At 37.8% G+C, this 72,089-nt stretch overlaps 1 protein-coding gene across 1 annotated transcript; it reads left to right on the top strand.

Annotated features, from left to right (window-relative positions):
• The first annotated feature begins 36,937 nt into the window (after positions 1-36,937).
• On the top strand, positions 36,938-69,178 carry GRXCR1 (glutaredoxin and cysteine rich domain containing 1). Its single transcript, XM_015862377.3, has 4 exons — positions 36,938-37,471; positions 59,526-59,765; positions 66,863-66,928; positions 68,875-69,178. Exons 1-4 carry the CDS (start codon positions 37,025-37,027, stop codon positions 69,052-69,054), a joined length of 933 nt encoding a protein of 310 aa, XP_015717863.1. The 5' UTR covers positions 36,938-37,024; the 3' UTR covers positions 69,055-69,178.
• The last annotated feature ends 2,911 nt before the right edge of the window (positions 69,179-72,089 follow it).

The raw sequence follows: 72,089 nt of genomic DNA, 5'->3' as shown, positions 1-72,089 counted from the left end.
AACTAAGCCTGAGGCAGAAAACCTGGCACAGAAAATTTTAGTCTAAATAGTTACGAGAGAGATATAAGCAACCAGAAAAGGATCTTGCAATGGAAACTGCTAAGCATCTGCCTATAGGTTATATTACTGGCTCTGTCTACCTCCATATATACTCACCCTTCCTGTACACTGCATGTATATGAGGCATGCTTAAAGGAAATGTATCCTTGAACAAGTGGGTTTGAATTGTTCTCTGTAACTTACCTACAGTTGTTCAGATACTGTCTGTTTTATCAGTATCCCTGGCATGGTATAGCATAATATATGCTTGAGTGTTAATAAAGAGTTAGCAATAGAAGCCAGCTGAGTGACATTGCTGGATTTTAGACTACTGACTAGTAAATGTGTAACACTCATATATTAGTAACTAATTAAATACTCTGCTGGTTCCAAGACCACCTTGTGAAATAAGTGCCATTTTAAAGACAGTAAAAGAGTGCTGTAAAATGCTTAAATGAAAAAAGGAGGAAGTAGAGAAAGACAGTTCTCAAGAAGACAAGAAAAAACATATACCCATGATCTGCATCTCATACTTAGAAGATACTGATGTAGCATAATGCAGTTAAAATTACAACTTCATCAGTACTTGATAGGAAACATAATTACCCTTCTAACTCAACCCAGAAAGAGAGATCTAATGTTTTTACTGAAACAAAATTTATTTTAGAGTTCTCATACTTTCAGAGGTTAATCACATATGTACCTCCAACTTGTGGCCAAGTAAAACTGGCTTTCTGTACAGACCAAGTGGCAAATTATCTCTCCCACTTTCTAGTCAATCAAATCTGCCATTCTCTCCACAGCCTCATCTCTCTTTGCTGCCTATTGGTTGCGTGTTTGTGAGAACAACCTGCAAAGTGAGTGGGACTGCCTAGAGATCTTCTGGGAGCTCATCATCATTTCTCAGTTATATTAGACTGGCTGTGCCACAAACAGCTCTCAGAGAAATCAGGAGCTTACCAGTTTTAATCCAGCAGCTGAACTGACTGTGGAGCCATAATGGGAAAGTACGAGCAAGGTTTCACTGCCTGGTGGAGACCTGTGGGAGTTGCTGATTTGTAACTGCACCTCTTCTGGGAAGCCTGGACTCTGATGGCTCCGTCTTGCACAGCTGTACAAAGCAGATGAATTGTCCAGACTACTTCCAACTAACTTAGAACAGACTTACCTGAGAGTGTTTCACACAGACTTCAAGGCAGAGGGTTGCCTGCAGGGAGGCAGGCAGGCTGTGATTGATGAGTCCAATAGAATGAGCCTTCAGAACATGTCAGCATGCTGACAATCAGCGAGATTAAACTGGAAATATAATTGTGCCTCTTCAGTACCGCTAGTCTAAGGAATTTTGGCATTTATGTTGCACATCTGTGTATACATATCACTTGTCACCTGTGACCTGCTTGAAGTCATTTTTAAAGCCAAACCAAACCAGATGGGATAATGTTTTTTGAATGCTGGATTCAGCTGGTTCTTCTAGAGGCACATTAGCTGTTCCTCCTTTAGGAAGGAGTCTTACGACCAGCAGAACAATAGAAGAAGGAAATCAAAGACCTTGAAAACTATTCACATTTCCTATTGCTATGGAAACTAAATGTTTCTTTCCACACACCAGTACATGCTATTATGCTTTATTATGAATCTCTGGTAAGGCTTATCTTCTTATAATGAAGAGCTTTATGTAACTTGTGTAACCTCTCTTGAATTGATTCAAGAGTTGTAAGTCTAGACTATGAAGTAGTGCTTTGTGTTATGATTTTATCTTGAGATATTTTATGTATTAGCCTTAGTGGTCAAAATAACAAAGGCTTCCCTGCCTTCCCAAGAGAAGCAGGGATGGGTTATTCTAACGAAGCTGAGAATGATGTCTCCATGCATACACTGAAGGTAAAAAAACCAAACAAGACAAACAAACAAACAAAAAGAGATTGAAAAGACATCTTACTGTGTTCAGTGAATAAATGGATGAGTATCCCCTTAGATGCAGACATCTCTGAAGAGATTCTTACATGCCGTTAGATTTTCTGCTAACATCTGCCATATAAACGTCTTCTATGCTATACTGGGAGAATCTGTTAATTCATTTCCTAGGCTTCTCTGCCTTTGCTCTGTTGTCAGTGACTGTAACTAGACCAGCTGTAGGAGCAAAACACTCTTTTTCCTTAGGGACTTTGAGACAGGCTTCATGTCCTGTCACATACTCTGTAAATTGTCAGAGATTTCTGAAAATTTGAAGCAATCCATGTGTTCTCCATACTGTATGTGTCAATTTTACTGAGGTCCTACAGAGGACATCATTTTGACAAGCACATTGCCTTTGTGTACTTTCCTCATATGCCCAAGACTAACTACTGACTAGATATTTTTCTGCATCCTTCTCTCCTGCCCAAGTTTCCACCTGTGTGCCCCACACTGGAGCCCAGGGGACTGGCTGGAGAGCTATCTCCAGCCCTGCTTTCCCAAAGATCACTCTCCTAGGACAATTTCTGGGAGGTTCTCTCATTTAGCCTTTTCTCTCATTTAGCTAGGATCGGGCCTAATGGTACTGACAAGTACCTCTTGCAGCTGCTGCCCATCCAGCTTTCTCTCACAGCTCATAAACTAGAAACTGCTGTTGCTGAGAGGCTGCCTGCTGGGGAAGAACTATTTTCCACTCTTGGCTCTGATCTCTACTACTAGTGCCAGTGCTGCTGAGTCAGTGCCCTGTTCTTCTGGGCCAGTGTCTGCTGCTCCTAGCTTTGCAACAACTGCACTGTCAGATTATTGATTTTCCAGTACCCTCAAGCAAGTAAGGAGTGGGGTCAAAACCAGAGATACAGGAGGTTATTGGATGGCTGTATTAGATGAAAAAACAGGAACAAAAAAAGACAAACTCTTCCTGAACCTCATGCAGAAACTACCACACAATCCAACCATGCTGATGTAGGTGCAAGCTAATGTCTGCTGTACTGTTGTGCTGTTGTGGGTTTTTTTGTTGTTATTTTCTATTTATTTATTTATTTATTTATTTATTTTGGATTAAGCAGTGAATATACTTGCTTTCTCCTTTCTTCTTGGGGCAGTGTTTACAGATTGCATCTCTGGAGGCATTTAAGACAAGGCTGGATGTGGCTCTGGGCAGCCTAGTCTAGTGGTTGGCAACACTACCCACAGCAGGATGGTTGAAACTAGATGATCTTTAAGGTCCTGTTCAACCCAGGCCATTCTATGATTCTATAATAACATCAGTTATCACTGATGAAGATGAGTGAACCACACAGGATAAATGCCCTGCCAATAATAAACGGATAAGCCAGGAGGCAAGTTCTGGACAAAATGATTTGCTGAGGGCCAATGAGTAGAAATTGGCCACCATGGGGAGAGAAGAAAGCTGAATAATTTCTGCAGACTGATACTGTTATTTAGAAGAAGCTGCATGCTGCTTTACTTTAATGACCAGAAGGTATAATTTTGAACAAAGAATGTAATGACAAGCTGTAATGAAGTTGCTCTTTTGACAGGGACTCACATTTCAAACTGCCCACTAGCAAGATCAAGCTAGGCTGAAATCCCTTGAGGTGCCTTCATCAGTACATTGATCTGTGTAAACTGCATGACTGCCTGGAGTGATCTGTGCATTTTAGACATCTGCCTGTAATAACAACTTAAGAAAGTTTGCAGCCTGACTTACACCTTTTTTGTCTTTGAAAAACACAGTCATTGTGGCCACCTGGGACCTGTGCAGGAGTGTGCAGCAGGGAGCCTGCATTCCTCTTTCTGCCATGAAAAACTTTAGGTCTCTAGAACCTTTGATGGGGCTTGGTCTGCTCAGGCAATAAAGGTTTTGTTGGTCAATAGAGACCTGTCTCCATCACCTGCACTTCTGTGTATCATTAGAGTTAGCATCTTGGAAAATAGCTATTTGCAGTACTAGTTGTGAGACTGTCAGTGGGTTTTTAGGTACTGGGAGGAAGCCGTGACTGTCTGTGTCCGTTACCTGGGGTTAAATTAGTGCTAGGGCCATGATTCTGACTTTGAAATAGCATTAGAAGAGATAAGTGATGGGACTGATTTACTTATCTTCAGAAAATCATGGGAGTAAACATGAAAGACAGTTGATATTTGGGCTGACAGGTGAATTATCAAATGCTGACCAGTTCCGAGGTAGGATAGGAAAGAGTTGGGTATAGTACCATGAAGGTGTAAGCCTAGCCAGAATGAGGAAGAATACCTGATCCAGACTGCCATGCTGTAATCTTAGGGAAGAAGTGGAATGGAATTTGAACAGGCAGTAGGGGTTTTAAGAAGTTGACTATTTGATGTAAGTTTATGTTTAAATTTCTCTCTTTTTGTTCAGTGGGGACAAGATCAGGCCGTTGAAAACATTGGAAAATTTCTAATAATAGTTGATGGCTAATTTTAAAGTATTAAAAATTTGTGATGCTACTGAAGTATAGAACTTTGAACATTAACCATTCGCTTTGTCAAAATATTGTAATTTCGCTGCCTTTGATTTAAATGTAGTTCCTTAAAGCTCAGCTACATGAGAAGTGAGTCATGAATTTAAATGGCACAGATTAAAGTCTAACCCAAAACATTCATCATTAATCTTGTGTGTGATTTATCATGCAGCTATACATAATATAGAATGGCTACTACTGTCAACAGGGGATACTCACATGTAAGGGGATTGATTACAGTAAAACTACAGTGGGTGACTAATTGAATGCCCTTCTCCTTGAAGAGCATGTGTTCTTTTAATAATATCTGATTGCAGCTCCCCTGTTTTCTGTTTTCCCTTCTAGAAATAAGGCACTTTGTTTCTGTGCTTCTACCTAACACACACTTCAAGTATACTTAAAAGAATCTTTCACAACTACATAGGTTATGTACAGTGAGCAAAGAATGCAAACATAAGTGTTTTTTAAAATTTATTTTCCCTAAATGGGGGAAAAAACCTCTAACTATCAGAAATGATACATTTATTTGGGCACACAGAGTACCCACAAAAATGCCATCATTTTCCTGCAAGAAGCTATTTTACAGATCTTCCACTGACCTAATATTGATAGGTAGCTACGTGTTGCAGTTTTGTCCAGTCACAACAACTGCTTTTTATATATGTAAATATATGTATGTTCCATGTATATCAATGTAAAATTACATGTATATATGCAGGTAAGTATTTAACTATATTGCAGAATCCAGCCTTATGAAGATTTCAGGAGCATACTGCCAGGACACTGAATGTGGGGAAAGAGATTTGAGAGTACTGTAGTGATGCTTATCAACAGTCTCATTCTTGCAGTTTTTCTTGCACACTGCACGATCTCCTCTTGAGCTATACAGTCTCCAGGCCCTGCATGTGTGCTCACTGATTTGCAATAGGTAGAGTTTCAGTTACACCAGGCTGTTAAGTGGACATTGCAACACAGAAGGAAATTACTTGCATCTTCATTCCTATCCTTCCTTTTTTTTTTTCTTCTTCTTTCTTTTTTTTTTTCTTTTTTCCCTTTTTTTTCCTCTTTCTTTTTAAATGCCTGAGAAGTTACAGAAACATGTATAATTTGTTATCTCAGTCAACTCCCCTGTTCTTCTCCCAGGTCTGCTTTTCCATGTTTGCACGGTGTTTCTATATGTATGATTTATTGTTGAGCTCTGGCCTGCGTCTTCCAAATTCCATATAGTGAATCACAAGCTTGGTTTCTCTAAATAAGCAGGGATTGTGTCACTTGATTTTCCAAGATTGTTGTCACCCTACAATTATCAGCTTGCAAATTATCATTACAGTTTTGCGCCTGACCTGTTGCCATCTTATGATCCTTACACTGTAAATACTTTGTTTTCCTCACACAAATTTAGTGCTTTTTTCCAGAAGAGCGATGTCATCGTGTGCCTGTGAGCTTTTGGTGGTTTGACTCCCATTATCTGTCTTCATTTTGTGGCCTTCTTAAATTTTTCTCTTACACAGTCCTTTATCTGGGCTTTTTCCTCCTTAATTTGTGTAATTTTTACAGGTTTAGTTGAATCTTCACAAAGATTCCCTGATTCTCCTCTTTTTTTCCTGGATGTATTCACCTTTAACTGGTGCTTTTGACTGGGCAGCTTTTCTCTTGTCAGCCTGAGACACTATGTAGGCAAATGAGCCTTAAGAAAATGAAGAATGATTATCATGAAAGGGCAGAGCTAAAGCTGGTTGGAATAAAGCGCAGTCAAGAGGAAAGAAAAGATAAGGATCTGAATATGTGACAAAGACAGAGAAGATTCACTGCTTCTGGAACAAAACAATGTAGGAGAAGATGAAATCATCTGGAAAACAGCTACAACTCTCTAAGGCAATCTCCTACTAGGTAAAGATATCAAGATGAACAACTTGAAAACATATGAGAAAAGCCTGCTGTGCTTTTCCACTTCAAGACATGAAGCACATTATTGTAGAATATCCAACTGTTGTTGTTTTGTTTTAAATGTTAATTTCCTTTTCTGCTTCTCTTTTATGGCTCATATCCTCTATAACATAGATATACTTGCACAACTTTCTCCCACCACATGCAGACAATGAAGAAAGGAAAGTGATAAAATGTAAAGCAGCCCACAGATCCCATAGAAGATAACCTCAGATGAATCCACAGTAAGCTGTAAGGAGACAGTCAGGAAGCCAACGAAGCAATGTGATTAGCACAGTGCTCTAAGAAGGAAGCAATACTGCTAGAGATATGGGTGATGTTTATTTGGCCTGAAGTGAGGCTTGTTCTTTATGATGCTTTTTTGTTTTTTTAATTAAATAGAAGGAAAGGGAGAGCATTAGCTTTCTATGAGGCAGGCAATTCAATGAAGGAAAGGTAGCTAACTGCAATGCTGAGAAATGTCATGTGGAGTGAATGTAAAGTATCAAATAGAATCAGAAAGATAACCAGTGGAATGAGATATTTAGTTAAAACACCAGTTTAACGGTGATTTGTTTAACACCTTTATTTGCATTAGAAGTGTTGAATGATGTGGTCTTACAATCCTGCCTTTTCCTAAGGCATGGCCCCATCCAGCTCTATCTTGCTCATGCTATGTGCTATAAAGTGCTTTCTCTGTTTTTGTGCACGTGCATTCTTATGAAAAACAGGATGACTTCATGGAAGACATATCCTAGTACACCGGTGAACAGGACAGCTGTACTTTAAAGTCAGAGTCATAGCCAGCATCACTTACATTACTAATGACTCCAGAACACCTACATTAGTGGCCAGAAGTTGGCTGAGATTTTTTCCAGGGTAGCCACCATATTACCTTTGTGCATGCGGTGATGCATGAGACCAAGGCTCTAGTTTGCAGTGAAGTGCAGCCGGGTTAAGTGAGACAGCATTGCTGAGACCAAGAATATTGTTGGGGGGATGCAATTCTCCCCAGTGGAAATATAGACAGAGTCTACGGCTGGTTCAGTTACGTTAATGAGTTATTGTCTCAAAGGGAGCTGATTTGTAATATACACCATCCTTGAGCTTCTAATAGGAAACTGAATGCAGTAATCAAGTAAAAAAATTAATAATAATAAAAATATAAGTGCAGTGTTGCTGGCAAAGAAAACAAAACCAGGTAAAAAGTGCTACAAATATTTTTCATGAAATACATGATACAAACAAACAAAAACATGTACATTAGTTACTAGTACAAATTATTATTGCAGTATGTTGCATTGCACACTTAAGAATGTATCTTAAGCTTTCGAAAACAAGTTATCACCTGAAGAAACAATGGAACAAAGTCCCTAAATTAGGCAATTGAGGCATTGTTTTCTTGAAGGGATAATCTCACACATTGCTCTTAGTGCCAGAGAGAGAAGCAGTGGCTTGAGAACTTATGGGTCATTGTTATGAGAAGTCACCTTTTGTCTGAATTTACCCCTTAGAATAATTCTTGCCTTCTATGATTATTACCATAAAAGAATCTCTTTAATTTGGTAGCAGGTCAAAGCTTTGCCTATCCAGCCTCATCAAAGGCTTGAAAGATAAACATTCCATAATTGGTTTTAAATTTTGAATCGTTTTTGAACTCAGAATTCATCTTTAGAACATCCTCCAAACAGTAACAGTAGAAAAAGATCAAATATTTTTCCTCCTGATTATGTGAGTCCAACAGGTGGAGACAGTCTTTTGTTTTGTACTTTTATGTGAAACACATAATTTTACCATGAACAGTTTCTTTTATTCTATTTTTTTCCCCCTGTTTGAACAGGCACATATTACTTACTTAGCTCTTCACCTAATTTACTATGAGGATTTCTCCTACAGAAGGGAGACTTGGTCCCACAAGTCTCACTGGTAGAATGGAAGGAGGTACAAAAGTTGCAAAATTCAGATTCTATTCAAGACTCCAATGGCTTTCTTTTTATTTTTGTATCTACCCTTCCATTTACATTGCAAACTCAGAATTTTTATTGTCATCCAAGAAATGGTACGGCAGTCAGAAATTAATGTGTGGACACGGTCAAGTTACCTTGATACAAAGCTTCTGTTTGCCCAAACACTGTTATAATGCTTTCAGTTTATAGAAATAATTCAGCAAGTTCAATAAAAATACAGAACTGTGAGATGAATAGAACATCTTACCATGACCATTTCCAAGAGCTCTAGGCTGCCATGGTTTTTAATATCCTGTCCTTACTCTAAGTAGAAATCAAGTTTATCTCTTGAAAACTTGATGGATTTCACTTAGAATTCAACTTCAATTTCAGCAAAATAAAACAGAGGTCCATCGTTGCTTCTGCCACCTCTCTGAAAGCACACTAAGATTACCTATGGCCTACGTTCCCAATTACTTTATTGTAAAGTGACAATTTTATGATGAAACCTAAGCCAGAGATATGCAAGCAATAGGCTTAAGTCTGACTTACACAGAAATCCTATTATAGATATGAGAAAGTGTGTGTCTGCATTGTGTTAAAGAGCATCATAGGTATTTGCAATTTCTGTAAACTGTTGTAATGGAGATTGAATTTTATAGGGTACTGGAAGATAAAAGTAATCCACATACACCCATGTACATGTGTTTGGTCTCTTATGATAAACTTACATTTATTTTTTTATTTTTTAAAAAGGAACTTATGAAAAAAGGTACCTGGTAGAGAACAACTCAGAACTGTATTCCAAAACAGTTTCCACTGTTGTTGCTAAATACTACCCATTTCTTATGGCATAATTTCATTATATCATATAAAACTTGGTTTTTATAGTGTATTACCTCCTCAGAAAGATCTGAAGTGCATCAAATATATGCAATGATCTGACCATATGTGCTTACAGTGAGAGTGGGGCAAGCCTCTTCTCACTGGTGACAAGTGACAGGACAAGGGGAAATGGCCTCAAGTTGCACTAGGGTAAGTTTAGGTTGGATGTTAGAAAACACTTCTTTACAGAAAGGGTAGTTAAACACTGGAATAGGCTCCCCAAGAAGGTGGTTGAATCACTGTCCCTGGATGTGTTCAAGAGCCGTTTGGATGTGGTGCTCAGGGATATGATTTAGCAGAGGGTTGTTAGAGTTAGGGTACTATGGTTAGGCTGCAGTTGGACTTGATGATCTTCAAGGTCTTTTCCAACCTGGGTAATTCTATGATTCTATGATTCATATGTACATGAGAGTTTCATGTTTCATATTTAGTTTCATATTCATAGGGTGTAACTTTGTGCCCAGTTGATTATCTTTCTAACTAGATAGTTGCATTTACAGCTATACTAGCTTGCTCAAAAGCTCAGTAAGAGAACTGCCAACTTTCAAAGACTTTCTTATGATAAAAGTCTACATTTATCTCTGCATAAGGCATTGATGCTCACACAGTTCATTGTAGCAGTAAGGAGATAAAAAAGCTGAATTCTTACCCCATAAATAATTTCTTCATACTTCTTAGATTCTGGGGAACTGCAAAAGAACATTCCTGAGCCTCCATTTTTTAGTGCTTGACCCTAACTATCTGGTTAGAGGACTTGCAGCCTTTCGATTATAAAGAGAGCTCTTTTAAGTTTTCAAGCAGCAATTTCCCCCCAGAAATGCAATTTTTTTTCTCGTTAAGATAGTATGTCAACTTAATTTCTGTAGAATGTAGCCAGTCTTTCAATATAGAAATACTTGGAAGGTGTCTTAGTGCTCCAGTATAAACCAGAGCATATTGTAAGTTTACGAACTTCTCCTTCTATAAAATAGATGGACAGTTTTTATAGAGTGCCATTTACTCTTTTACAATGAAGATAATGGTGTCTATATTCTCTCTCCCTCTGAAATACTTTATTTTTTAAAATCATGTGTTCAACAGCTACTGTATTATGACAAAACTGTTCATTCCTGTTGCAATCAAATTTGTCTGGTTATATGCATTGCTATAGACTTTCCTCCTCTTGATTACAAAATTACTGAAACATTCTTCTAACCTCTGGAGAAGAGAAATAATTAAAGTGAAGTAATTGTGTATCAAGAGTTTGCAAACTTGGTGAGGTATGGCAAAATAAGCATTGACTGACATATTTTATTAATAGAGTTGTTAATATATTGGCAGCACTAGGATTTGCAACAAACGGCTACTGCAATTTTGATTAATTGTGACTTCGGCTTAAAATGTGCAAGCAGCAAACAGGAATTGCAAACTGCTTCTCAGAATTTAGCAATTGAAAATTAGAAACACATTTTTAACTTAAGAATTAACATTTATGTCTTCTGCTTTAACATACAGAATATGAATTTAACCCAGAAAAGATACCCAGTTACTTGTGGAAGCAGAGCTAAGCAAATATTGAACAGCATGTAGTAAAAACCATTACACATTATTGCCTTATATTCTGCAGTGGTTTTGCTCATAAAACCAGAGATTACCTCTGAGCTCCAGTTTCCATTCTGCAGTCTGTCAGCCAAACATGAACTATCATATCAACATTTTGAATTAACAAGATTTGAATTATAAATGATTACATGATAAACAAACCCCGTTTACTTTCAAGAAACAGGAGTCCATGTTAACATTAAAACAAAAGGAAACTTCATGTTTTTTAGTTTAGCTGGATAATAGGAGACACACCTAGACATGAGTCTGTATGAGGAGCTATGAGACATGGTTTAGTGGTTTGTTGTAGTTACGGTAACAGGAGGATGGTTGGACTAGATGATCCTGTAGATCCTTTCCAACCTTGTTACCCTGAGATTTAGCTTGTATATTTGTAACATCATAATGTGATATTATTATTATAATATATATATATATATATATATAATATATATATAATTATAATATATATATATTATTATAGCAATAATAGTGGGGTGACAAATCTTTTTGGCTGTAGCAAATGTGAACAAATCAAACAAAATGCAGACGGAATGGACACAAAAACAAAAGAAGAAAATTTGCTTACTATTAGAAGGCCTCAGGTACGCTGAGATCTCCAGCAAGAAACATTTATCCCAGCTGCCAATCCTTAAATGAGGTCTGGGAAGGGGTGGATCCTGGATTCACCCTTGCATGCACCTGAGCTCCCCTGGGTTGGCCCTGCCTTCCTACCAGGTGCTCAATCACAGCTTCAAGCTATGACTTAGCATTTTCACTACAATATTTTAGTTTATTTCCATGTATTCTGTAATGAATGAGATATATTCAATGTACCACTTAAAAGTATAGATTCATGCATGAAAAATGTGTTCTTCGGGGGTTTTTTTTTGTTTGTTTTTTACTTCTGTGTATTGCCTGTCCTGCTGATTAGCCTTTTGCCAAATTCTGTCTTGGTTCATTTAAAACCTTTCTTTTGTAACTACAGAGAGGTGGAAGTTTTAATTCATTAAAATTCAATAAAACACTTTATAAAGTTTCTGCGTATTTAATAGCTTGTAACTTCTTCCTGTGCTGGATGTTAGTGTTTTATCTATATTGATTACCCATATTAAACCACAGAGACATAAAAGACAACAATAAAAGTCTTTTGATATTAGCGAGAAGGAAAAGTACAAGAATGGACAAAAACAACCTAGTCTTCTGCAAAAGGATACAGAACAGAAAGCTGTAGTTTAATGTGTTCAAATATGAAATTACTGATGTGCCTTTCTTGACTGTGTGAAGTTTTAATCACTGGCTTAAGACCTGTTGTCTGTTTTCTACCATCAATCTTTACTGTGAGAAATTTGTATAAGCCGTTTCTTTAGGTCTCAGACCTGCAGTGTGAGACATCTCAGAAGATTTTGTTGGTGGTAATCAAAACAATATGTCAGAAAGAGGAAACAGTCCAGCCTGAGAGTAACATGCCAAGAAAATTTCATGCATGTTCCTTGTCAGACAGGAGAATCTGGGAAACAGGGCTAGGTGGATGGGGCAAAACCACTCTTGCATAAATTTGGCATGTGGATAACTACAGCGTTCAGCTAATGTGGGTATACTTGTGCATTCCCACCATCTCCATATTGACCCTATGCCTTTCTTTCTTCCTAGTAGCAGTGATGAAGGAATTTTCTAATTTTTGCTTTATAAAGCAAGAAGCTTTCCACAAGGAATAAATACAAAACCTTCACATTCTCTATTACACAGCAGCAAGAAGCATTGCCTGTCCACTGTGACTGAAACAGGCAGTGAGTAGAATTGCCTTGAACAACAAAAAAATCTCACCATATACTTTGGAAGGAAAGAAAATAGGAGGGATTTTTGATGTTACAAATTTAATTCCAATACGTTGACTTTATTTCTACAGGTTGAAGCTCAGAACAACAGGAAATCTGGAATGCTGCCATGGAAGAGACTATCACACTTAAAATGTTTTCCTAAGTGTATGTAAGCAGCATTTATATCTTCTAAATCTGAGTCCAGATAATAAAAAAATAATTTAATTAAATTTCATAAAGAAATACATGTGCTTGGAATAAATCTCCAGAACATATACAATACTCCTACTTTATGTTGGAAAGTAAGTCTACATTTGGGAAAATGTCTGAGGAATTAATCAGATCATTGCCTTCAACATGACAACTTTTCTTGTTTCTCTATCATTTCTTTATCACCCCGCATTAATTCTAAGAAAACTTGATGGAGTACTTTGCTCTATTTCATCGTTTAATAATAATAATCCGCTCTTGCAGAAATGATCTGGTAACTAGGAAAATCCTACCAAGATCCCTCCTGCTTTCCCATATGAATAACGTCAAGATGGACTTGGCAACCTAAGTGGAAAGGTTCCCTTTATATCCTTTATCAAACACCTGTTGGAAGAAGGTTCTCTACAGGCAGCCAGGTAGACTGTAGCTTGGACTTTGTTAGTATGGGTGTCTTTTTTCCATGCCAAGGTGAGAAGAGTATGGTCTTTCTAGAATGCAAGTGGGCACATGCAGCTTCTTCAGCTCTATCATACTGACACCATTTTGTCTTCTATTAATAAAAACTTTAAGAAAATATTGCAGAATCTGTCTGGGGGAAAATTAATACATTTTAGCCAGCAAGCTGATGTCAAAAGAACTAAACAAAGGTTACTCTGGCTCACACATGATGATAATGGAACTCAGTGTTCAGTGCATTGGTAAGACAATTTCTATCCATTGCCATGGATTTGGAACACATAAAACTGCTTTTATTAAGTAAGACAGAGAAAAAATATCAAAATGGTGCTTTGTCCATTTCCCCTAGGCTTACTTTCTGTCTCTTGGGAAATAGGTTGCTTTGCAGTTTAAGCAAATATTCTTGAGGAATTCAAAGAGCAGATGATCATCAATGTTTTTATTCAGAATACCAAAAATATATCACTATTGCTATTTTTCTTTTTCTGTCAAGAGGATGGAAAATAAAAGAGTTCCACCTTGAGCTATGCCTGGGTATTGCAGTGCTGAGGTGCCCAAAACTGAACACAGTACTCAAGGTGAGGCCTCACCAATGCCGAGTACAGGGGCAGGATGACTTCCCTAGTCCTGCTCACCACACCATTCCTGATACAAGCCAGGATGCCATTGGCCTTCTTGGCCACCTGGGCACGCTGCTGGCTCATATTCAGCCGACTGTCCATCAGCACACCAAGGTCTCTTTCTGTCTGGGAGCTTTCCAGCCACACCTCCCCATGCCTGTAGGGTTGCCTGGGGTTGTTGTGACCAAAATGCAGGACCCAACACTTGGCCCTATTGAAACTCATGCTGTTAAACTTGGCCCATCAATCGAGTCTATCCAGGTCCCTCTGTAGTGCCCTTCTCCCCTCAGGCAGATCAACTCTCCCTCCCAACTTAGTGCCATCTGCAAACTTACTGAGGGTGCACTCAATCTCCTCATCCAGATCATCAATAAAGATTTTAAACAGAAGCAGCCCAAGCACCGAGCCCTGGGGGATGCCACTTGTGACCGGCCACCAACTGGATTCCACTCAATTGACCACAACTCTCTGAGCCCGGGATAACTCTCTGAGCCCGAATGTAATATATATCATATACTTTCTTGCATTCAACAGTATTCCCCATAATGACCAAAGCTGTGCTTGTACTTATAGGTCTGAGCAAGCAGCCCCTTGCACGCGTTTTAGGTTTTTATTTCCTTCTCCAAATAAGAATTTATGTGTCTGACAATTTGTACAATTCACAGTAGCAGAAAAACAGAATGTTCATTGTCTCCTGTGGTGCTGGATACTGCAGTGCTGCAGAAGTACAACATCAGTGAGAATCCTCATGGAGAAATAACTTCATTAAATCAGAGCCTTTGTTTATAGGCTTGCTTTTTTGTTTTATTTGCATTACAGTTCTTTAAATTCTGGCTTCTTGCTAGGCATCCACTTAAGTTGCCACATTTTTTACTGCTATAATAAAAACCTGAAAATGCAAAAAAAAAAAAAAAAGATTTTTTTGTGGAAATACTTCTATATTTGCCCTACTGCATTCATATATTTCTTTTCTTTACAGGCATTGATTTTTTTCTTACTTTCCTTTGTGGACTTGGCAATTTACATTCTTTTAAACTTGATTTTTTCATTACTTTTTCCTTTTGCTTCTACTGCCTTTTGTAATTATGCCTCTTCTCTAAAAATTATATTGGACAGCCTAGCTTATATTTTTCTCCATTTCATTCACACTGAATGTGACACTGAATGATTCTTTTTATTATCTCATATCCCAAGTACATAAAGACTTGAATCCTTAATTGAATTCTAAAGGGCTGAGCTACTGCAAAAGTTAGCTGTCTCTCATGGATGTATGTGGAGTCTCAGGACATGTGGAGAATCTCAATAGAGCTTTTCTTCCTGGAGTTAGTTACATTATGATTCTCTTTCAGGAGAAAAATTAAGATGAGTGCTATGAAAGCACCAGAATTCAAAGACAAAAACTTCAACAGTGTTTTAATGCATGAATTGTAAGTCAGACTATCTCATGACTTGGCACTCATCAAACAGATGGGGTGCCCATCCTTTGCTTCTCCGCAGAAAATCTCCTCACCTCTAATTACTGCCAGCATTTGCTTGGTTCTCTCTCTTCTGCAGGGTGTGAGTATTTGTCTCAAAGGAGAACTTCGTCCATTGAAATAGATACCATATGTTCAGGCTTTGAGTTAACATGAATCCTATGTGAATTTATATAGTTTCTTGCATTGTGATTCTATATGTAATCACAATCATGCTTAATACAATGATTTTGCCATTAGTTTTCAAATCTATAAAGCATTTTACAGAATTTAACAACAGAACCTGAAGAACTCAGTGGTATCTAATCCCAGAATCTTCATAATTCTGAAATTTTGAGCAGTAAATATGATGACAGTTCGTGGACTGTAAAGCTCTCCAAATAAGCTTTCTGTGTTCATTATCTTTGGCTTAGTATCTCTGTTTTTTTGTCTCTTCCTTGTTCTTAACATTAAGCCAGTCACTTTCTGATTACAGCCCATCATTTTTCCTCTTTGTTTTATGTTTTCTACTGTTGTGCCTACTGCCTCACTATTTTTCAGCTAATGCTGCAGTAGAGTGAGTCATTGGCCAAGGACAACTACTCCCTGATATTGTAAGAGCAAGTAAGGAAAACAAAGGCAGAGAAGAAATTCGTTTCCTAGCAGTGATTCAAACTTTTATTAATGTTTTCATTGATTATACTCTCTTGCTCAGCATTTACACTAACAAAAATTATTGCAGTCAGTAATGTGTAGAACTGAAGTGCTAATGAATGATTTACCGTGTATATCAGCTACTTAATTAGAATTAATTATTCATAGACTTTCCTGATGAAAGACCTCATTATTACAACGTAGGTTGTCAGTGCTTTCTGAAATACCTCGCCTAATGGGGCTATGGAAATTGCTTGTGATTTTAGACTAGCAAAATCAGGGATTAGAGAGAAGCCCGGAAATGTGCTCTGGCAGATTGTTCTCATTGGCTTACATTAGGGCAACCAGCAGACTGCACAATGCCTGGCTCTGCATGGGGGCACAAGGCATCGAATGAGGCTGTGAAAAATGCAGCATGTTCCCTCTATGGCTGTGGCAGGACCTCAGCAAGTATGACATAGGGCTGAAAGCTGGGGAAGACAGGATAAGGCGATCCTTAGAATTTCTAGTTAATCTTTAAAAGGAATCACTTATTTTAAAGTTGAGTTTCTTTTTTTTTCAGATGAAAAGAAATATCTGAAACATGGTGGGACAAAACTAAGCTTGCTCAAAATAGGAATTTTCTCTGCCGTGCGCTACTTCTGTCATTGTAAGCTACATAGTATCGTAGCAGCAACTCATGAAGAGGGATCAGTGATTAGCAAATAGAACTGTCAGATTGTGACAGCTACATGGCTGCATATATCATAGGAATTACAGGGCCATTACTTTTAATTAGGTAATGAATAGAAAAGATACTGTTCACATTACATGTTCAAGTCTTTACAGTCTGACTGCTGAGAGGACACAGAATTAGCAAAGTCTGCATAAACAAAGCTTAAGGCCTTTCTCTTTGGTAATATGCTTAAGCCCAAACCAGAAAGTAAGAGACATGTTGACAACTAGAAATGAGATCACTGATATGTTCTTGCTTTCTTGTTCATGGTGGTAGCTGCAGTTCCTTATGTTTACTTTTGACCAACAGAAAGGCACTCAGAAGCCCTCCTTTGTATATTTAGACAGCATTTCCTAATGGAACTTGCTGTGATACCTACTGTGTCACACCATAAAGAAACAAATGGGGTTGGTTTGTTAGTTGATGTGTTTTATCTAGGCCAGAAAGACAGAATGAAAATAGGCTGGGAACATGGGATTGTACAGAAATGGATTTCTGCAGTGAAGCATAGGGTACAACTCCTTACTTTGTCTTGGTGGCCTTTTGTAGCTGCATCTTTGGTAAGAACCAAGTCATAGCTGGCTGCTCAGGTGATTACTAGAATGCTGGCTATTAAGTTAGTGCTACTGAGTTCATACCTGTCACATGACAATACAAGTCTCCCATTTCTAATGGAAGAAGTAAGGAAAGGAGAGAATTGGGGAAGAAGGAAAAGAAAAAAGGGAAAAGGTGCAATGATGTCCTTTCCTTTTTCTGTGTAGAACATGAGCTATTTTCTGCAGTTAGCATTGCTCACCTGAAAAAGTATTCAAACAACCTCTGAAATCAGTATGAAGTAGCAGTGCTTAAAATACCACGCCATTATTAATTCTGAAATTGTTTCAGTCCCCCTTTTCCACCCACTCCATAGACACAGCTACTGTTATTTTTGCGCTCAGCTCCTGGTATATCTGAAAACGAACAATGCTGTATGCTTATACAAGGGAACTGGTAAAAAAATACATAGATTATTGAGTTCTACTGCTAGATACACCGATCTATAGCATATATGGGGAAGTGAGTTTCTTAACTCTGAGCTCAAGCTGGTTGAACTGCAGGTAATAGCAGCCCTTTAGTTTGTTCAGTATTTGCAAAGTTAAATACTGATTTAGCAATTTTTTTCCAACTTGATTATATGAAATGGTTGCATTTGCATCAAACTGCTTTTCTCAGAAGTAAATGTAGATCCATGGTCTCAGCATTTGCTTGAGACTGTTGAATAATCATGGTCACCCTGTCAAAACAAGAAATTATTTTAACCTAAAAGCTCCAGTGCTGTGATGTGTCTGTGTATGTTGTTAACACAGAGCTGGGGGCCCTCAGATATTGGTGCTTTAATGCAATGCTCCAGGATTTTAGTTCCATCATGCAAACCCTAACCAAAGTGTTGATGAAGAGAGGGTGTGATAGAGTAGCCATTCCTTCTCGTTTTTTTACTGGGATGCATACCCTCGTGTGGCAGAAAGTATGTATTGCATCACTACCAAGAGGTAGGGGATGGGAAAGCTCCTAGAGATCTATGTCAGCTCCAAAGCTAAATTCAGTAGCACAGAAGTGCTCTGATGGGTATCTACAGGGAGTAATGGCTACCGAAGAATGGCAAGAAATTGCTTGATAAGTTTCCTGCATCTTTCAGTGAGTGCCAGTGGAGTTGAATTCAGCATGGAATTAGGCCTTACTGGTGATTGTTTTCCCATTGGTTCTTGGGAGCAATCTTCTGGTACAGTGCTAATGCTCAGTCAAAACAACTTGTAGCTTCCTATAGGAAAAAGGCAGTTGTGCTTATGCCTGTGACTTGGATTCATTTCACTTACCACGTGAGTCAAATATGAATCATGATGGATATGAGCATAATGACTGATTATCTTGTACATAATCTATCAATATATTTTTGAACCACAAATAGATTTCTTCTGTAGTGGATATGACAGTATTTTTAATATCTTTTTTCCATATCTGTAACATTATTTTTTACAGTCTCAGAAGTGTGCTAGAGTTGTAGTAAGGGATCGAGACTCAGCTTGGGTCTCAGCAAGCACGTGAATGGGCATTATAATGACCAAGTTACAAATTATTTCAGCCACCACTTTGAATACTCACCTGCACTGAATTTCATGAATACATTCCTTCTAAGGGTGTTGGGAAAACAATGCAGTCATATTTGAATTATGAAAAAAATGATGGGTGAAAAATAACGTGGTCAACAGACCCGGAGAGGATATGAGAAGTATTATGTTTTGTATTGTTGTTTTACAAAATTAATATACTTGTCAGGAAAGGAAGTTTTGTCTTGGTGTTCTTAGAGCATGCCAACGGCATTCTCATTTAACTCTCAAAAAATAATGGTTTGCTGGATAAATTTCTTTTACGCCCTCTGTAAATTTCAGAATTCAGCTTGGCATTATTGAGGAATTCAGACTTTGCAGTTTACAACATTACTAACTGATGTGATTTTGAAATAAATCTGAAAATCTTAATTTAATACTCAGTGAAAACAGAGCAATTTCAGTTTCTGTGCTGTTCCAGGACTCACTGATCACACTGCCCTGTTTTTCCACAGAATGATGATATAATGGTGACAGTCACAGACTGGGAATCAGGGGAATAAGTTCCTATGAAATCATAGGTCCATCTTCTCTGTTTGGGGTCATTTCTTTTGACGTACCACATGCATCACAGGCTGTTCCGGCCATTATGTTTCTTTTATCTCTTCCTGTACTGATACCAACCCCTCCTGAGACACATCCATCTTGATTTTAGTACCTAAATGACCCTGGTGCTTCAGTTACTTATATCCCATGGTGTCTTTTAGAAACCTACCTCCCCATCTTATTTTCAGCAAAGTACTGTCAAGTCAAAACAATGGGATGCTGTACCTGGTTAGTGCTCCCTGGTCTATCTTTGAGCAAACTGGCATGTGCTCATGTTGTTTGGCAACCTTCCTCTGAATTTCTTGCAGAAGCCATAAGTAGGAAAACAGGGGAAAATAATCCTTACTTCTCAACTGGGCTTCTTTTGTACTGTGAAGCTATATGACTTTCCAGTGCTAGCTTCGCAAACACTAGCTGGTAATCCAGCCAGCACTATAGCTTATCCACATTTTTCCGCTGTAGAGCATTTCTTCCCATTTTGAATCAATTCTTTCCCTGCAGGCAAGCTTTCATCTGAATTTTATTATCATTGCTTAACACTTGGTTTATCAGTACCAGATTCCATAGTATGTATTAGCTTTCCAACAAATGAGAAGACTTCCTGAATCTATGAATACTTAGAAACATTTTCTAGATTTGCTGTTTCTTAACTCACCTAGGCTGGGTGAATAGTTGGCATTTGTTGGTTCTAGATGTGAAAACCTACCTTTAGATGAGTAAAAACCCGTGAACATTGAGGCTGGTTTTATTTATTTATTTTTAATTATTTGTTTGGTTTTGTTGTTCTGGTTGGTTTTGTTGTTTTATAAGATTTTTTTTAGCTGTTTCCTAATCTTTTACAATATATTTTATTCGTACTCTATAATTATGATTTGTAGTCATCCTTTGCCATGTTACAGTATGCCAAAAACCTTACAGAACATGGGGATTATATCTGCTTAGTTACTAATCAACAAAAATTACACTCTTAAAGGATGCAGTTGGTCTTGCTTAACAAAACTTATTATTTCCCATTGAACTGTGTTGACTGATATTAACTTGATTCCTACAGTCTTCAATTAATTGAATTTTTTCTCTGATTTCATCCAGGACTGATGTCATTCAAAATTATGATCTTTTTTAATCTCTGTTTTGCAAACAGTTTTTAATCAAGAAACCAATTACGGACAGTGCATTTGTATACAGTAGTTGGGCAGTTAAGAATGCATTAATTAATATATTTTAGCAGCAGTGCCTATTATTAATTATGCTATAATCAGAATGTAATTAAGTTATTGTAGAGTTGCTATGGTTTCCAAAGGAGATACGGGGCAGACTAATTACCTCAAGATGCCAGACAGTGATGAATATTTCCTGAGCAAATACCCTATCACCTCTGCTTCTCCTATGTTTGCATAGTAAACAAAGCATTGATAAAATGAAGAATGAGAATGCAGTGATTTCCTTTTATAGGTCTCCACAGGTTTCTATTTGCCCTCAGCATATTTACATTCCTTAGACTATTGTTTAATTCTCTCCCATCTGTGCAAAGATCTTAATGAATTAACTGCAAATAGAAGAATGTAAAAACAAACAAACAAACACACACCAAACTGTGCTGCTGGACATTAAGTGCAAATGCTACTTCTGCTCTATACCAGTAATTTGTATCATGGATATCCCTAAGATATGGTGGATAGAAAGATGTCTGATCCTGTCTGCACAACAAATAACCTGTAAGAGAAATTTCAAGTGTTGTCAACTCCCTAGTTTCACTTTGCACTAGAAAATCACCACTTTGTGATTAATGGGGACATTCAACAGAAAGGCAATATTGATGAACATAGGACTTTAAGGTTGACATACAGGATGCTCCATAAATAACTTGTGTTTAAAAAAAGAAACCCACAGAGCTTAAGGACAACAAAGTCTAAGGCTAATCTGTCTTAAAGACAGAGTATTCCTGTGTCTGTTTTCTTTTTCAGAGATCAATTGGTTAGTCAGGTTTCTGCAAAATCTTTTGTTATACAGTCCAAGAGAAAAATAAATTGAGCAACTCCAGGTTTCAATATTCTGTAGCGAATATAAACTATATAATAATTTTACTACTGGGGAACAAAAAACAAAAACAAACAACAAAAAGAAATTACAAGGCCAGATGTTTTTGGTGCTAGGAAAAATCCTTTGGGAACTGCACTGGATTTCAGAAATTACTTTTAAGGGTAATCCTACAAGTTCAACAAACAGAGACAAACAATGGAGGGGACATCTTGCTCAGCCGCCTGTGCATTCTGCTTTAGGAGCCTGCGGATCTTCTGGGGACAAGATCTAAGATCATCAGGAAGCAAGAGAAGCAAGCTATACCCACCCATGGCACTGAGGTAAGCGCAACTTATGGAGAGGGGAACCATAGAAGCTGGTTACTTATGGCAGCATGAGGAGGGTTCTGACCCTGCCTAAGTCTTACAGCTATGGAACAAGTCCACTGCCCTCCACTTTGAAGAGGATCCAAATGTGCCTTCAACCAAATTATCTTGTCCATCTCTGGCTCACGGGGAAAAATGTTCCAACAGAGAAAATAAAGTGCAAGAATGACAAAAAGAAGGGTCTGGAAATAGAGTAAATTGAGGATAAGATATAAAATCAGTTTAGAAACAAAAGGCAGTATAAGTCTTCTAACACATGTACTGTAAATGTCTACAGACTGTAACAAAGATGACTGGTGGACTGAGATGCTGATCCACCCACAGGGATGCTGTACAGAGCTCTCTGGCAAAATCCTGAACTTACTTTCAGATTTGTGTCCAAAAGAAATGGTAAAGGCTGATGAACTTGCAGCCCAGGGAAGGAAAAGGTGATAAAGCTGTACATCAGTAGTGACTGTATGAAATTTATAGAAATTTACAGAACAGGAGGGTGATAACTAATAGCTTTATAATTGCATGCAACAATTATGCAAAATCATATAACTAAAACAGTAGTAGTAAAATGCTTATTCGCTTAATTACATTAATGATTAGGTAACTATTTTCTTTGAAATATATTATTTAATCAGTAAATACTTAATTGCTTCAGTTTTACAACAATTATGTTTCAGAACTGCAGGCTTGAGGGAAGAATTAGACCTCTGAAGTAGCAATGTCCAAAGGAAAACAAATTAGTAAAGACATAAATACCAACTGCTATTTTCACTGTTGGCCCTAGGTACAAATATGCCTGTCTGTGTTGTCATGCTGATTAAACTAAATTCTCTATTAAATATTTAAACAGCATGAATTGCAGTCATTACTTCAGTTCAATAACAATTTGAGAAGATCCCGTAATTTCTTATCCCTGCATAAACTTTGGTCCTTGCTTAATTCTGGCAAAGGAATTAACAATGAAAAAGCCCTGATGAAATGAAATACTTCTTCCCCACAAGTACAAGCATCTTGGAAATCATGAAGGCAGATTGCTTCCTTAAGTCAACAAAGTGCAAAAGAAAGCACTGTTAAAATATCAGCAAATTCACTTTGGGAATATCTGTGTTTCTTGACATAACACATTCAGCTGTGCAGTCAATTCAAGGATATAATTCTGGTATAATATAACTATATCATTACAGGAATCAGAGAGGTATGAAATCAGTTATTTGTGTTCCACAGTCCATTGATCATGAAACAGCAGATTGCATAGTTTGAAAATATATTAGGAAATAATAAGTCTATATCTACTTTATTCCAGTCAGAGGAACTCTGTGTTTTTTATATGCAGTTAATAAACAAAAACTTTACTGAATACAAATAACTATCACTGAAAGATTACAAGCTAGAAAATTTAATTAATTTTATTTTGCTAATGAAAGAGTCACTAGTGTAAAATGCACCAAGGAACAAGCAGAGAAGGAAAGTGAGCAAAGTGGGGAGGCTAGAATGAGAAGCAAAATCAGCAGTGGCTCAGAGCAATGGAGAAAATCAGAATCGGGACAGGAAGAGCTTTGCTCAATATGCAAATGTTTCCATCCTGACTACTCCATCTGCTGTCAACACTGAATTGAATTAAAAGGCATTTAGAAAAGTGGTTATTACAAAATGTTTTCTCCTAATTGAATCACTTATATAGTTAATCTTTCTAATTTATTTTTGGATAACACTGACTAGGAAGGAAGCGGAAACCTGGGTGAGGTTTCACAGAGAAAGAGAGGTGCAAGGACAGCAAATATGGTACTAAGTCAGCAGCACTACCATATTTGTAAATATTTTGTCAAATATTTGAACAAGTGTCAAAGAAGTTGTGATATACACACAAAATATGTTAATACCACATGCTTTAAAGGATCATTGGCATCGTTGAATTTTACAGTTCATATGTATTTTCAGTAATGTGATCACGTTTTTTTTTGTAAACTATATCAACTTACTATGTTCCAAATTTCCTAAGTCTGAAAACATTCATTGTGGTTTATTTTCTCATGTTCTATATTATGTAATGACTAAAGAAATAGAAACGTAATCAGAGATGCACTAATTTGTGACCTAAGTGTTTTCTTCAAATATTCTCTATAACTATGGGTTTAGTTTACATGAAAAGTGACATCCTGGTTAGGAAAAATAATGAATCTGAATTAAATGGATAAATTATGGTAATAGAGAGCTAGTAAAAACTTGGAAAGGCATTCTTTCATTATTTGTATTTTTTTTTTATTTTGCAACAAATCTCACAAATTAATATTTGACAAAAGTTAGTATTTTAAGTTTAACAAAAATAGTCTTAGAATCCCTGACATTATCCTTATCCCATTTGCCTATGTAAATGGTAACTCCTGTACTGCACCCTGTTTGCGACCCCTGTCGCACTTCAGTGCCTGAGGGAGGGAGAAGAAAAGGCCTCCTTCTGCCACTTGGCCTTCCCTTCTCTGTGTACTTTAATCTGGTAGGCTGCTGATATTTTTAAAGGAGATGACTATTGAAACAGAAAAAATAAAATTTGGTAGAGGGTCTAGAGTTCAATTTCTCTCATCAAGAAAGATTGGGATGGCGATTTGAAAGCTAACAGCAGGAACCACTTCTAGTCAGTGCCGGATGTGATCCCAGACTTACAGGCTTTGAAATATTCAGTCTCCTATCAATGAGACTTACTGTTCTCAGTAGGAGTCAAGAGCCTCAACATTATATTAGTCTAGGGCATTGCACAGCATAAATGGTTGCTTTGCTGAAGATCAGAGCATTACTGCTCTTGCCTGTGGACATCCATGTCACATTTATAACCACCTTCATAAACCCCATCTGCCACTGTAGCAGGCAGTGTGGGAATCCTTCTGAGAATGATCTGTATTGAGCTGGTTCATAACGAAGTATAAAACTGCTGTCATTAAAATGTCAGGTTAGTGACTAAGATCTAAGTGAGATTCTTGGAGTTGTTCAAGGCCAGGTTGGATGGGGCCCTGGGCAACCTGATCTAGTAAATGTGGAAGTTTGGTGGCCCTGCCAGGCAGGGGGGTTGGAACTTCATGATCCTTGAGGTCCCTTCCAACCCAGGTCATTCTGTGATTCTTTGATTCTGTGACAATCTGGGATGTGCTAAAAATAAATAAATATGATATCTGTGCTATAGTTAAACTACTAAAATACTTCACTTATTTAAAAGGAAAACTCACCTGCACAGGTTTCACTCTTTTCCAGGTTTTGTTGCTGAAAACAAACAAAGAAAATAACCTGCTCCAAAACCACAAGATGCAGAAAAAGATTGAGGAGGAAACCTCACAAATTACCTGTCCTGGAGTAGAATTGATAGCAGAACAGTATAAAAGACATTTTGAATCCAACAAATGCAAATCTTTGTAGATTACTTTACAATGGGATTCTAGAATTTGTGCATGACTATGAAAATTTCCTGTGGTATCAGCCATCCCAGGAGCCTGTTTTATCAGGGATCATTATGCTGCTCAGTGTTCCAGGAACAGTTCTGGACAATGAAATATCTTTGCATTCAAAGAGGTGACATTAAGTCAGTAAACATTTAGCTGCCTGGCATAAAGGCCTCTATTTATGCTCCAAAAAAAAAAAAAAAAAAAAGCGTGTGCCTGTATGTTATTAACTGGAGTCTATTGGTGAACATCTAAATGATTATACAGCAGTGTGGTCAGTATCTTGGGCTCGATGTCAGACTGATCTGAAATCCTCTGAGCTTATTTAGACTGTGACTGAACTTTGGCAAAGTCTTCATTTGAAATATTGTATTTGTGAATACGTCTTTCAAATGTAAGCAAGTAGTAAAGTGTGCATGCATTTGAATTTACCTCTGATGAATGTATACCACAAAGGAAATGAAAGTCATTTATATAAGAGTGTTCAGCTGAAAGATTCATTCTTTGGATAGGGTTGTAATTCAGCATTCTTCTCAACTCTGTGGAGGAAAGAAATAAGAAATAGTTACAGAAAGTAAAGAAACAGTTACAGAAAGCCTAATCAAACCAAAAGACATTCTAATTAGGAAAACAATTTATAGATTAAAGAATCTCACATCCATGTGAATAAACTTATAACTGAAAGGTGTCACTGCCACATGGTTAATAATAAGTTGTGCTGGATGCACAGAAAGGATCTGGTGGACACAGTGCACAGCTGTCTCCATACCTGGACATGGATACCTGCTGCTATCACAGTGCTGAATGCTGTTACTGCCTCTCAGCCCTGAGAGAGACAGAGACAGGTACTTATGGAAATAAACATTTACTTTGATTTCCAAACACTTGTAATTCAAATCCACCATGTAAAATGAAATCCTGATCTCTTTGTAGAGATTTCACCAGGAAACCTATAAATAAATTCACATACAATTTAATATTGACTGGAAAAGAAAGCATTACAATTTTGCTATTGGTTTCTTTACCACTATCTCTACCTGTTGGATCTTATTGTGGATTTCAGGTGAGAGAAAGCAGATGGATGCTGTGCCAGGAACTCCTGAGGCTGTAAAACCCAGGGGCTATTTTGGCATTGAGGATTCCTGCAGAGACGCTCTGTCTCTGCCTTTTGTTTGCAGTCTGGTTAATGATCCTGTAAATTGAATGAGCTCAATCTAAGCACTAAAAATCTAAGCTGAAGTGAAAAGAAAACAAGATTAGAATAGCACACTTATTTTGGTACCACTAGTTTCCTGAAGAAAGCAGTAAGACAAATATAATGATAATAACACAACAGAAGCATATGTGACTGAAGATGTGTGAATCATTGTAATGTACAAACCACTGCATTAAATTGTTCAGATATTGGAATGTTCGGTGCTCAGCTCAGAAAATGGTGTTTTTCTGGTTATAAGGAGATTCAGGGTGACTAAAGAAGAAGGCATCTTATTTTTATTTACTCTTCCTCCCCCTCCCTCCCACCCCCCCCGCCCCAGTACTATGCTACGTGCATAACCTTCTGATAGTGCTTGACTTCCCCCCCCCCCCCATTATGATATTTTAAATACCAGATGAGTGGCCTAAAAAAGAGACTGCAAAGTAGAAGCTGGATTTACAGCTTCAGCAGTGCACTGGACTTTGGAGAAAACTGTATAGTGCTATATCATTTATTAACAAGGTATTTTGAAGTTACCAGTGCTGAAAGAAGCTGTCTGTCCTCCCAACCTTGTATTTCCCCCATATATTCAGAAGTACCTGCTTTTATGTTAGCAAACAGAAAATGAAAGCCCCATCTTCTGACAGTGCCCCTGGCCCCACATACACGTCCCTGGGATGCCTTCTGACTGTACTGACCATGTTAGGGTCCTGTATCCCCCCCAGCGTGCCTGTGACCTTATGCAAACCACCTCTTCTCCCTCACTTAAACAGGTTAAGCTCTTCATTTGTCAGTGTAAAGCAGGAGTTTCATTCCACATAAGCATGATTTCACTAGTTGCCACAGACGAGCATTTGTAGATGTTATTTGCTTTGTGAGTTGATCCCAGAGGGATGGCCAAGATGTGCAGAGACTGAATGACTCAGAGACTCATGCCTCTCATACTTAGCTTAGCCATTAAGCAAGCCGATGCCCAGATTCTCTGCTGCCTCTCTCTGTTCATCTCTAGGTACATCCATTGATTACTGAGGTAGAGAAATCACCCCAGTCCAGTCTCTTCTGCGTTTGTGTATGGTCCTGCCTCTCGGCCTCATAGAGAATCAACTTTGGGAATTCACAGCTAATAAATCTCCTCTAGGCTAAACAACATGAAGCTGATGTGATACTGCTATGCTGAAGACTGTGTGAAACACTATCCTTCATTTTCCATCCAGGTTTTGGTACATTTGTACACACAGAAATATTTCCTCCACCAGTATTGATAGTGACCATATCTTCAATTAAGAGCAGCACAACAGCCCAGGCACTGAGCTTGTCAACTAGAAGCCAGACAGAAAAATCACAGAGTAGGCAGATCACCTTCCTCATACAGCCAGTCTGCTGTTACATATGTGAATAGTCATGTACACAGCTGAAGATAACCACACAACTTCATGAGATTCTGTAGTCTTTTTTTCCCACCTCAACAATAATGTGGAGAAATGGAGAACAAACAGCAAGTAAGTATTTATCAAGTTTTGAATAAAAGAAGGCCACAGAAAGACACCAGTTGTACCATTTTCTAGTAATAATGTACCCAAATGAAAGTCCTTTATCTTGTTTTCATCACTTTTATTCCCACATGCAAAGTAAAAGCTAAGCTGCATTGTTATATATTATTACCTCTGGAGTATCTTCTGTCTACAATCACAATAATGATGTAATTTTCTAAGGAGAAAAAACTGATAGGAGGGAAGTGCTGAAGATGATTTTCTCCTCTGAAAGCCAGAGATGCAAACAATGATTCTAAATTAATAGATGTAGTTTTTGAGTGTCTTGGCTTGATGTTTCATAAAATCATGGAATTTCTCAGGTTGGAAAAGACCTTAAAGATCATTAAGTCCAACCAAAACCTAACCATACTACCCTAACAATCCCCTGCTTTATCATGTCCCTGAGCACCACATCTAAGCAGTTTTTAAACACATCTAGGGATGGTGACTCAACCACCTCCCTGGGAAGCCTATTCCAGTGCTCCTGGCAACCCTTTCTGTTAAGAAGTTTTTCCCGATATCCAACCTAAACTTACCCTGGTACAACTTAAGGTCATTTCCCCTCATCCTGTCACCTGCCACCAGTGAGAAGAGACCAGCTCTGCTCATGCTGTGAACACCTTTCAGATATTGGGAAAGAGCAATAAGGTCTCCTCTCAGCATCCTTTTCCCCTGAACCCCTGGTTCCTAAAGTCACTTCTCATAGGGCATATTTTCCAAGTCCCTCACAAGCCATGTTGCTCTTCTTTGGACCTGCTTCAGCTCCTGCATGTCCTTTCTGTACAGAGGTGCCCAAAACTGAACACAGTACTAGAGGTGAGGACTCACCAGTGCCAAGTACAGTGGCAGGATGACTTCCCTAGCCCTGCTCACCACACCATTCCTGATACAGGCCAGGATGCCATTGGCCTTCTTGGCCACCTGGGCACACTGCTGGCTCATATTCAGCTGACTGTCCATCAATACAAGGTCCCTTTCCATCAGGCAGCTTTCCAGCCACTCCTCCCCATGCCTGTAGTGTTGTCTAGGGTTGTCATGACCAAAATGCAGAACCTGACACTTGGCCCTATTGAAACTCATACAGTTTACCTTGGTCCAGTCTATTCAGATCCCTCTCTAGTGCCTCTCTCCCCTCAGGCAGATCAACACTCCCTCCCAACTTGGTGTCAAACACAAACTTACTGAGAATGCACTGAATCCCCTCATCAAGACTGTTAATAAAGATGTTAAATACAAGTGGCCCCAGTACTGAGCCCTGGGGGACACCACTTTTGACTGGCCACCAGCTATATTTAACTCCATTGACCACAACTCTTTGTGCCTGGCCATCCAGCCAGTGTTTCACCCAGCAGAGCATACATCCATCCAAACTATGGGCAGCCATCATCTCCATGAGAATGTTGTGGGGAACAGTGTCAAAGGCTTTAAAATCATGCATGAAAGCATACCAAAAGTCTTTAAAGGCATGAAATCTCATAAATGCTATCTATTGGAAATCATGAGGGAGGCATGCAGGACCTATGCCTCAGGTCAGGTATAGGATTATGGCAGATATTTGCCTGCTCAGGAACGATTTCCATACAGCCTGCAAGCAGTAGCATATTACATATCACTGCAGAAGAGTATATCTGGCTAAGAAAGGGTTAGTGTTGACATCACTGATTTCCTCCAAGGTAAAGTCCAAACCCACATATTACCAATTGGAAGCCAACTGGTATAAACTAATCTGAAAAATATTTTCACAATGTAAGAATAAAATTTAAATCCTGAAGCCTACTCTCAGTACTTCTAAGTCCCTTTCATTTCTTTAAAAGCATCTCAGAGTAATCCCAGTAAAGCTATATAATTAAATCTTTATTGTCTCCAAGGACCTTTTAAAAGAGCATTTAAATAAGGTCACTCACTGATGAAACGCTGACAGCTCAGCATTAGGACTCAGCAGCTGTTGAAAAGAATATAGTAAAGTGAGGGGAAGATCACCATATCCAATTAGGAACACAGGGAAAGTTATTGATGTAGAATGCAACAGTTTGGCTGGAATTTGTACAAAATACTGAAAGCAACTTGTAGCCCAAACATGCCAACTTTATAGTGCTATAAGGTCTTTTATGTAGTATAGGCATGCATACACATATTTAGAAGTCACATAATGATAGAAGTGCACTAGAATTATATTTATATTTTATATAGCTGATATTACCCAGAGATAATGTCTGCAAACAAGGCAACCATGAAAAACTTAATTAGGCTACTTAACAAACAGTAGTTTCAGGAAGAGTAGTTCCAAACTGAATTTTACCTGTGTTAGTTCTTTCCTCTCATTTTACTCTACCATAACTGAATACTGGGTTCTTAATCCCAATACTTGTGTTACATTTATTTTTCTGCCACAGACCCAGTGCATTGTCCATGTCCCTACTGGAAGCTAAGAGAAATAAATGTATAAATATATGAGGCATCTTAGGACAGGGTTCTGGTATATCTGCTGCTGGTGAGGCTGCTTTATGTGAAACTATAATATTGATTATACCAGGGAACAAAAGGGAACAATCTGACAGAACAATTACCTTTTATTTCACATGCTTTTGATCTCTCTTGAACTCATGCATTTTTTCCACGTGTATATTTTTTTCATAACACAATTGTTCTTTCCCCCACAAATTGCTGTTATAATGTTCCTCATCTTCCTGAAACAAGAATCATGTCTGCTATCCCCAGTGTTATGGTAAAAATGGAAATAGCCTCTTGAAATGTCAGTGCCTGTCCTCAGTTTTAAACCTGAACAACTAGAATACAAAGAAAAATATATCAGAGATCTCTATAGTTCATGACCATGAAAGATTTTGGCAGCCAACTACAAGAAAACTCTTCTGGAAAGACAGCTAATATTTATCCTGTGATGACCACTAACATGACTAGAAAAAAAATAAATAAATAAAAGAGGCTATGAACAATGAATTTCTAGATGGGCTACATGAAACAAAATAAGTGATAGTCTGTTACCAGATATATGACATAGGTCAAACCTTCCAGCTATTGCTCTAATACTGTGGTCAGTAGGCTAGAGGTATTTGACAAGCTCACCTAAAGAAGAAATCTTGCCTGTTTCTTGAATGGCTTAACTATTCAGCAGATTTAAGTAATGTCTTTTCTTTTCCCAGAGTAAGTACACAATATAAGATTTCAGCATAAGTGGATCTCCTTCATAAAGACAGAAAGTTTTCATGAACTGCTGCTTCTGCATGTAGTTCAGCAGCCTGGCTCCTACAGAAATCTACCATGGCAAGAGCAGAAGTGAAAGAACTATGTTGAAATACCCATGAATTCAAAGTTAAAGATAACATGTCTCCCTAAAGAGCTCAAAAATAAAGGGTTTCTGTTACCATGGCAAAAGAGTAATGGAGAGATCCCATGTGAACTCTTACTCCTTGTGCACCTGTATGTGGCCTAGATACCTGTGTTGATTTCCTCATTTGTTTAAGTACTTCATTATGTAAATCAAAGAAATAACAAACCAACTCACTAATGCAAACAAATAGACACAGATGCCCCACTATTCTAAGTTGTTTGACAGAAGTTAAATAAAATCTACAAACCAAATGAAGTGGCAACATAAAGCACTTATGATATGACTAATTAAACATTATAACAGCAAGTGTGCTCAGTCTGCTCTAATTTGTAGTATTTCTGTTTAGCCCCTGTAATTGACAAACAACAGACTCTGATGTGTACCTGGGTATGCTCAGTGTGTCCTTATGAACTTTACTATAGTAAAGATATTACCTTGCAGTTAATCTGCAGTATTTTGCAGTATATTTACCATTTATGATCCAAATAATCTACTTCTGTAATCTCTAGATCTATCTCTTTGTTGTTGTAGTTCACAAACAAGACTTCCTTGTAACAGAATAAATAAGCTCAGATTTTCAACCCCCTTGCCAGAAGAGGCTGGGAATCCAGGTTTTCAAATATCTGTGTCCTCACAACTGTTCTTCTAATTGTACATTAACAATGAGAGATTACAATATGCTTCTGATTACCACCAGCACTATAGAAGTGGCTGCAAATGGAATTTGTAGAGCAAATAAGAATTAATGTCACAAGACGTCATTGTGAATTCATGCCACCTGTCTAATGATGAATGACATCAGTATGAATGGTAGCAGAGCAACCTACAGCTACATGTACTTAGTAACCCACAAGAACATAAAGCAAAATGGCCTCAATTAAGCTGTGCATCAATAAAGCATTGCAATTCGTCACAGGTTAAGCTGCTCTATTGAAATTATCACTTGTTCAGAAATTAAGAAGGCAGTGAGAGATTACAGTCTAGTTGATTTTAAGGCCTCTGTTTTATTCTCAAAGTTTAATTTTTATGATTAATTTTTAATTTAATTTGTGTATCAATATTACCTATTTTAGCAGCCTTTGATTACTTTGACTTCCATTTAATCTCCAGTCAATGGGATTGTCATGCAGTCTTTAGCAGTGTATAGCCTGTGGTCTACATTTCTTCAGCAAAATGCAGAAATGCTTAATCAAGTGGCTAGATTATCTTTCAAATGTCTTACTACAGCTAATTCTCATTGATGCGTGATCATCTCCTGAGGAAAATGTGCAGAAATTAGGTACCTGGGATAGTCAATCTGCTTGCATAAAATGCTGAAATAAAAGCATGAATATAAATATGCATGTATACAAACGATGAACTCTAGTATGTATATGATGCAGAATCACAGAATCATAGGGGTTGGAAGAGACCTCCAGAGATCACTGAGTCCAACTCCTCTGCCAAAGCAGGTTCCCTACACCAGGTCACACAGGTAGGCACCCAGGCGGGTCTTGAATATCAGCAGAGAAGGAGACTCCACAACCTTCCTGGGCAGCCTGCTCCAGTGCTCCATCAACCTCACCACTCACGTTTGTGCGGAACTTCCCATGCTCCAGTTCCTGGCTGTTTCCCCTTATCCTGAATCCACACACTGCTGAAAAGAGTTTGGCCTCACCATTTTGCCCCCCACACCTCAGACATTTATAGACCTAAAACACCTAGCTGTTAAAGACATTGTAAGGGTTACACATGAGGCTAGTGTTTCCCTTTATTCTTTTCTGCTTTTTCTTACATTCTAATACAGCTGTAAGACTAACTTTTTGCATAATGCGATCCTCAAATAATTTGTCTCACCTGACCTAATTACAGTAATTTAAAGGGTATATATTTAGACTAAACTAGTAAGTTAGCATTTAGCTACTCTCATGTAGGAAAGATGCAGTGGATTGCATGCTGTCTATAAGATCATGGAGGAGTCTCAGAAGTATGTCTGGGAGCAGATGTCTGTATTCCAGGCTACAGTGTTTAGCACCTCTCCACAGGGCTTCCTTGAGGGCAATTTCCTGAAATGTATGTCAAGAAGTCTGTCAATAAGTAACAGAAGCACCATGTTCTGTATTCCTTTCAACTTATTGATAAAGTTCTATGTGGTTAAGAGTGAGGATTTTACTGGAAATGATGTTACTTAACAGCAACATCAAGCTAATGGACTGGTCTGGTTCCTTGTTACTCATTCCTTCTCCAGGGCCTAAAAATAGATGTAGTGTGTATGCAGCTGTAGTACCTACAGTGTGTAAAGCTCTAATACAACAGAAAGCACAGCAACAATAGAGCTGAAAGGTTCTAGGCTGCAGCAAATGAGGACTTGCTCAAATGCATCTGGTGGCACAGAGGGTGGGGGAAATCTGCTTACCTTCATAAAGCCTTAGGGGCAAAGGAATCTCCAACAAAAGACCTTTGGCTCCTCTGCCAGCACTCAAATGAGGTCTGGGAAGGGCTGGATTCTGGCTTCACACCTTCTGATGACACAGGTGTATTGCATGCACCTGAGCTCCCTGGGGTTGGTCCTGCTTCCCTACCAGGTGTTCAGTGACTGATTCAAGTCATGACAGCATTTCCATTACACAGTGATTGCCTGTTCAGGAGAATCATAGAATCACCAAGGTTAGAAAAGACCTAAAAGATCATCCAGTCCAACCGTTCACCCATTACTAATAGCTCTCAGAAATCTCAGCTTATTCTCCACATGTTTTGTCTTTATGTTTACTGGCTGTCCCAGTGCCCAAATATTAAATCAAACTGAGAAGAAACAACAGCCAGATGTTTCAAGAAAATTCATTGTTGCAAGAAAGAAATGTCTCATTAGTCCCAAATTGTGCTGCATTTTTAAAAAAATTATTATTATTATTATTTAAAGAAATAACTCTGAATGAAAGTAACTTTGTTGGGAGAAGGTAGGAAATGAGAAGCACAATCATATCAGCTGGAAGCATGCATCACCAAAGTGAATAAGCAGGGTTAGTGTCAGCATTCATTACAGGAGTGAACAAATTTAATTGTGCAGGAGATACAGAGATGTTTAGTCAAAGTCTATCCTTTCTGTTCGTTGATAGCGTGCACCCACAGATGGTACAAATGTGCATTTCAGTTCTTTGAACTCTCAGATGTCTTATGTCATGAATAGAATCAGTTTAGAGTCTGTAATCCATTCCCTGCTGGCTATATGCACTTGCCCCAAAAGTCACATTTACTCAGAAGAGATACACAGCTGGAATGTCAAGATGAAACACTGTGTGTAAATGCCTCTGTCAAGGGGCATTCTCCACTGTGCTTGCCTGCTTTTCTATAAAGAAAATCCTGCATACAGTTTGTTTTTGTTGTTTGACACGAACATATTTTCCAGTGAATAATGGAAATGCCATGAAACTATGTGGCAAGCCAATTTCCTGCTATCAGAGAACAAGTTATTAACTGTATTTAAAGTATCTTTAAAACGTTGTACAAATTAATTCTACATCTCTTCAATGCTACATTAACTTTTTAAATTACTGAGATATCATCAAATCTACTACTTGCTCACAGTCTGCAATTAGAATAAAGTGGTTTCTATGTTAAAAATACATAGCATCATTTATTGGAGATTAAAAATATTGTAAATAAGTTTTGTCAAATGTTTCTGTTATAGAAGCTCAGATTTCTTAATTTGTAGCAATTCAAAGCACTTGTATTTTATTTAATAATAATAATAAAAAAGAGTAGGAAGAAGATAATTTAGCATATTTCTAAGAGGATTTCACTAAAGTAATCACATCATACCATGATACAGCCAGTTCTGGGGTAGGCAACAGGCTCAATGTTTTATTTAGGTGCCTTCTGGTCCTATCTGAGTAATTGCATAAAAGATATTTTGAAGCAATCATTCTGCTACAAAATGCTAATAATTCAGAGTCAGCTTTTAGTAATAATGAACAGTATTTGCTATCCTGTGGCAAGCAGCTATATTACAATGAGTATCAATCCCAATCCATCACCTAAAATGAATTTTAGAAGGTATTTGCATGCAATATTAGTACTGACCATTTTTATTGTCTGGAAGATGAATAGCAGTTGATTTTAACTTCTCTTATTTATTATTTTTACTTCTTTCTATTTTTTTTTTAACCTGTATTAATAGTTTTGGTTGATAATGTAGCAAACTAATGTAGTTAATAGTACAGTTGATTATAGATATAGCTGATAAAATAGTGACCTTTCCTTTTTGAAAGAAATGTGGCAACTACTAATGCTAGAAAGTGTCACTAATAAATTATGTTCCCGATTTACAGGTGAAAAATAAGTGATTTCATAGCTGATTCTGAAGAAGTGTGATCTTGGGCTGAAGTGCAGCATTTAATGTCTCCTGCTCAAAAGAAAGCTGCGATAACTGCTATCTAATTTCTGAATGACTGGAGCTCACATTTCTAAAATCTTGTCCAGAAAGCCTCCTCAGATGAGCAAAGCTCTGCAGCCACTCATGTGTTATCATTCTGGGATAGCTGAACATCTAGGGACTCATTTCTTGCCTGAGGGGCTCAGGCTTCAGGATGCCATTCATTATTCATGAGGCTAGAGAGAAATGAAGCTATAGAGAGTGCATAGGGAACATTTGCCAGAAAAGTAGGAAATGAATGTGGTTTTTGATGCTGCTTCAGATGATGATATGCATTTTACTTCAAATGGAGAAAATGAAAGTAAAGCACTGTAAGTATAGATCATCATTCTTTGTCTTCATATGTTTTACTACATTATATTGAATGGACATGGAAAACTGAAGTTTCCATAGCATTTATACTATATATACACACCTATAGTAGGGTGCTCAATATTGCTCCAAGCTCTGCTTCTGATTTGGTGTGATGTGGTGACAGAATTTTCTTCCCTTACTATGGAATCCACCTAATCCTTCATTTCTTTGTTTGCTGCTTGTTTCCCCAATTAATTAGTTTTCTCCTTTTGTTCACATTCCCTTGGTGAAGCCCTTTGAGGAAAACAAGAAAATAGAGCCATGGTAACTGTGTGATAATAGTGGTTTAGTTCCATTTAATATCACTGTGTTATTCTGTAGGAAATTGTGACTAATTGTTTCTCTACTTCTCTGGCAGTCTGTGAGAAGGCCAGCATCACAGAACACTAAGTCATGGCTCTTCCTAATTGCTGTAAGTTTACATAAAAAGAAAACTTTGGTGACTGAGGTATGGCTGGTAGGTGAATCAAGTATAGCGATGAAAGATGTTCCCATCACTGACTCCTCTTCAGTGTTCAGGACAACAATTTTCACCTCAGGTGTAATGTGTACGAACAGCCACACATCTACATATCTTGTGAAAAACTCTTCCTTTTTGCCTTCTTCAGCAAACAAACATTGCATTTACACAAATTCCTGGGACGTCTTTGTCTGGGTTAATCATGTACAGTTCTGACTTTTTATTCAAATAATATAATTTCTCCTTTTCTTCCTTAGTGCTAAAAACTACACAATGGCTCTTTAATATTTAATTGACGATATCATTTTACAGGTTTTAGTTTAAAGGTAACCATAGCACAAACACATTCATTATTAACTGCTGAATAGCAGCGTAGGTTCTTGGGAATCCTCTCTGGCTTAATATGAGAATCCTCATCAGAAGAAAACAGCGCTGGTATTGTTGTTAAGCGTGACAAACTGGCAGACCCGATGGGCACTACCCTGGAACAATGCAAACTGCTTATATCAGTGGAAGAGACCATGTTCAAGGGTGAGGTGAAGGCAGAAAGTGAGAGGCTGTCAAGGAAAGTGCGGTTCCGTGTGGCATCCTCACACAGCGGACGGGTGCTGAAGGAGGTCTATGCTGATGGGGAGGCCACCGACTCACTGGACTCTGAATACACCAGCAGCTCAGAGACTGACCAGACCAGCCGGCTGAGCGAGGTGGAGGGCCAGCAGAATGGGCACGGTGGCTCTGAGTGCGATGAAAATGAAAATGAGCAGGATGACTTACTCATTTTAGTCAGAGCCACGAAAGAGAAGGGTTTTGGTACAAAGCGAGTCAACATTCTCAGCAAAAATGGCACGGTCAGAGGTGTCAAGCACAAAGTCAGTGCTGGTCAAGCCCTCTTTGACAACTTGTCAAAAATATTTCAGGTAAGTGATGCGGTTCAGCTGGCTGCAAGCCCAGCATCTGTCTCTTTCAGCTCCTCACATTATTATTTTCCTTTGTTCAGATCTCTCTCATTGATGATTTCTCAGACTCTGAATTCAGTTCTCCCTTATCTCCCTTGCAGCTCACTGTCTGCTCTTGCATGCAGAGGGTCATTGCTTTATGAAGTTTTTCTTTCAAAACTGACCCAAACTCTGATGACCAGCACTAGGTATGTTGTGCTTCCCATGTCAGAACCAGAAAAGAAACGGAAGAATTAACCAAAGATCTGCACAGTTGATCTGTATGGAGATGTGTTGTGTTTCCACTCCTGTTATATTAGTTCTGATGAGTTTGCAATGTAAATATGTATACTTGTAAATTCCATTGTGTTTAATCTGCCAAGTAGATCAAATTAGATGCAGGATGGCAGCACAGACAGTTTTCCCACATGAAAATTTCAGAGGAATGAAATTTTAGTCAGAGGTCTCTTTTATTAATGTCTGTTTTCCATTCACCTTATAGAAGGAGCAGAATATCTGTATTTGAAATGGTATACACCATATTGACCGCTTAGATAGAGAAAGGCAGATCTCAGAAAAAAACTGAAATAAAGTTCTAAAGATGTTACTTCATATATATAAATTACCTAGATATATTATTCAGGTCTTTAAATCATTAATATTCAAACAGAAGGACAACAGGTATGCAGATAAACCCAGGATTACACTGCTCAATTTGAATTGCCTATAGTTTACATCAGTGCATCATTCTTTAAAAAGCATGCAGCTTTAAAACATGAAGATTTTGATTATAGTAATGACGGCTGTTTTGTTTTAAAATGAAGCATTCTAAATGTTCTTGGCTACTTTGAAATCGTCATTTCGTAATGCTTTAGGAATGGTTGCTGGCTGACATTGTTCTGCTACTGTATATGAACTTACTACTTGTGCTGTACTTAGTATTTTTGTCCATACTGATGTTTCTTTGGGAGATAGCTGTTTCAAGGATGGAAAAGCTTTAATGCCTGTGTTTATCACAGAGCAGTCACATAACTTGCTTTCCCTCTATGTATTCACTGAAGACTTTACCTACTCTGACCAAATTTTTAACTCAATGAGGAATTCTCTAATAGGGTATGAGTCAGGAAGTTTTGACTGGGGTATGTCTGTGTTTTCCAGCCCTGATTCAAAATCCCATTCCATACTGTTTTTCTACAGAGTATACTGTCTCACCTCACCACCAACTTCACTGCCACATAAATTCTTTCTTCTACTGCATCACTGACACCAAGACAAGAAATCTGAATCAACAAAGTAAATGGAACTGTCTGTAGGCATTTGCACTTCAATTAGCATCCCTCTTGTCTTGCTGTTTCTATCTCCAGTTCTAGACTGGGAGGTTCAGGGACTGAAGTTAATATACTTGGATAGCAATGAAGTTTTATTCCTAGCAGATCAGCACTATTTCTATGAGATAATTTGCCAGAAGAAAAGAAGGCTTAAGAGTAGTCGTAGCTATCTGACAGCCTCAGAAAATGATATATAGCTAAGTCAACCACAGCTGTCAATAATTAGAACTCATAAAATAATAAACAACTTAAAAGTTGATAAGGATCTTTAATTTGTAGTATTTTACAATATAAGGGAAAAAAAGAGTTCTGCATTCAAAGATTCAGTAAGATAGAAACATCTTTGTTAGAAGATATAAATGAAAAAAATATATATCTCTTAATCTGGGTACTTCCCTAAATTATCCACGCAAAAAACTTGTTTCTGCTCCTTTGCTTATTCAGCAGAAGACCATCTTGTTATACATTTCACAAAGCAGGTACTTGGAATCTAAGAGTATGCTCATTTTGACAGCCCTGAATCCCAAGTACTGATATATTCTTGAATGCAAGCACTTGTATTTAACGGATCATTTCCAACACCAGCACAACCAGAGGCCTGATTTCTGCTGTTCCATAAGATGATAAACTAGGTTCAACATATTTGCCTGTCCAACAACTGTCCTGTGTCCTTGTCAGTGAGATGTCTCCACGGTACAGGTCAGAGCAGCGTGTATATGGGTTGCCAACTCAGTTCCAAGGCAGGCCATACCAGGGACAGAAAGGTGAGAAGAAACCAGCCCAAATCACCTTCTGTGGCAACCTCTCCAGCTTTCTCCTTGTAGGGGCAGATGCCACAAGGAGAACATTTCTCTGGCAGTCATATTCTGAAGGGACAGGCCACTGCAGCTTCCCACAGCTCTGTCCATCCCAAAACCAAGTCCAACCGACATCATCTCACCCTCATGCCCACATGGCCTTAACCTACATTTCATGTGGGACCTGAAGTGCAGCTCATTCTCACAGGCTGCCGTGATTAAATGGTTGGAAGTATTTTACCCATAAGAAATATGCACTGTTTAAAAAATTAAATAATGGAAAGGTACAAGAGCTCTTGGTCTCCCTGTTCACACACACTCTCAATGTAAGGGAAATTATCTCCTGCTGAAACATTAAAACTGACAGGTCTAGCAGCTGTGGAGCTGGCGGGTTGACCTGCTAATTGTTCCCATAAACCCCTTCTCTGCATATCCAAAATAATTGCCTTACATCAGCACATTACTATTTATTTATTTTTTTTAATATTTAACTTACATCTTAGCACTTAAAATATGATGCATGATGGATGCACCCTGTGTTAGCCTGTAGAAAAATAAAACAAATTATTCTTATTTCCTTTAAATAACTGTCAAGCAAAAATCCTTGATTTCCCTGGCACTACTAAGTAGTGCAATGATCATTTCATGCCAGAGCTGGTTTCCCACCCAGTGTGCACAGTGATGGTGCTCAGCCAAAGGCTTCACACAGGTCCCCCTAATTCTCACATTTCAGCATGGGTCTCTTTCTCTAATCTCATGCTTATACACTTCACTGGCCTTCCAGCATACTCTGAAAGGTCTCTTTCTGCTAAATTAGCTACAGATCTCATGCTCAGGCAGGGCCTGCTGATGTCTATTATGAAAGGGCAGGCCTGGTTAACAAACCTGATTAATGCTTTTGTGAACGTTGCATCAGAAGGGATGTGGGAAGAGAGAGACAATGTGTTTGGTTAAGCTGTGCTGGAAGTTTGGTTGAGTTTGCACTGGATATTTTTCAGTGGATATTCTCCAGTGCAGTATCTCAGACAGAACTAATATTTAAGGTTTGCAAAGTGCAAGTCAATATTCAGTGAGATAAAACTTATTAATATTTAGAGAAAGAAATGGGAAAGAGTAAAGAATTAGGTGGGAGTTTGTTATGAGAATGAGAGCTTCTAAAGTGGTTAGATTTGTAGTCTTCTCTCTTTACTTGTTAGTGACCTGGAACAGTGAATACATCACAAGACATGAAGAGCTTACAAAACTAGAAGGGCTGGCTAACACCAGATCACAGAGAAAATAAAATGAAAGACAGCAGCAAAAGCAATGATCTTCCAAAGAAGGCAGATGTTGCAAAGTCATTACTGTTGAGTAACTTACATTTTAAACTAATGATTTCTAGAGCTGGTGGCCACACAGCCACTACCTAAAAAATGTCAGATAGAATCACAGAATAATTAAGGTTAGAAAAGACCACTAAGATCACCTAGTCTAACTATCAACCCATCTCCACTTTGCCCACTCACCATGTCCCTCAGTGTCATGTCTTCATGTTTCTTGGACACCTCCAGGGATGTTGAATCCACCACTTCCCTGGGAAGTCTGTTTCAGTGCATTACCACTCCTTCTGAGAAGAAATTTTTCTAAAATCCAACTTGAACCTTCTCTGGTGCAACTAAAGGCCATTATTAGATGTTAAGGCCTGTGCACTTTTAACTGGAGCCTGGAATTGGTCAGTACTTAGAATATTAGTATTTATTTTTATCATGTTCGCCTGTAAATCAGCAATAAAACACTGAACTCAGTTAAAACTATTATTGGGCTATTAATGATATTTTAGTATTTGCCATTATTGGACTTAAAAAATGCGTATTTGACTTAAGATTTGAAATGACGAGTAATCACACTACAGACTACCTAAACCTCTGGAAGTGTTGTACAGGCTTTGAGTCAAAAAAGATTAAGCTGTCTCTTTTTAGCAAAAATATAGGTAAGAGGAGATCTGATATTCCAATATACTGAGCACTGGGAAGCTAAGCAACAAACCCATGGTTATATTAGTCACCCCTTCAAGACAGAATCAATAACTGAAAAAAACCAAAACTTGCTAGGCTTTTATGCTAGCAATCTGATTAGCACATCCTGGATGTCAGTCCAACCTGCCAGCACACTGTGAGGCCTCAAAATTACCCTTCCTCTGAGGTGTTTTGATCCTTCCCTTAGACAGGTTGAAATGACATGCTCCCCAGCATGGTCTGTGAACAGCCTTGATGTTCAAGTCTCAAATATAACCAGGCTCTGTCAGGAGCACGATGCAGACAGCAGTGGGGAAAATTGTTTTGCACTTTGCAGCTTCTCTTTTTTCTGGTGAGAAAGTAGCTTCTAACAATGGACTGATATTAAAGAGAATTGCCTCAGGCTGACCCCAGTCTGAGGGCCCATGACCCTAGCAGATCATGCAGCCCACTGGAAAAAGCAGAGATATTGTTTTTTGAACCCTATACCATGTGGCTATCTTCCCAGAGTGATTTATTAATAAGCCTCATCCCCTGTCCTTTTTCTTTGCGAAATGGAGAAAGCAGAGAAGTTAAGCTTATGCTGCAATGAAAATGTATTGATGGAATACATATATGTAATACTAAAGTGAATTAAGACATTAGGTACAGATTAAAAAAAACCAAAAACAATATGCTTCTGAAGAAGGACTTTATCCAAAATCGATTTTCCAAGCTACCTTGTCTGAAAGGCATTAAATAACTTTTATTAAATGAAAATTTGACTAATCTTCATTACAGCCGTGGCCATGTGCCTCTGCATCTCATCACTGACAGGACCTGACAGCTCCCTCCTACACACTTTGCATGAACCACAAAACAGGCTTTCCTTTCTCTGCCTCACCTGCAGGTCTCCATGCAGTAGGTGTCCTCTGAGTATGCGCAGTAAATCTGATCCTACACAAAATGTACATAAGCAGATGCTGCTTTGCTACAGAATGCATCTGCAGGAGGCAGTGGTGGGAGTTGGGCTTTGAGTGAGGCGGTCACAAGACATCTTGAATAAGCTACTGGTGCAGGAGTGGGGGATAGGCATGCTGACTCTCAATTTGCCATCCCAAATACCATAGTTCAGCATCGTGCTTGATTCCATTTTCTTTATTTTTCTCACTTCAGCATTGCAGTGTGATGACATTGGTTTAACATGGAAGCATATTGGAAGAGCCTGTAACTTGCTTGTGAGGGACCAGATGCAGAGATGAGAAGTATGCATGTAGACATGATTCAAAAGATTGCAAATAGCAATGTTCTGCCACTCCTCTGTATGCTTTCTTTTTGAAAGAACAAACCGAATGCTTGCTCTCTGGCAATGAACATGAATGCCAAATGGAACGTGATGACTCCCAGCTGTACTGAGTTAGATTCCTAAACATACTGGCCTTGGGAAATTTTCTAAACTGGAGACATAAGTAAAGACAATTAAGGGGAAAATGCTATATATGCTTCACATCCTCTTACTTTAAATTACGTCTGGTCAATGACCTGACAGTATAGATGAGCACTGGGGCCAAGCCCATGTACTTCTCTGCTATTATTACATAGTGCACTTTGTGCAGCTGGTTGAGAAGGTAGGGTGCTCAGCTTTTGAATGAACATGGAAAATGCTTTGTCTTCCTTTAAACTAGCTTTACCAGTGACTGATGAGAAGTGATGTTAAGTAAAAAGCCAATCAAATGAATTCTTAGGACACTAGTACCCTAATTCTACTTATTCAAGTGGCAAGAAATCTGTTTCTTACAACAGAGATTAAGGAGATGAGTTGGCTAATGCTAATAACTTCATTGCATCTGAGCATCTTAGGTGAGATATATTTTAGTTACACTTGCAATCATGGAAGGAAATATTTTGCTACATTGGCCTAATTTGTCACTAGTTTGTACAGTCACACAGCTGTGTAACTGCAAAAACATGGTAATAATGAGGATAGAAAAAAATCTCCTATTTTTTAAAAGAAATGTTAGTTCCAAAAAGTGAGGAATTTTATTTACTTTAGTGGTGTGGTTCTGCAGTCACATACTAAAGATTTCATTTTGTGGCACAAAAGACTTTGTACCTGTTAGCAAATTAATAATACTACAATTCCCTGTAGTTCACAGAGCTCAGAATTGCTTCAGTTCTTCATTAAGGTTTGCAAAATTGATATTTGCAAAATCTCTCTAGACAAACTTAAATGCATGCGTGCCATATAGGTGTTCCTTAATGGAGAAGAACTGAAGTCGTGCATTATTTGCGGGTAATATTTGCTGGACTGTCCTAGTTTGTCAACAGCCTGATCTGGCATTGGTCTGGTACTGCTGACAGTTTATTACACACTACACCATCACAAGTTACACTATTAGCAGTTTGGAACAACTAAATGGTTAAAAAGTTGCTGCTTTTTCTGCCTAGAGTTTTAATTTGTTACTGCAGTGTTTGTCAACAAATAGATTTTTAGCTTAAGTGCAATTAAATGTGCTTTAGGATGTAATCTGTATTACTTTCGTGCATGAAGACATCCATACTAGGTAGTACAAAGCACAAAAGTAAAATCTTACAATAAATCTTCTAAATCTTATAATGTAAACAGTAATCAGGGCAGCATCCTCAGGTTGGTGATTTGGAAAACAGGTAAGAAAAAAAAGCCAAACAGGTTTTCAACTAAAGTGTGCTTTTTCTCTGCTCAGTTATATTCTGGAGAGGCTGCCACTGCATGTCTTTATGCCTTTCATCACAGAAAGCAACAGAAATGGTCACAGATGAGCAGTTGGAGTCAGTGAGGTAGGGACTCATTTCACACATGACAAGAAAGATGACAGAAAAGCCATCTGCATTGCTAGTACAAATTTTGGAAAATAATTTTAACAAAGCTAGTACAATTTTTCTAGAGACACCATCCATCAATAACGTCAAAGCAGTATGTCTTCTGTACCACAGTAATATCACATGCAAACTTGCTCTTTCTCCCCTCATTGCAAAGGAAAACGGGAAAACTTTACCAGCCAATATTCCCACGAAGGTAAAGCTAAATGCAATGTTTTCTCTTGCAATGACAAATCCCTTACTGCTGACAAAGAAATATTTTTTCAGGGTTGGTGGCTGATACAAGTTTTAAAGAATAGAGAAGAGTCACGAGGTATTACCGAACAAATATCTATTTCTATGTGTAGCTTCTGTAGTGAAGGAAGCAGTCTGTTTCTATACCTGCAGTTACTGCCTTTAAAATAAAATGTTCTTTTCCTGCTTGGCTGCTCACAGCCCAATTGACAAGGACTCTCCCTCCTGGCCATGCAGGCAGCTGTGAAGCATTTTATTCAAGTGCAAAATGATACAAGAGACAGAGTGATAGCAACAGTGACAATGAGAAGTTTTAATTGTTAGCGGCAGAGTTCCTTCCACATACAGCAGGTCTTTATCTGCTTCTGGAGAACATCCCTCTCCAGATGTGGGCCAGCACCCTTAGTCATATCTCCAAACATGCACTGGAGAAGTCCCAGTTGCTCTTCCAAATGCTGCCATAGTCCAAAAATATAACCACATATCCAGCCACTCCAAGTCCTAAACTTTGATTTTTATGAAGATAAAAATAGCCTGCTCCTAAGCTGCTTGTTCAGAAAATAGACTGTTTAAATGCACGCAACATTTTGCAGTGTTAGTGATGGTTTTTGTAACTGCTGGATGGTCAGGCTTTTAAAAACTCCCTTGGTGCATAACATTCTCATAAGTCTTCGTGAGTGAGACTGTAGACTGAAAAGGGACTCTTTCAGCTCAATACTTGCAGCTGCATGCAGGTGACATCGTCTTTATTTGCTGCCACTTACTAGGAACAGTCTAACAATATAGCCTCTTCCACCACTCTTTCATCCACAGTAGCTCTAGCAGTTTGCTTTTTAAAGTAATAACAGACTCTGATATTAGAGTAAGTGTTGTTACTGACATATATTTGATGCAGGGGAATGTTTAATATCTATGCAAAGGGGACATGGAAGAATTGCTCCAAAAGAAAAGCATGTAGATAAACTATCTCAGCAACTGTATTTACATTAATATTAATTGTTTACAACACATTTATTGTTAAACACATTTATTATTATTACTATAGGAGGGGAGCAATAATAATTTACATTGAAAAAAATACATATTGCCCAACTCCTGATTCGGGCTGGAGCATTAAGTTGCTCACACTGTCCCTGCTAAAAAAATGTATACTGACTGCTAAAGTGATATACATTATAACTATACCAGCAGATATTCTGTCTAACAGGAGGAGAAACTGGTAGGAGGCATACAACCTGTCACATTCTGATTTTGAGACATTTTATCTATCTGGTTAAAAATGCCAAATAATCCTACAGCTTTGGTTTTTCCAACAACAATGTCTATAATTCTGTACTACTGAGATGATTCTTTTTTGCTCGCACAGAAGCAGTGGATGAGTCATCTGCCCCTTTTTCGTACATCCACGCTGCCAATAACAGTACAGGTTATTCCAGGGCAGAGCCAGTTTATGTATGTAGGAGCTGCTCCTCTGTCTGCCTGAAAGTCTCCAGTTCTACCTTTCTTTTAGGAATCTGTCACATTAGAAGAGTAATAAAGGACCATACGTGTGTAATGCAGGTGTATCTTTAATATAAAGTAAAATTCTGAGTGTTTAACTAGCAATTAATTACTCAGAATTTGAAGCAAAGTTCTAGATGTTATTAGGTTTAATAATGAGGAGATAACCAGGAGCATAGTTCCAATTTTGTTAAGTAATTTACATCCTTCATCACTCAATACTAATACAGAATTAAGTGCTATAACTAGAAGAGTTTTCTTTTCACCACGTCCACATACTAAATGATATGGCTCTGTTGTTTCAGGGCAAGGCAGAGACAGTGCTTTGTCAAGGCTTTTCTTAGGCAGTGGACAGCTCAGTTTTGCTCTTTGTTTCACTCATAACACTCAGTGGTGGAGTGCTCTGCATGCATCTTAAAAAACCTGCATTTTTTCTTAACCATAAACAAAAATAAAGAAAGATAAATTCAACTTGTTAAAGGATAGCTTGCTTTATCTAAGCCCAGATAACTTTGACCTGAAAATTCTACTTAAGTTTTATAGAGCCATGGGAAAGAAAAAAAAAGTAATAAATCTCACCATGTTCCACTTAAGTGCCAGATGTCTGGAAAAGAAAGGAAGCACACAAAGATCCTAACCCATTCCTTATGAATTTCAGAATCTCAGTGCATCTTATTCTCGTTGCCATTTATCGGAAAAAAACAATAAGTTCTGACAGAAAGCTCAATATCTGCCAGATTTAAAAAACTCCAGGGCATATTCCAAATCAAAACTAGATTTCATTTAAATCTTGCCTCTGATTTTCATTGAATCATTTAGGATGGAAAAGACCTTCAAGCACCAAGTTCAATGCATTATTGAACAGAAAGGTAAATTATGATTATGATCAAGTTTTTCTCCTGCTGCTAATTACAGTTCAGAAGTGGTACCTTAATCCATTTATTCTATTCTGTTCTTTTGTTGATCTCTGGGAGAGCAGAAGCAGTTCTGTTTTGTAAGGCAGACTGACTCCAGGGCATAATTAACTCACAATGTAAATTTCAAGCTGATTAAATCTAACTGACAGGAGCTTTCTTTAAAGACAGTTTGTACTTGTGCATTATCTTTATCACTAGGAATATTACCAGTTGCAGCATTGGTACTAACAAGGTACAGGTCATGGCCTATTCTTTTGTATGATTTTATTATTATTATTACTATCATTTTTAACTTTTGTGCTATAGAAAAGAAAATCCATTTATCACATGAAGTAAATCTTGGCAAAGGAGACAGAGGTATGTCACATCACTAATGGGATCCCAGCTATGAATCAGTTTGTTTCTCCAGTCAGCTGCTAGATGAATTCCATCTGTAAGAAGCTCAATATACTGGAGTTCACCTGCATACACCAGAAGTAACTTTTAACTCTGTGAACTGTAGCTGATGTTTGGGAACTGCAGAGGGAATCACTGTGTGAGCTAACTGTGCCTGACTATGTTTAAGTCTAAAATAATTATCAGAGATCCATATATATTATTATTATTAGCATGTCTCTTCAACATATAAGATTACACAAGAAATATTTTAGAGAAGACTGAAGAATTAGTGAAAGAAAGGAGAAAGTAAAAAGAATAATTATTTATTGAAACAGAAATCAATTTGACCAAGTAGGACAGTGTAGCAACCTTTCTTTTTAAAATAAAGGAAACAAAGGAAAATAAACAGTTTTACAAAGTTGCTGCAAATATAAAAAGAAATGGGCCAGAGCAGACACCAGTTTTTGTAACAGCCACTTGCTGCTGATCAACACAATCCTGCAGTATGAAATGTTCCACTGAGGGAAGCAGCAGTGATTATAGGCAGATGGGAACAGCATGCTCAAACAGCTCTCACTCAGAGCCATGCTGTTTGCTGACTTTTTCCACATGATCTGAGATATCAAACAGCTTCATCTTTATCTGACAGCTCTCAGCAAACCATGAACTTCTTCCCTACTGGCTAAAACCATCCTTTTAAGATACTCTCAAGTAGGACACAAGCTTTCCAATAATCCTACCTGGATAGGTAACTCAAGACACAGATAAAAGTGTGATATATTAGGAAGAGTAAAAGCTGTCTTATTGCTGAAGAAGATAGGATTTGTGCAGGAACTGTGCATGCTGTTTAAGACAAATGTATTGGGCTTTTTTTTTTTTTCTTTGTAGTAATTCAGCATGACATTATGATAAGATGTATACAAGTCAATCTTAGAACTGGCTTGTCAGCTAAGAGTCAATTGGACTCTTACCAGAGTTCAAGTAAGTAGCAGGATACAATGCTTCCACTCTAGACAAGAAAAAGTATTTGAAAAATCCTACTCATTTTAATAGAAAGGAAACTCAAAAGAAATCTTAATACACGAGCTGATAGTAATTTAGCATGCAAGAAAAGCTGCTAGTAATTTATTAAGATTTCATACATGTATTCAAACATAAGCAAGTAAGTATAGATAGCTTAAAGCTCTGTTCTTGGGTAATTGACTAGATACTGAAGGATAGTCAGAGCTCATTCAATTTGACCTACACACTCTTATTTGAAGCCCACCTTCTTCCTTTGACTAGAACTAGAAAACAGAAAGACCCAGAAAAAAAGTACATAACATTAAGTTTTGTTTGAGAAAATTCATTCCATTCTATTGAATGAGTATTGAATATACTCTCTCATTTTAACCTTTTTCCCAGTATTAGCAGGAATAAAGAGAGGGGTGAAATAAATGTTCAACAAATGTTGAATAACTTTTCTTTTCCATACAGCTACACATAACTTTTATTACCAAGCGGTAACTCAACTGTTAAGCAATAGGAAATTAAACAGTGGAGATATCATCAAGAATAAAACCTCATTCTTAGATTTCCAGGACTTGAAAAATAATGTGAGTATTAAATGTACAAGTCTGAACAATTTATATGATCTACCTGTGGCCCATTGTTTCAGTTCTCTGGCCTCCCACTCTACCTACAGAAGCAGCTTTAGGTAGGCAGATGCTATGCAGCTCCAGTCATACATTTTTAATTTACTGATGGCAACATTTCTTTAAGTAACATGCAGTAGACATTTCTTCTCCCCCCTCCAACCCCTCCCTCCCCCTTAAATTAGTAATATTTGCAAGGTAATTTGGAGAAGTAGCAAAGATCTTTTAGTTTGTCTGTTCTCCGTTGTGTTAGTAGACACAGAAAACTTGTGAGAATTGCATGCTGTGAATCTATCATCATTGCCTATTTTATTTGACTTTCCATTTTTTCCTTGAACATATCTATACTTCTCTCACATCAAAAGCACACTGCATAAACTGCCACAGTCACAATCTGTCTTCCAGGTAAACTGCTATAAGCAGTCAATGTAAAAATTCAAATATTTTTCTTTGCTTTCTTATTATTGCAATACAACCATAAACTCTCAGAAGGATCACCTGAAAGCTCTGCATAGATCAGACATGCCACTGGAACTAAAGTAAATCTAAATACAGTGAATGTTCAGACCCAGAAACAGACACATGGCTCATACCACAAAGTAACATTACATTGTTTTGTAAGAACTGAGTCTAGATGCAGCTGAATTCACTCCTAGACCTAGGCTTTGTTAACAGTTTATGTTTAAAGGATTACATATGCAATATCAATCTAAGTTGGGATCTTAGCAAGACTAAGAAAGCCTAAAACTACTGATCTAAGAGGTGTTTTTAGGGAAGCTAAGAAAGTCTAGAATAAACAATTAGTCACTTACCAAGGATCTGAATTAGAAAGGCATCTTGATGTCAAGGTGTGAAGGATCTTTGTGTAGGCATAATGCCAAGAAGCATACCTATTATACAGTCAGCTACCATGTAAGAGAGCATAGAATAGCTTAAGGTTGAAAAGGACCACAATGATCATCTAGCTTCAACCCCCCTATAAATACAGGGTCACCAACCAATAGAGCAAAGATTAAAGAGAGGCCTTGTGTTGCTCACTATTTATGGGGTAAGATGATTACTTTGCATGCCCAATTGGTCCTCAGCTATTGAACATGGTGTCTGCTATCAGCTGCTTCAGCCCCCAAGATTGAGGCAGATTTGTGGCTGTTAACCTATTTTAGAAAGGGTGTTATTGGTAGTGTTGCTCATTGTCAACCTGTGTAAAATTTGTCGGTAAAGTCAGGAGAAAGGAGAAAGTTGGGGGAAGGAAGGTGGTGGTGGGAATCAGTGTTGTTACACTGTCACAGATAAATTAAATGTAAAAAATCCTAGGTGCTAGATAAGCAATGTCTTTGACTAAGAATATATGGGATAGAAAGAGGAATCTTTGATTGGCAGGGTTTGGAAGTTTTTCAGGGATGGCTTTGAAGGTACTCTACAATAGTCTTAAATTCCCTATGTTGACAGAGAGCATGCTAAGATGATTAGGTACACTTGTTTGCTCGGATTCAGAGAATTCCTCAACAAACCTACCAGAGAAGGAAGAAGTAAGTTGAATTCATCTCATTTCAGGAATAAACTGTGACCGTTAAAAAATCTTTGAGGATTTTGACTCTGTTTCATTCTAGTCCAACTCATGGCACTGGTTTGCACCAGAAAGGCAAACAGATCATTCACAGATGGATTCTGCTGCAATTGACAAAACTTCAGTTTTAGAGAGGGAGAGGAGAAATTCTTGTTGAGATATTTGATGAAATGGAACCTGCCCAATTTGTTGAGCACAAGTCTTAAGACAGACGTGCATTTCTGCTGTTTATTTTATTGTGAGTTCCCTAGTGGGCTCCTGTTATGCTTTGGCCAATTCAACATTTACTCCATCTGAAGGGCAACTAGGAGGCACTACCTGCTCCTGATCTGGCATCAGGGAAATCTCTAGCAGCCAGTTACTATTTCAGCCTGCCTGCAGCACTGGCTTGTAATTTTGACCTTATGCAAATCTTATGCAAAAATAAGGATTTCATTTAAATCACTGCCTCAATAGCTGCCAGAAATGTCAAGTGTGGCAGTGATGTGCTATCTCTAGAGGATAAACCAGCAAGTGAGGAGAAGGAAAAGGAAGGCTTCTGTGTGCTGGCAGTCTTGAAGAAAGTGCATATCTCTTCTGCAGGACTGACAAAAATGGGATGATAAAATTCTCAGAGATAGCTTTGACTTGGAAGAGGGAGGAAGCGCAGTTATGTCTGTTGGAGAAGAAGGGGAGCTTTGGATGCAGGCTGATCAGTTCATTGAAGTTAAGAGAAAGGAAGAGTGAAACACAAGCCTTCTGTTGGAGGTCAAACTCAGAAAATCTGTCAGTGAGAAGAAATAAGGGTCCTTGCTGCAGCAACACCTGTTCGTGTGCAGCACAAAGAAAACCTTTTGATTCTTTGGATTACAACTTAAACATACCCACATTTCAGCCATCCCTATGATGATTTCTCTTCCTAATTTTATTGCATCCTGAAGAACAATCTCTAGCATAGTTTTTCACTAGGGCTTCAGTCCAGATGTCAAGGTAATTTGATGTTTTGCAAATTTTTTCATTTTCCACCTTTGAAATTTTCTGAATTTCTTCTCCTTTGTATCTGACTGGCACAGCCAACGTCTTAAGACATGCTATGCAAATTTAATATGCATTTCTAAGTAATATTTTAATATGCAATGACCCAAGAAGCAAACCAGAGAGTGTACATCTCTCGTAATGCTGCAGTACAGTTTTGCAGAAATATAGATTTTGTTTTCCTGATGCAGTGATTACATCAAAGAGAAGTTGTTTATAATGCCGCTCAGATTGTTCAGCTGAATGCCATTTATCACACATAGCAGATAATCAAATGCTACTAAAATTAGCTTATAGCTCTCTTACTACCATGGCATCTGCAGAAAACAAATGTTTCCCTATTTGTACACTAGATTCATAGCACACCACAGTAAATCTTTCAACAGAGAACAGGCACATAGGTGAACATAACATGTCCCACTGCCAAAAAAGCGCCACTATTGTTAGGACCCATGCTGATATTTGCATTGTATATTCTGTGTAGGTTCTTGTTAAACATGCTTTAAAATACCAGTGAGATGTAAAAAATATTTTTTCAGGAACAGTATAACCATACTGAAAGTTCACTTGTTCTGTAAGGAAAAGCTCTGAGAGATACTGATGCTCGTCATCTTAATAGAGCCATTTTGCAAATACTATATAAATAAAATAATCCCAGCATAGTATAGGAAATCTTGGTACTCCAGAATGAATTGATCAGGGTGGAGGAGAGTAAAGGAAAACTAAAATAGATGAACAGGCTGTTTGATGAGCAGTATCAGAGCAATTTTGAACTTTCTTTATTCTCCTGTTCCCCAGACAGTTCATTTCAGAGCTGACATTACACTTATTGAACACACAGATGAAATTGCTCTGGCCCTGCCATTGAAGGCTGAGAAGCTCTCAGTGAAGATGAAGATCATTATCAGAAAAATCAAGTGTACCTTCCATGTGCGTTGAGGCCATTTCTCTACCACAACAAGATAGCACTATTTGGTAAAATAAATACACTGAGAAACTGTCATGGAACTTCACTCAAGTAAATCTTCATGGATGTGTGCTGAAGAAAATGATGATCCAAGAGCAAGGTTATCATTCCATGAAATTTGCTTCCAATCAGCCTTCTTAGTGGCAGATAATTTTCATTTATATATCATGTTCTAGGAAATATTGTAGTCACAGAGAAAGATGAGCTCTACCAGTTGGATGAGATCTGGAAGGTACAGAAAGAGGGTAAAGATAGAAACAGTCACCTAGAGTAAACAGTTAAACTGTTACATACTTAAAACTTTCTATATTTAAAATACTTAAAAATATTTTCAATGTGTTCAATGTGTTACTGGTACAGTTTGTCTGGCTTCAGTCCTCTTCCTCCAAAACCATAAACAACAAGCACTGCATGATGTTAGATGAGATTGCTGAACACCGTTACCAAAGGCTCTTTTACAAAAAGCTAGTACCTCGCTCAAACTGCTGAGGACAAAGCTATCTTCCGCTGTTCTTTCTTCTTCCTCTTCAGTCTTTGTGGGCGATACTGCAACAATTCTCTTTTCTTGTAATCCCATCTAACATATGATGAAACAACAGTATTCACAGGTGGCTAAGAAGGCCAATAGGATCCTGGGGTGCATGAAAAGGAGTGCGGCCAGCAGGTCAAGGGAGGTGATCCTCTCCCCTTACTCTGTCCTGGTCAGGTCTCACCTGGCATACTGTTCTGGGCAGCCTGGTACAAAAAACCTAAGGATCACCTGGAGAGAGTCCAGCGGAGGGCAACAAAGATGATAAAGAGCCTGGAGCATCTCCCCTATGAGGAAAGGCTTAGTGAACTGGATCTGTTCAGTCTTGAGAAGAAGACAGAGAGGTGGTCTCATTAACGTTTATAAATATCTTAACTGTGGTAATCAAAGAAACATGGCCAGTCTCTTTTTAATGGTCTGTGGGGACAGGGCAAGGAGAAACAGCCATAAACTGGAGCACAGGGGGTTCCACACCAATATGTGAAGAAACAAGTAGCGAGGAAGTGAGAAGAACAGAGAACACCGTATCACAGTGTTTTGTTCCCCTCCCCTCCCCCACCCTGTGATAACTGCAAGCTAGACTAGCGTTACTCATGGAAATTATTACTTTTTGATTATGATTTTAAATGTTTCATTTAGTCCTTTCTTTTGCAGAAAGGAATAAATACACTAATAAGAAAATACTGATAGGCCTCTGAAAGCCTGCTAAATGATGCAATTAGGCATGGATAGATAATGATGCTTTTTTTTCCCTACTAATCTGAACACTCTAACATACTTTGCCCTGGCTGATTTCCCCAGCACTACCATGCTTTGCTGTCTAGTGACTGTACTCTGTCCCGAGTCAGAATCATGTTGGTAGAGTGTCTGGTGGAAGCCATGAACCCAAGGGCATAACCTGTTCTGTTATCTGAAGTGGGGTCACCAAGAGCAGCCTTCAGCATGGCCTCATGGGTGTGTACAGGATGAATGACAACAGGAACAAGGGGAGGTGAGCTCAGCCGCAGTCTTTGTACTTCATGAACCCTTCATGAACCCTTTATAAATGTCATGAATATCTGAAGCATTCCAAGGAGCAGGGATTGGCTGGGTTGTGCCCTCTATTTCATTTCTGTGGTATTGCAAATTTTTTTCTGATTTTAAATGGAAACTCTTTGTCATCTCCTTAAAAGCAGCCTGTGCTGGAGGTTATTTGGGAAAACTTGCAGTGGTAGAAACAAACCACAATATAATGCTTTATCACTTGAGGAACAAAAAGTGTCACAATATTCATATACTTGGAGTTAGAGGACAGACAGATCTACCACATCCCTTTTTTCTTAGTACTCTGTCAAATGACTTGAATGCTGATAATAATGCTAATAAAAAGCCTTTTTAAAAAAAAAAAAAAATAATAATTATTTTTTTCCCCACAGAAAATGTCTTGGCATCCTTTGGATGAAAGGAACAATATAAACATCACATCTAACAGTATTACTAGTTTTGTCATTTTCATCAGATATCCACAAAACTAATATGCAGCCTCAGAAATAAAAATGAATTACATGCATACATGAAAAAACAACACCTGTTCCTTCTGTGTAATGAAATCCTATATCTATTTTATTTTGCAATTGATGAACAATTTTAAATATGCCAGCTGCACTATTCTGCAGTCTTCAGTATATGATGGATGTATAGGTAAGAGATATAAAAACTGTCCAAGAGCTAGGAAGTCAAAGAGGTCATGTTCTTTTTGGATCTGAGCCCTTCCCTGTGACCAGATCCTCAGAGTTATCGCATCCCATGAAACTGAAACAGAAATAAATATTTATGCTCTGTTCTGGAATACTCAATCAAGTAGAAGAACAGTTTTTCTTATATAGCTCCTGTAAATAGTTATGTTCCTAGGACTGCTGTTTGTGGGATGGAGAGTATCAGGAATTAGACAGACAAAAGGCAGAAACATAGTTGTGCTACCTTAAGAGCTGAGAAAAGCTATGATTTGACCACTTTCACGGAGACAACAAAAATACTGTCTAAACCTGGGACTGTCCCAGGATCTCATATACCTAGTTTAGGGGTGTGTTGCCCTCTCCAGTTTTGTTAATTGGTGTTGGCAGACATCATGCTGATGGTTATGGATGATAACTGGAGAGATCCTTTCATTGTCACAATGAAAAAGGTTCACAGACTCCAAGTCCCATATTTATGGTCCCTGAAAATACCAAATTGGATAAGAAAAGTGTACTATTAGTGTACTGTTAGCAAAGTGATGCATTTAAAAAAAGATCAGCATATGCTTTGACCTCAAGTGTTCGAGTAGCACTGCTGCAGAAAACTAGTCTGTATTCTGTTGTGACCTACAAAAATGCATAGATTTTTGTACTTAATAAAGTTTAACTTCTGAATTTTCCCAATTGTTGGTATAGTGCCAGGTCCTTGAAGACAATGCAAACAGAACTAACAGCTTTAATGTAATAAAGTACTTTAGAGATTGCTCTCTGTGCTTTGGAATGTGAGAGCCTATGGAGGGTTTAAACTACAAACAATGAAAAGGAACAGAATGTGATTTTGTACAGAGAGCACAAACTGTGGCAGTTTGCAATTCTTTCTGTATGTGTGAACAAACCTCACCTGTCAAGGAAAGATATGTTACTTCGGAACACAAGATTTGTTCATTGCAAGAGGTCTTCTGGTCTGGTCGGGTGCTTATTCTAATTCAAGCTGTAGGTTATGCAATACCAAATATGAATTGAGGAGCTTAATTTAAGACTTGTAGATATGCAGGTATACCTTAAAAATATTCAAGTAGGCACATACATGCATACCTACAACTTTTTTCTTGCACAGTGTTTTCTTTAGACCTTGAATACTACATTTACTCACTGAAACATCTCTGAAGCAGGGTTTAGAATGTACTCTAGGCTTCTTCCTCAGCTACCTTAGTGGATAGGAGATACTTTACCAGTCTGATAGTATCTAATTACAAAGACAAGAGGTGCATATTTCAGTAGAACACTCTGAGATGTTGAAAGATGATATTCTGAGACAGAGAAGGGCGTATCAGCCATTGATTTAGGTCAAAGAAACAATTCACTACATCATGGATAATGTTAGTCGAACACTATATTTGAATATAGTAAAAGCCTTTAAAAATCTCATATATATTAAAGGTTAACATTGAAATTTAGCTTTTGAAAGAATATAGTAGTCCATTAATCCTAACAGAAAAATATTCTATTTTTGCTAGAATACAGTTGCTCCTATGATGCAAAATACAGAACAGTTTTTTGTTTGCTAGTTTGTTTACTAGTTTGTTTTTCATTTGTTATTGGAAACAAGTACATTAAAAGTGCAAATTTTCAGGTGACACCACCATTGAAATTAATTATTTATTAGCATGAATGTAAATAGATATTCTTTTCACACCAATGAGAGTAAAACATGAATTCATACCTTCTGTCCAGAGGGAGGATTAGAAAGGTTTATTATTTGCTACATTTCTTTTCATTTTCTCTTTTATTTAATATTTTTTATATTATTAATCATACATTTAGTTGTATGGCTCTTGTGGAGTTTTTCTTTGTTGTTTTTTTGTTGCTGTGGGTATTTCTTGATATTTCTTTTTCTGCCCTTCCTATCTCCCTTCCTTCCTTCCTTAATGAAAGAAGGGCAGCTGTTCCCGAGTAGCTGAGAGTAGCATCTGTGCCAGAAGCCATGCAGGTCGTGCTGTTGTTGCTTCCTGCTGGATGGTCCCAAGCAAAACACAAGATGTTCATACTGATGCAATAAAACAGACAATGCCTTTGAATGCTTCTGTGGAAGATGATAGCACTGTGCCGATAACCTGTGAGCTGTAAATGATGTAGAGTGCTGCCGATAAAACAGTTTTGTTTCCCTGGGAAGCCTTCAATCACTTGATAGTATTTCTACATGGATACCTTCTTTGGAACACATTCCTTGGCCTGCGTGCTTGGAAATTTCTGAATTTTTCTCAATTTGAAAATTGAAAAGTTGCCCCCCTCTGACCTCCTCTGATTTTAACAGCCTTCAGGTTTCAGTGAGAATCTCACAGGTGTGAGAAAATGGTCAGTGTATGTCAGTCCAAATCTTTTGTTTTATGCATCTGTTCAACTTCCACAGCCCAGAGAACATTTTGACCTGCTCATTAACCACAGAATTGTCTTCTGTTTAATTACAGCTAAAATTTTCTGTGCAAGTACAAGACATACAAGATTATTTTAATTTGGATATTTTACCTTTAATTGTAAATATTCATTTTCTAGAATGTCTTTCTGTTCACTTGTTTCCAGTGCATGACATTTGTTTATTTATTTGTTTGTTTATTTGTTTGTTTGTTTTTGCTTTACTTCCAGCCTAGGAATGAAAAGCAGAGTGATATAACATTATTCTGTTGATTTACTTTCAAGAGCATATTCTAGCAAATAAATCTTACAGGCTGCAACTACTGAAATGGATAACAAATACAAATAAACACAGATTATCATTAAGAAAATAACTTGTAAATCTCTCTAATTGTTTTACCTCTCTTTTCACTTACTATAGTTGTTCAGGACAGGTAACAGGAGTGATTTTCCCAGATATGATGAAGTCCTGCCTAGGAAAAGTTTTGCATGTTTATATCACACAAAACAATGTGTTTTTGAAAATTTCCCTAGATTATTATTATTTATTCAATGCCCTCGATATTGCTTTGTAGTGAAAACAAGGGTTTTTCTTCACTGTTCCGCATGGGGGATAAGCATAAAAGTGACTCTGTACACACTTACCACTTGATATCTTTCCAGATCACTTTACAACTTTCCATTTTTTCCATGTCTTCAGCTGCTTATTTGTATGCTGCAGGGACACTGCAGCCCTGATGGTTTTCTAGATAATGACGGTCTGTAGCTATCCTGCCAGCCCTGCTGTCTGTGAACAAACAGCATTAAAGAATACTGCTGTGAAGAAGCACAAATTTCCATCCCTTTGAATAGTTTTGCACTCCAAAATATATTTGCACTCCAAAGAGGAGAAAGCAATAAGCATATGAAAATACCTTTTGAAAGAATACTGTAAAACCTCCTTTTGGTTACTTCTGAAAAGGATGAACTCTTCATTCCTGTGGCCTATGCACTGTTACTAAAATTTTTGGCCATATCTATGTAGAGTATTCGTCTTTGAAGCAGAGGAAAAGCTATTACTCTCATTTAGAATGTGTGAATAATATGTTGCAGAAGAGTCAGTTCTGCAGGAGAGATATAACAGATTTTAGATAGAAAAATAGGATAGGATAGTGAAAAGTAGCTCTCTTTTTATAAACTTATTTCCTAAAAGAAATGCTGACCTATCATAATAAGCCTCTTTTCTGAGATGGGAGGTGGAAAACTGGTAAATTGCAGATAGAATCATTAAGGTTGGAAAAGACCTCTAAGATCATTGAGAACAACTGTCCACCTATCACCAAAATTGCCCACTAAATTGCATATGGCTGTAGTTATAATTCTAATGATCTATAAGTGGCCTGGAAAACTCATATCCCTTCAGTATTTACATTCCTCAAATGCCTTCATAGGAGAAAGGATGAAATATAAAACTTACCCTTAAATAAGTGTGGTAAAATGTCAAACCTGCCCCGTAACTTACTATGCCCAATGGAACTGAACACTGAATATGCACAAGCAGCACTTTCTTTAGTGCTGGCTGGATTTTATAGTGTTTTGACTGGATTCCTCACTAAAAATTAGGGATATATCTGTCACTTCTGCAATCATGATCTAGTTCAGCACGGAGAGAGCTAAAATAGGTCAGTGTTGACACAAGTTTGTGATGAAGCTTCTAGCTCCTTCAAGTCCTTTCCTAAAGGAGACTGTTAATACCTGAAATAGCAGCTCAGACCTAGCATGGACATTAGCAGATTCAGTTTGTACAAACAAGACTCTCAGTTTTAACAGAACCAGACTGCTCTGAAAATTGCATTTCTGTTGCATCTTTGAAGAATTTGTGCTTTTGCAAATGAAATGAAACTAACTCAAAGTTAGTTAGGTTGGATAATGTGGGTGAATATGTGTATGCTACAACAGCAAAAAGGCAATTACCTATTACCATTCGGAATCTCATCAGGATCTAAAATACGTCTGTTTCTTGAAAATATTGGGTTTAATTCACTATTTCCACTGCTTTTGAAAACAGTAGTTATACCTTATGTTGATAAACACTTTAAATTGCTATTTTTGTGTGCTTAAATAATATTTTTAATGATACTGCTCAATATTTGCATGCTATTACAGCAGTCAGGGAAACAGACTGTTAACATTTCATGATCTGCAATGGGAACTGATTTTATTTTTTTTCCAGGTGTCAACAGTGCCAGAATTTGGCCGCATAGTAATTTATACCACCAGCCTTCGTGTGGTGAGAACCACTTTTGAAAGATGTGAACTGGTTAGAAAGATATTTCAAAACCACAGAGTTAAATTTGAAGAAAAAAATATTGCTCTGAACAGCGATTATGGAAAAGAACTTGATGAGAGATGCAGGAGGGTGTGTGAAGCCCCATCTCTCCCTGTTGTGTTTATTGATGGCCATTACCTTGGGGTAAGTAAATCATAAGTCAATTGAATCTATAAGAACAAACGTAAATTGTTATTAATGAAATTATTTACAGTGTTGGAGTGATGGGTGGAGTGATGGGAACTCTGGTATACACTGAGTAGCTTGGATGCCATCTCTCTCTCCTGTGCAAATAAACTTGCTTGCAGAAATGGCGTCTCTGAGTTTAGGTGGCTCAGCTGCAAAAGCAGGACAGCTATGGAGATGATTTCAGGAGGGGAGTAAGATGTAGTAATTCCATCGAAGCTACCCTGTGTTTCTTAAAAAATAACTCATTCTGTAATTGCAATCATGAAAATCTAGAGAAATTGATTTTTTTTCTTCATGAGAACCTATATGTATTGCTGACCCAGGAAGAAGAATACACATTGCATGAATATTTCATTTAGTAATATCTGCAATGAATATGAGCCTGTCTAGCAGCTTAGGGCTTAAGAGCTTAAGCATACACTATGTGGTGCATCAAGCAACTATAATCAGCTGAACATTATCTTAAATACAGAATTGATTAGTACTTGAAGTCTAACACTAGAAAGAGAAATAACTGCCCAAAGCTTCTCTGTTGCAGGAGTAGAAAACTATAGTTAAAATTTGTATTTGGGCAAGGAAAGCACTGTTTTGTTCAGGTCTGTTCTTTAGAAACATTTTTCAGAAACTGAAAAAAAAACAAAAAACCGAAACAGAGTTTTAAAGTGAAAAGAAAAACACCAAAACAACTCTGCAAAATGACACAAACAAAACAGCCTGAGAGCTTAGAAAAGGTATGTGTCTCAAGTGGTAAAGAAGTAGCAATTAGCACCAACAGTGAGTCTATGATTTGCAGAGGCAAACTGTATTTAAACACAGCAGGGCTGGTTTGCTGGTATTATAAAAGATTTAAGTAATGAAATAAAATGCATCCAACAAACAGCACATAATTGATGTTGGGGATGCAAAGAACACTCAGGCACCCTTCCTCCCTTTTCCTAGGGGACTGGGATTCTGCCAAGCTCTCTGTGCTCTGCCTTTCCCTGATCAGCTCACTTCATCAGACGGCTGCAGAAATGCAGAATGGGCAATGTGCAAGTGGGCATCAGCAGATGGAGAATTTCAGCTCACAGTAGTGACTGCTTTTATCAGAACCCTGAGACAGACAGCTCTCCAGCCAACCAGGAACAGCACTGCTACTTTCAAGAGTAGCTTACAATTCATTAGGATTCACACTAAGCTTTGCTCTCCTAACTGGCACGTAATATAAGTAAATGAATACAAACAAGTTATGACCAAGTTCATGAATACCTCACTCCAATCCATTCATCAGAAGAAATCATTTAAGAAACCAAAATGTATTGAATAAATTATTTTCTCAGCCTTATTACAGTCATTTTTGTATGATGGATGATGTAGAATAGCAAGGGAAACTTGTTTTTAATGGAAGAACAAGAGTGTAGCAAACAATATAATCTTATTAAAACAAAGTATTTTATGGGATATTTTACATAGGTGTAGGAATGAAGGAAAGGAAATTAGGGAACCAGTTGTACATGGGAGAGATGTATTTAGCTGTCAAACTACCTGCTGGCACCAGCAGGTAAAAAATGAAGAAAAAATTCTGGTCTACAAACATCTGTTAAAACATGCAAACTCAATTCATATTGTTTAAGGAAAGAAAAGATATCTAGTATAAAAGAAAAGAGGACAAAATCAAATTAATGAGGAAGAGAAATAATTTTGGGCCAGTTTGCATGTTGGGAAAATTATGGCCATTTACCCATTCTTCCAGGATGTGGAAGCAGTCACTCCTCAGGTAGGCCAGGCTGGACAGGGCTCTGAGCACCCTGATCTAGCAGTAGGTGTCCCCATTCATTGTGGGAGAGTTTGACTAAGTGGCCTTTCGGAATGCCTTCCAACTCTAAAGATTCTGTGATTCCAGGATTCTTTCTATCTGCTGCCTTGAGGGTGGGATGGGTGTTTGAAGGGCTGCACTGTGCTGTGCTTGTGTTTCTTCAAAGTGTAATCAAGAGCTCAATGCACAATTTGGTCTTGTTGGTGACAGCAGATACTTCCATAACGCCTTCTGTTATAATTATCTTCTGCAAAACAAATGTACACAGAAATCCAGCAGCCTGGTGTGTTTGTAAATTAATCATGAATTATTTTTTGTCCCTCCTTCTCTCTTTTTAATTTTGAATATTTATTTCCTAGTAAATCCTTTCCCAAAAGAGATTGTGTGTAGTAATACAAAAGAGGACCTATATTAAGCCAGGCACCTTTCAATGAGCCTTAAAGGATAAAGAAGCACCCACATTAAAATATGAACAGTTTTGAAAGGACACAAGATTATTTTTAGTGAGATAAATGTAACAAAAGGACCGGAACAAAGCATATGTGCATGTGACAAAGAACACAGTATTTCTGCTGCTCATAAAGCCTGATGGGGTTGTGGAATACTGCACATTTACAGGATAAACTGTCACAGGGCTGTGGAATTTATCACTGCCTGCACAGGGTAAATGAAACCAATCAGCTTCCTGGGTAGAAGCAAAATAAAAACCATATTTGGTTCCTAGCAAGGAAACACCTGTTTGCTGCAGTACAGCAGGTTTATTAATCTCCTTTTTTTTTTCTTTTTTTTTTTTTTCCCCAAGATTGAATAATTGCATATGTTGATACATGCCCTCTAAAGATCAGCATTTCAGCAAATTGCAGGTTCTTTCTGCAGCACGTTCTTTACCATCTGATCTAATTTCCCCAAACCCTTCACCAGAGGCTACCTCCATCTGAAATGGAATTATGCCATCTGCTGGGGTATCAAAGCAGAGTGAAAAATGATTCCCACAAAGCAGAAAGCAACATGGAAAAACACTGGAGATTTCACTAACTCTTTCATAAAGGCACCCAGGTTTGCTAAACATTTATTTTGTGTAAAGCCCCTCCGCCCCTCCCTACTGGGAAAGGGATGAAAATAAAGACAAATAGAGTCAACCCTAATAAACGTATGTGCTCATCACTTTATAATTTTAAAACACAAATAATTCATTTATTTTTCACTTCAAATATGTGACTAAATGCCAGTACTTAGCTGTCATTTGAAACTACTCTAGATATTTTCACATATGCATATTTATGACAATTATTGTTGCAAAGAAACAGATTCCTACTTAGTTTTCTCAGCTGAAATCATATCATAGTATCATAGTCTCGTGCGGGTTGGAAGGGACCTTAGAGATCATTGAGTCCAACCCACGGGATTCAAGTCTCCTGCGTAGCAGAGCGGCACTTCTACCACTTATGCCACAGGGGGTTTCGAACTCGGGCCCCGGTGTTGCAAAGCGGCATTCCTACCACTGCGCCACCTACTATGGTTCTATAGTAAAAATATTTTCACTAATTATTTCTTACTGTTTCCTAAGACTGATGAAGCCATATTTGTGACTGTTTTTAGAAAATACTTGTGTAAAGTATAATTTGTTATTCAAATAATAACACTTTCCTTTTTACTTCTTTCCAGTGCCCATTTATGTTTAGTAGCTCTCAACTGCATTCATGTTTTGCTAGAGTAAACATATTTCCTGGCTCTTCCTTGGTGGGGTAGATGTGAACAGCTCTGTGGTAGTAAAGCTATGATATGATTGTTGCATTCAGTCACACGCTTAATCTGCTTTAAAATTTCAGGAACAGAGAGATTTAATTAAGCACATTTCTGGTGCTTATGCCACACTGCAGTTGCACTTTTCTATGTTTATTGGCAGATTTCCAGGTGTTTAATCTCATTCCATACATCTTCACAAGAGATACTTGGGTTCAGCTGTTCCCTACAAACCACAAAGTGGCCAAGATTGGCTTTCAGCCCACCCTCATTTACTATTTCCATGCTGTGCTAATTTTTCTCTGTATGTAAGGAATGATGCAGATGAGAGGCTACTTCCTTGCATCAGCTGGCATTCTAATTTAGCCAAATCCATATACACAGATTAAGATGCATCCCATGATGAGGAACTACATCATGGCAATGGTAACATGTTACATTCTTGATGGATGAGCATCAGGCTAGTTTAATGACAAGAAGGAGCTGGTGTAGTAGATAATTTACTGGGCTCGTTCTAGTTCTTCAATTAGTGGGACCATACCTGAAATATGATGCTAATTACCAGATGTTCTCAATGGAAAACTGAGAAAATAGTGTGAAGAATAAAAATGGTGTAGGAAACCTTTTGAGCAATTTAGCAAAGTCTGCATATAGCATTTGCCTATGAAAAGCAAACACCTCACTGCAGCCCCTGGACTGGACCATGCAGGCAGCTATTTAAACTAGCAGATGGGGCATTAGCAGACTGGAACTTGGAATATTTCTCTCATTCACAAAACTGAAAGCTCTCGTCTCTTGGCTAGATATTATGCCCCTCTAAGTTGTGCTCTTGATTTCCATCTTTGGGTGGACAGAGTCTTAACTGCATCACAGCACTTTGTGGTCAGTTGTGGACTGAGAACAATATAAGAAAGGCATCAATCTGTGATCAGAAAGCAGCTATTGGACTTACTTAACAGCTGCTTTAATTACTCCATTAATTACAGACACTGCACATTAGGCTTCACAGATTCAAAGGGTAGATTAACCTCTGCAAAGTGTCTTTTATTCAGATTTCACTTGAGGCAGATGTTAATCAAAAGGACATACTTAAGCACTTGAAAATGCTGATAGTCATTTGGAAGTATGGTTTTTAAAGACATAGTGATGAGACTTTCCACTTTGGGAATAACACAGCTGGCTGACTGAATGTCATCTGAATTATAAATCCTTTGAAATATCAATCTATTATAAGAAACCTGGCAGACTTTTAATTACAGGCTTCCCAAAGCCAGTCAGTGTCACTGTACAGAATCATTGCATCAAGGAGCAGAAGTGAGAAGAATGATTTTTGCCAACTGTTGCTGCACAGAACTGATCTCAGCCTACACGAGGGCAAATCAGGGCTTGACCTGATTAGGGAATTTGCACTGCTGCAATTACATCAGTAAAGCTGCAAATCCTTAATATTTCTTCCTTGCACAGACAATGCAAACTCTCTCAAGACAGTGCAGCATGTTTGAGCCTGAGCTAATGCTCTGTGGACCTTCTTGGCAAACCCTGTCTTTGCTGTGCCAGTCGCTCCTGCTGTCCATTCTGTGTGAGAACAGGAAAAGATTAGCCTGTGAAGGAGGCTGCTATAAGTTTCTCTGCTGGGGACACAGCAGTATTAAACACCAGCACGCCAGGCTGGCAGCAAAGTCTTGTGGCTTTTTTTTTTTTTCAATTGGTTGGAAACAGAAATGCTGAGGTACTAATAGACTGACTCTTGTTCTTACCCCTGCCATCAGAATGGTTCCAAAGAATGTTTATCAATCAGGTGATAGGAGTTTTATATATAAAAGTATAAATATATATATATAAAAAAAGACAAAGACATGTGATGCGCATGTTGAAGCTGGTACACTCTGTGCGTACCAGATGTAATAAATTTCAGTAGAGACATATTCAGCACAAGCAATGCTAGCTGGTCTGTCTCCTGTTATATTCCATGTAATTTATGACAAATAATTACCCGGCAGGTAATTTTTTCTTAAACACTTTTGGAAGTGGAAAACTGAGAGAATAGCGTTTACTGCAGAAGTGGCAAAAACACCACTAAAACATTAATATCTGCTTAAATGAAGTGTAATACTGTGATTACAAACATCTCTGCATAATACTCAGTGACATGGCAAAGGAGTCTGCAGTGGACCTGTTTAATATACCACTGTACTCAGAGTCAGAAGTGCATTTCTTTGTACAAAGCCACAGCAAAATGTCTTTCAACAAACCTCACTAGGTTGTAATGCGAATTTCCTTTCAAAGTTTCTGTGCCCCTTGACTGGCTTTTGGGCTACACTCTGAAGTGTTTCTGTGTACAGTACTCAGCCACAGGCAGTTCTGCTGACCCTTTCCCTGCCTGCTCTGCACCTTGGGAGAGGTGACTGTTGTTGACTCCGAGTAATAGCAAATCTGACCTGTCAGCTTGCATCCCGTCTCCAGAATCCCCTTGCAACTCTCTGCTCATGGATTCACCAAAGATGAATTTTAGCAGTCTGGGAATTCAGGGATGAGGAAAGTAGAGCAACATAATGGCATAAACCCACCACTTATGGCTAATTGTCCTCAGCTTTGAATAAGCACAAGACATTGGAGAGATGGGAGTCAAGGTCTCATCTATGCTTTGCTGTGAGTTGGCTTCAGTACTGCACCATTCCTTCTGCCTGTGCCTCAGTTTCCTCATTTTTTCTCACTCTCTTCTGAAACACTGATCAGAAGCATCTGGTAGTAGTCAGAATTCACTATATGTTGTTGTATCACTGATGTGTAAGCATTCAAATACAGCCCTCTAGTTCCAGATGGGAAAGAAATTAAATTAATTAAAGAAAAGGGGGAAAAAAAGTTATGTCATCTTTAATACTTTCACTTTTTTCCCCCCAGTGATTTCTTTTAATTTACTTTCAGACAGGAAAAGAACTACCTTAGCACTGCCTTTGTTCAGATCACAAAGCCCTTTAGAGGTTCTCTGTACGCAGACTGAATTATTATTATTCATTGTTGTGTCTGACTTTAATGTTGCTACAGTATTTTCATTACACTTTTTCTCCTGTTTTACATTTGACATATTATACCTTAATTCAATCCTCAGCTGTTGGAATACTTGAAATACAATTTTCTCCTTTCATTTAGATGCATTCTCTGATGTGTTGTATATTTGTGTAACTGTAATTTTTGATACAGTAACTAGACATTTTTTATTATTATTCTGTCAGGAGGCATACTCTGTAAAATAAAGTGAACACAGTGAGAATTTCCAAGCTGTGTCACTTTTTACAACGGGGAAATGCAATACAGCACTTGGTAACTAACCTCAGACAGATCCACCATAACTGCCATTAGACTGTTCTCTCCTTCTAGCTTTCCTGAGGTTGACCTAGTTACAAAATACTTAATGAGAGTGAAATTTGTACTCAGCTTGCTTAAATTTTCAAGACCAAATCTCCTAATCATCTCAGGCTTTTCATACTGACCTTTTTCTTCTTCTTACTAATAGGGTGCTGAGAAAATTTTGCTAATGAATGAATCTGGGGAACTACAGGATCTCTTAACCAAAATTGAGGTAATTGTATTTCTGCAATTACTTATAGTTAGCATACACTGAATATTTACAATTGAAAATGTTTTTCTCAACTGATTACTTCTCTTCTGTTACAAACTGATGATTCCAAATTGAAATGGAAAGCTAACCAGAAATTCTTTAATAAATGTGTATGTGCAATTCATACATGCAGAATTATTGTTGTCTGAGGGAGAGAATAGTTTGTACTTCTCAACATTTTTCATTACTTTGGAATAATTGACCCCATACACTGCCTTTCGGGAGGTCCTATAACATTAGGAACTAAATTGCTTCAGGCACTAACATTTGCACAGCAAGTACAATTAAAAGACAAAAGATACCAGGCCACAGCAGACTGATAACTGCTTACTGAATACAATAACTACTTTGAATACGTAGTTACCTACTGGATTTTACCTCAAAAATAGTTTTGCTACAGTTACAAGGAAGGGATAGTTATGTTTCTTCATCACTGAAGATACAGTTTCTATAACCAGCCCCTATCTCTTCCAGAGAGAAAGTAATTGTTGAGACACTAAGATAAAATGTTTCTTTCTTAGCTCTCTTATTTAGCCTTCTGCATGGAAAGGTTGTTACTTACAAACATAACAAGTAACAATGATAATTATTACTTACTAATTACTAATCAATAATAATTTAGTTATTGAAATTTGAATATTGTATTAAAATATTAACATTAGTTGCAATAATATCCAGTGAAGTAAACTACCTTCTTACATGATGAAAGACAAGGGCCCTCCTGAGATAAAACAACATATTTCTAAGCATTGCCCCTAGACTAAAGATTAAGTCCAGTAAAGAAGAATGGAGGTAAAAACAAACAACAAATAAAACAACAACAACAACAACAAAAAACGCCTTCTAATGCTCTTATGCTACTGCATTTCTACTTGGTTTGTTCCCCATAAAACTTTCCCATGTAACTTTGATTTTTGCTTGACAGATGTACATATTGCATAATCCATTATTTCTCCTATGTCTTCTCCTTCCCTATAATGATAATCTATCAGACCAATAAAATATATGGCAAGAAAGAATGATGTAAGTATTTTGCATACGTAGTAAGACCAAAATATGGCACTTTAGATAAATTTGCACAATAGCTGCTATGTGTGAATCAAAGCACTGTTGTATCAAAAATATTGACAAGCAAAGTAAGTAGAAACATACTCCTAAATTACAGTATGGGTTTGGAGCAGCATAATACACCAGCACTAAGTGATCATTTAATAAATTAGCATTGTTTTCAGTAAGTATAACTTAAAACATGTCTTCAAAATTTCTTCCTGTGTTCTCCACTGTCTTTAATTCTGCCAAAAATAAATAATTAAATAAATCTTGTTTTACTCATGAATTAGGACACCTAAGCAAACCTGACTTGTATGCAGCATTTTTCTCAAATCTAACATGAATAATGGTCTTCCTCTTTTCCACCAAAAACTTCACTGTTCTAGACCCATAAAGATGGGCACACTACTGATAATATAAAGCTCAGCTTGTCAGAAGCTATGAATTGCTTTTTTAAAATATGATCAGGTCTAACTTTAGTAGGAGCATGCTCAGCATATCATATCTCAACATACATAATATAAAACCGATCAGTTCCAGTACCTAATAGAATTGATCTATGACTACAGCAGAGCACAGTGTACATATTCTTTCATTTTGCTAGCCATTTTGGCAACTATGAACATGGGTTACTGAGGCATAGTGTGACTGACTTGGTACTGCATGCATGTCTCTATAAAGGAAAAGGCAGACATACTGTTCTTCCATGGTGGCATAACTTAGGATGGGGAGGTGGTGGTTTCTGAGAAGCTGTTTCATATGTTTCTGAGAAGCTGTTCCAGAGGACTCTTTGTCCAAAAGCTTATGATGGTTTACAAAGTAACATTTTGATATTTCTTACTTTCTTCCTTGAGCAGAGAGTCCAGCATCCTCATGAGTGCCTCTCATGTGGGGGCTTTGGTTTCCTTCCGTGCTCAGTGTGCCATGGGAGCAAGATGTCTGTGTTTCGAAACTGCTTTACGGACTCATTCAAAGCCCTCAAGTGCACAGCTTGCAATGAGAACGGGCTACAGCGCTGCAGAAGTTGTGCAGGTTAAAAAGGGCATCTCCATATGGGCATCTCCATATTTGCAACTCATTTTATTGTACTTCAGCAGTTTGTAATATGATTTTTTTTTCTTTTTTAATTAATGTGTTTATCTAATTCAGTCAATAAAAATCAATTTATAGTATGCCTCTGCTGGTTTGGTCTTTGGAACTATTTGCTAGCTACCAAATTAAATTTACTGTGCTTACACTAGGATATGAAGCACTCCCTTCTTCTGTGGGTAATCGTCAGCAATACTAAACAAGCAAGAAGAAAACATGCATTATAGGCCATATCAAAATTTCTGATGTTCAGCATAGTAACAGTTATGGACCAAGGTCTGGTCTAGTGCAATTCTTTTATAGCACTTGTGCTTTCCAGCAGGGTCAATGGTCAGACAACTCTACCACTGCATACAGCTTTGTCATTTTTGGAAGGTTTCCCCAACAGGAACAGAAGATAATTAGTCAGCAGATAGCATCGATACACTGTGGGCTCCACATCAGGTATATTCACCTTGGAAGTTTCTGAGTGCTCATAAACTACCAGAGTGCTTTTAATAGGGTACAATATTATGCAGACTTCCTTCTGTTTACATTGACTTTGCCCATCTTCCTTTACAGTATTTTGGGCATGGCATAGCTGTTATATTAAATAGTATATCTACAGCTGCATAAAGCATGGGCATAAAGCATGGTTTGCAAAAATGCTCCTTCTGATAAATGTATGTTTCTTGCTACACTATTTCCCTCATCTGAACCTACAGAAAAACAAAACAATTTTCTTCTCTTTCATAGAATCACCTAAATTGGAAAATACTGCCAAGATCATCCAGTCCAACCATTACAGATAATTCCCACTAAACCATGTCCCACGGTACAACATCTAAACATCTCTTGAACACGTTCAGGGATGGTGACTCCACCTGTTCCAGTACAAGGCCACTCTTTCAGGGAAGTTCTTCCTAATGTTCAACCTGAACCTTGCCTAGCACAACCTGAGGCCATTTTCTCTTGTCATTTACTAGTTACATGGGAGAAGAGGAAGACCACAACCTCACTTCAGGTAGTTGTAGAGTGCAAGAATGAGCATCGCCTTCTGCAGGACACGATTGTCCTGGTAATTCCTATCTACTAAAAGAATATTAGACATAAAGCAAACATTTTTTGCTATTTCTAACACTTACTAATTCCAAATACACTCCTCTCAAGGTTAGAAGAACGACTGTATTGATTTAAACACTTGCTTGACTGAGACTACCCCTATTCTCTTTAGAAATGAAGCACTGCTAAAGTTTGACTTAGCAAATCAACTCTATTATAGTGCATAGCATATGTCTCTTAAAATAATAATTTGCCTTGAAACCCTCCAAGGTTTTTACCTTGAGTTAATTTGCAAGAATTCGTAGTTATGAATGAAAAGAATGTGACAGATCTTGAAGCTCATTCTGCTGCAAGAAACTTGTATTTCAATGAAACACTAGTTTTGACCTCAGTGTCATATGTAAGAAAATAAATTCCTGAGACATTTTCTTTTTTATTCATGAAAACAGGAAATTAATTTTACTGAGCTGTTTTACAATTTTCATGATAATACTTATAATAGTGGACTCTTTGTTTGCTTTTTCTAGCTACTGCCTTTGTATTGTATTACATTTAATTTACACTTCACTTATTCTTAGATACATTATTTGACCACATAAGCATTTGACAGGAAACATTAATGCACTAAATAATTTAGGAAGGAGAAGAATTTAGACTGCATAGCTTGCCTTAAATAATTTAGAGCTTATAGTAACGGTCATTGTAAGCCAACAATGATTTGAAAAGTAGAAGTTATTAGAAATAAATTGTTTTATTTAATCCTATTTTTCTTCCTTCTTGCATTAATTTGCTAGGGGGTAATGAATCAGGAAATAATTGCTTCAGAGGGAAAGAGCTGTTAAAAATGAACAAACAAAAAACAACCTTGCAGCTTAAGCTTCTTCTACCTTATCTACTCTGCTCTGAAAGATTGCTTTAGAATGAGCTCAAAGATTCATGAAATCCAGTAATTTCACTGTTCATGAGGAGCCATGCTGTAATAAGACATGCACTACCTGCTTTGTGTCTCTCTGAGGCCTCATTTTTTCTACTGATAGAAGGATTCTTTTTTTTGAAAACCATTAGACATCAAGCACAAGACATTATAGATTACTGTTGTGAAATTTGAAAGAATATAAAGAAATATTTTTCAAGGTAATATTCTCTAGTAGCTAAAAAAGGCTATACTCTAATGTGGAGAAAAATGAAATCTGGTTTAATTTCTCAAAACACAGAAGGATACATGACCGCATAGAAGGACTGACTACAATTGCTATTATCATTATTGATTGCGATCGGTTCAAATTAACAAATGACAACCGGTAGAAAGACTTTTAAATGGCAACATTCATAGGATTACTACTTAGAACTTACTCGTTTAATTTATAGCATTATATCTGGTAGATGAATCTCTTGCCTGTTAGATACAGGAGAAATTTCTTCCTTATCCAAATTCATTTAAATTATGAATGAATAAGGGTAACAAATCTACAAAGCATTATCTAAATCTGAGTACTCTCTCTAGTGATAAGACTGAGTCCAACAGTCTCACAATGTTCATTAATTCTCCCTGTTCTGTGATTCCTGGGAATAGAACACCATAGGACAGATGTTATACTTCAAAACATCAGACAAATCCGTGGGATGATAAATTTATGCTAAACCTTTTGCATCAATAGAACTGCACTGGCAACCAGTGCTTTTTACTGCCTCAGGGGTCTAGTCAGCAGACGGGGCATAAAATCAGTGCATCAGTCTGTAAAGTCAAAGTTCACAGTAAAAGTCTTTATGTGTTAACACACAAATATATACACATTCACATATAAATACAAGCATGAAAACAATAAACACCATAAACACTCATGTATCTGAGGTACTGCAACCACTGCTTTTAGCATTACATGCAAACTGATGTTAATTGCAGACTGATATATTTGAGAAGTTTTATCTGTCATCATAATGA

This window comes from Coturnix japonica, chromosome 4 (genome assembly GCF_054131305.1).
Source record: "Coturnix japonica strain WE chromosome 4, WE-NBRP24, whole genome shotgun sequence".
Lineage (NCBI taxonomy): Eukaryota > Metazoa > Chordata > Aves > Galliformes > Phasianidae > Coturnix > Coturnix japonica.
Note: the sequence above shows the minus strand (reverse complement) of the source record. Positions and strands in the feature narration are given on the sequence as shown.

Excerpts from the sequence above, each read along its gene's own strand:
- GRXCR1 (XM_015862377.3), top strand. The coding sequence starts at position 37,025 with ATGGGCACTACCCTGGAACAATGCAAACTGCTTATATCAGTGGAAGAG. Across the intron at positions 59,766-66,862 it reads TTGATGGCCATTACCTTGGG|GGTGCTGAGAAAATTTTGCT; the intron begins GTAAGTAAATCA and ends TCTTACTAATAG. Across the intron at positions 66,929-68,874 it reads ATCTCTTAACCAAAATTGAG|AGAGTCCAGCATCCTCATGA; the intron begins GTAATTGTATTT and ends TTCCTTGAGCAG.